General features: G+C 34.0%; 4 protein-coding genes across 10 annotated transcripts in view; 3 read left to right on the forward strand and 1 right to left on the reverse strand.

Annotated features, from left to right (window-relative positions):
• The first annotated feature begins 3280 nt into the window (after positions 1-3280).
• LOC115982752 lies at positions 3281-8861 on the forward strand. The gene is made up of 7 exons (XM_031105458.1): positions 3281-3563; positions 4423-4641; positions 4901-4987; positions 5261-5407; positions 8123-8149; positions 8286-8381; positions 8500-8861. The coding sequence occupies exons 1-7, from the start codon at positions 3342-3344 to the stop codon at positions 8698-8700; spliced, it is 999 nt and encodes a 332-aa protein (XP_030961318.1). The 5' UTR covers positions 3281-3341; the 3' UTR covers positions 8701-8861.
• A 3087-nt stretch (positions 8862-11948) lies between these two features.
• Positions 11949-18062, forward strand: LOC115978671 (probable protein S-acyltransferase 17). Of its 2 annotated transcripts, none has more exons than XM_031100509.1 (10): positions 11949-12343; positions 12435-12528; positions 13680-13774; positions 13877-14044; positions 14125-14197; positions 14311-14363; positions 14898-14989; positions 15085-15137; positions 16515-16640; positions 17552-18062. In XM_031100509.1, exons 1-10 carry the CDS (start codon positions 12195-12197, stop codon positions 17825-17827), a joined length of 1179 nt encoding a protein of 392 aa, XP_030956369.1. In that variant the 5' UTR covers positions 11949-12194; the 3' UTR covers positions 17828-18062. The 2 variants fall into 2 exon arrangements, with proteins under 2 accessions (XP_030956369.1, XP_030956370.1); XM_031100510.1 differs by having other exon boundaries at positions 13931-14044.
• An 11609-nt stretch (positions 18063-29671) lies between these two features.
• Positions 29672-53847, forward strand: LOC115979904 (probable disease resistance protein At4g27220). Of its 6 annotated transcripts, none has more exons than XM_031101989.1 (9): positions 29672-29873; positions 30011-30153; positions 31688-31759; positions 44406-44588; positions 45511-45586; positions 45695-48534; positions 49788-50528; positions 51603-52463; positions 53451-53847. In XM_031101989.1, the coding sequence occupies exons 6-9, from the start codon at positions 45751-45753 to the stop codon at positions 53523-53525; spliced, it is 4461 nt and encodes a 1486-aa protein (XP_030957849.1). In that variant the 5' UTR covers positions 29672-29873; positions 30011-30153; positions 31688-31759; positions 44406-44588; positions 45511-45586; positions 45695-45750; the 3' UTR covers positions 53526-53847. The 6 variants fall into 6 exon arrangements, with proteins under 6 accessions (XP_030957849.1, XP_030957855.1, XP_030957853.1 ...); XM_031101995.1 differs by having other exon boundaries at positions 45699-48534; XM_031101993.1 differs by having other exon boundaries at positions 31695-31759.
• A 5441-nt stretch (positions 53848-59288) lies between these two features.
• LOC115979905 (protein BONZAI 3-like) overlaps positions 59289-71833 on the reverse strand; it is a 12878-nt gene continuing 333 nt past the window's right edge. The window contains exons 1-16 of the mRNA XM_031101996.1: positions 71117-71833; positions 68186-68233; positions 66778-66926; positions 66610-66658; positions 65638-65694; positions 63973-64152; positions 63741-63875; positions 63564-63625; positions 63343-63439; positions 63133-63247; positions 62925-63001; positions 62171-62308; positions 61273-61437; positions 60971-61084; positions 60741-60837; positions 59289-60184 (exon numbers count right to left, since the gene is read on the reverse strand). The exon at positions 71117-71833 is cut by the window's right edge and continues 333 nt beyond it. Of these exons, the coding sequence (XP_030957856.1) occupies positions 60054-60184; positions 60741-60837; positions 60971-61084; positions 61273-61437; positions 62171-62308; positions 62925-63001; positions 63133-63247; positions 63343-63439; positions 63564-63625; positions 63741-63875; positions 63973-64152; positions 65638-65694; positions 66610-66658; positions 66778-66926; positions 68186-68233; positions 71117-71284 (1782 nt within the window). The 5' untranslated portion in view covers positions 71285-71833 and the 3' untranslated portion in view covers positions 59289-60053. The remainder of the gene's footprint in view (positions 60185-60740; positions 60838-60970; positions 61085-61272; positions 61438-62170; positions 62309-62924; positions 63002-63132; positions 63248-63342; positions 63440-63563; positions 63626-63740; positions 63876-63972; positions 64153-65637; positions 65695-66609; positions 66659-66777; positions 66927-68185; positions 68234-71116) is intronic.

Consider the following 71833-nt stretch of genomic DNA (forward strand, 5'->3'; position numbering starts at 1 on the left):
TCGGAGCTGGTGGGTGAGGTGGTTTAAGTTGCAGCTATGAGCCTATGAGGGAGCAAGGTAGATAAAGGCAATTGTATTTCATGCATTGTGATTGTTTGACTAATGATGCATTGTGATTTTGATTACTGAGTCGTTTGGCCTAAAATTCTTTTTGCATAAACAGTGCTTAAGATGGCACAGCTTAGTTTTCAAAAACTACACTTGTGTATAACTTATAAAGTAGGAATGGATATCTCTGGTAAAGATTTCTCTGCGACCATTATGCTTACAAGGGCCTTAAGGCAAAAATGACTTCAAATCACTTACAACTGGAAATTTGCCATGACTAGAAGCTTGTCCTTTGAGTAGTTAACTTCCAAGTTCAGGACTACAAAGTAGAAACTAGAAACCCCTGTTAAACCAGAATATCTTCTGCTGGGCCATTTAAGTTGACAACCCCTCATGGTTCAATTAATCCGAATGCCGGTAGGGATGGATAGAGCTACCAAATTAATGAAAACTTTGCAAGCTATGCCTTGCATTTCTCAAAATGCAGTCTATCAGTCATTAACCTCATCAACAAAATAACAAAATGACTTGCGTTTTAGTTGTGGTTCCATTTTGCATTTTCATTCCCAACCATTCCACTACTAATTTGCATGCTTTTGCAATTTGTGATAGCTACCTACTACATTAGAATACATTTTGTTAATTTTTCAACTCTTAAGCTCTTTACCTAGGTATTGCACTTAATGCAATTACTATCAATGGTTGAGATTGATAGTTGTAAAACGCAACTTTCAATTTTAACCATTGATTAAAAAAAGTTAAAGAAGAGTAAAAAAGTAAAAGTTTAAAAAGTGAATGTGAAAAATTTTTGTGAGAGGGTGACTTGCACCCAGTGCAATGCTAATCCTTTTATATCATTCTCTGCATCAGAGATATACAACCTAGTAGCAGCTGACGAGAAAGAATGATAGTTGGCAAGAAGATTTGTGGGTTCAACTTTTTGATGGTTCCTAGGCCTAATAATAACAAGGGATCATGGGCCTACAAGAGTGGGTGGTTGATTGTTGATTGGACTGGACTTGACTTACCGCAACCAATTTGTGCACAAGACATGAATCCTACAACACAAATATATATATATATATATATATGTGTGTGTGTGTGTGTGTGTGTAATGTACTATATTGGTTGAGTGAATAATTAAGGAATAACAAATAAAATACAAAGCAAAGAGAGTGACAAAGATCCTCCAAATAGAGTGGTATTCGTATTTTATTATATTGAGTGTTTAAGTACATAAGGTCTTGCTCTGTTGGGATGTTCCACAAGGCTCAATAAAGTTCAAAAATTATAGACTTGAATAGCACCGCTTGGGCTGTCAAGACTTATGAAGTTTGAATTCTTTTGAATCTAAGTGACTCCTCAAGCGTTTTCTTTAGGATCTCTTACAATGCCTCACTCTTCCCAGTCTATCTCAAGTGAAAGCTCAAGACTCTTTTCTGGTGTTTCTTTGTGTCTTGAGTGCTTATGTCTGAATGAATACCCTTAGCTTGGGTTTCACCCCTTTTATAGTGCTATTTGAAGGTTCTTCAAAATCAACAATCCATCCCTTTAGTGCTCTGGGTACCAGAACCAATGTTCTATCTGAAGCATTCTTGGTTGGTCATTTCCCCTTTCTTTTCTTACTTCACTATCCTAGGGACTGATAGCCAAAAGCCCACCTGCTGACTTTCCTCTTGTAGGAGATCCTTTCTAAGTAAATCCAAATTCTCCTCTAAGGTCAAAACTTCTCGTTCTTCATCCAACGCCTTAAAAGGGACACCTTAAAGTTTTGAAGTCTTGATGTTGACTTCCCACAATTTGTTTCTTGCCCTAAAATGGAGCAGATTCCTTCTTGCTGATGGTGTAGTCGAAAAGGCTCCTGGCCATCTTCCTTCTTAGTTCACCTTTTGCTTTGCCCAAGGTCCTAGGTTTCTTCAATAGGTGTTGACCCCGAAATCACCATCTGTCTCTATCACTCTCTTTTAAGTCGTGAGGAACTAATGTTGATAGGACCTTCTTCGTCCTTTGTGCTCCTTTTTTAAGTATGCGTGCTACATTCTAAGCTGTCCACATCCTGGTTGGCGTCCTCCAGCTCTCCTTGGGGACTTGCTCTCTAAGTCTGGCGGATCTTGTGCAACCTGGCCTAGATCCTACTTGTTCCTTTGGACTTTCTTAGGTATCATGGCTTCCATACACCCTTGGCCCAAGCCACCTTCATGCCTCTTTATCCAAGGCCCAAGACTTATTTTCTTCTTCTTATAGGCCAGGCTCCTCCTTTTTCATCTTAAGGGGCCAAGCCTTCTTCCTTTTTTTCATTTCCATGGGCTGGGTCTTTCTTGCTTTTACGGGCTTGACTCCTTGTGATATTTTGGACCTCAACAAGATTCATATTACCGTAATTTCTTTCACATTGATTGTATTCTCTTTTGTATCAATGTAAAATCCAACTGATTTACCGTTGTGATTGTCTCTTGCTTTGTGATGATTGATGATACAAGTGTCAAGTATACAACACTGAGCAAAACCAAATGCTAACTGAAATTTATGGAAATGGATACCTCCTATTTATTTTTCCATTTATACGTTTAGTGGAATGCTAAGGCATAAAATATGTAAGGAACCAGACTTGATCTGATCCCATATTTAAGAGACAAAAATTGAATTAACCTTATATTTAAGGGGCTAAAATTAAACAAAAATGCAAGTAAGATATGGATAAAAAGCAATAAATGGATGGAAAATTGATAGAATCACAAAGTTGTTAAATTTAAAAAATTTGAAGGACCAAAATTAAACATATCCCAAATTTGAAGGACTAAAAATGTAATTTACTTATATTTAATGGTGTCAATTTTGTCTTTGTCAATTGTGTCAATTTTATTTTTCTATATTAATTATGTCAAATTTGTCTCACAATTTTAAAAAAATGATTCACCCTTTATGAATATAATTTATTTGATTTAAAAGTTGAAAAACACCATTCACTTAATTTTGAAAGTTAAGGGACGAAATTAAGAACAGAGCGAATTGGATTTAAAAATTGGAGGGAACTGACATGATTTAAAGTATTGGGACAAAATTGAAACTATACTGATTGCATAGCCACTAAATAATAGTTTGGCAAAATTTAAAAAGGCAAAAGAAAAGAAAAAAACATATATCAAAACTTATACCCTGCGCCAATATTTATTTGTTTATATTTGATATATTTATTATAATGATAATTATCCTTGTGTGTGGTTGAGAATGGGTGCAAACCAAAGAGTTAAAACAAGTTGGGTCATGGAATTTACTTTCTGGGCTTTCTTTGAATGGGTACTGTGGCCAATTATGCAAGCTTGTCATGTCGCCTGCAGCTAAAACTTCCCGCTTTAAGAATCACATGCTCGTCTGAGGTTGTTGTCGCGCGTAGACAAGTTTTGGAGCAAGTGGATAAGGAGCTTGCCAGGGGTGATGACAAGGCGGCACTCTCACTTGTTAAGCATTCGCAAGGGAAGCCTGGTGGGCTTCAGTGTTTTGGTGCTGCTAGGCAGGTTTGTGACTCACTCTCCATTTGGTTTCTTTCCTTGCATGTATATCAACTATTGGTTTAGTTCATGTTAGTGTTGTTTTGGTTGGATTGTTGGAGGTTGTGGTGGCAATTGAAATTTTGAAGTTAGTGCTATGACTATATTTTAATGGTAATCATCTTGTTGTAATATAGAAATGAAAAAAAAGTTTTGGGTCATGTTTAAGACTAAGGATTAAGGAATGAATGGTCTGCCAATTTGGGTTCAGTCTAGTTGCACTTCACTTCGTTACTTTTTGCTACATGGTAGTCCATGAAGCATGTTATATATGAACAATTCTTGGTCCAAGTGGAAGAGGATCTACATTTTGATTAGGATTGTTTGTTGGCTTTGGAAAATTTCAATTGCGGGGTTGTTAATTGCTGGTGTTTGCTAACTGGAGCAGATTACCATGTAGGATGAGTGGCATTGTATGATGTAGATTTTATTTGTTAAAAAAATAAGGTAAACCAAATTGGTCCTAGAAATCATCAAAAGTCCAAAGATGTAGTTTATGTTATGATTTAAAAACTGAACTGAAATTGCTGCTTAGAACCTATTGGAGGGTGGTTTGTTTTATGGTATTTATGTTGTGCAATGCTATTGCAAGCATGATTGTCAAGTTTCATGTTTCTACATATAGTTGGTAGATATCTTGCTCGATGTTTGCCTGTTTAGTGTTGATAGAAATGGCTTCTTCATTATACCTTCTATATTGGTAAGTTTATCATACATGCAGACAGTGTGTTTTGAACTCATAACTGTACCCTCCATTAATTCTTGTGGGGAGGGAGGAGGCGTTGTTTGTCTAGTTTCTTCATTATAAAAGGGATCCATGATGCAGGTGCCCCAAAGACTCTATACCTTAGATGAGTTGAAGCTGAATCAAATAGAAACTTCGTCTCTTTTATCACCAGTGGATGCAACACTTGGTTCAATAGAAAGAAACCTGCAACTTGCTGCTGTTTTAGGAGGGCTTGCCTCATGGAATGTGCTTAGGTTGAGCTCACAACAAATTCTATATTTGTCCCTTGGATTGCTGTTTCTGTGGACTTTAGACTCGGTGATTCCCTTATACTTCTCTCTCTCTCCTCATTGAAAAACCCTGATCTGAATTGAGAACCTGTTTCATTCTAAAATTATGTGTTTTTGCGATGAATATATATTAAAAACTATGTTGTTATTCCTGGGTGTACTTAAATTTCATTGTCTGGCTCGCATTTGGTATATTGCTGACTCACATGCTATTTAATCACTGACATTAGACAGAGGTTCTAATTCTCTTTGCCATATGAGTATCTCACTGAATTGATTGTTTATAGGTCTCCTTTAATGGAGGTATTGGTAGCTTGGTTATTGACACAATTGGTCATACATTTAGTCAGAAGTACCACAACAGGGTTATTCAAGTAAGATACACCTCTCTCTATCTCTATATGTATATGTGTGTGTGTGTGTGTTTCGTTTGTTTGTCTCTGTGTTTAGGCATTAGGTGAATAGTTATCCAATAATGCTATGTTGAGATCATTCTACAATGGCATGGTGATGAAATGCCACATTCTTGTTTCAAATGTCACTATATGTTCAGGGATGTCTCCTCCTGTATATGTACCATTATTATATATCTTTTGCATCTCAAATAAATGAGCATGAAGTAACCATCATATGGAACTTCTTTGCAGCATGAAGCTGGCCATTTCTTAATTGCTTACTTAGTGGGTATTCTTCCAAAGGGATACACATTATCTAGTTTTGAAGCTTTGAAGAAGGAAGGATCTCTAAATGTTCAAGCAGGGACTGCTTTTGTGGATTTTGAATTTCTTGAAGAAGTAGGTTGTTTTCTTTTATCTGCTTTTACTTTAGAAATTTCCTTCTCTCATTGTTCTATTTTTCTACCTCAATGCTATTTCTGTTTCTACTAAATTTATTTATTTCTCTCTTTTTCTTTTTTAAACGGGAGTTGTGAGGAGGGGGGTTGGATTGGGGTTACTGGTACTCCATGTTCCTTGGAAAGCTTGCTACTTAATGGTGCCATGACTCTTCTGCTTTGCCCAGGACCACTTGTAATGAATTGAAATGACTTTGAAGCAGAGCTCAACCTCTACTGTGTCTTGTCACAAGTGAAATTTCCAAAGCCCTTTTTTTTAATTAGCCAAAGCGAGTTACAATAACAGGACACACAATAGATCAGTAGCAGCTACAAGGAAACCAAAACTACACAAACACTAAAATGAGCAGTTTCAACTTAGGCACATAAAATCCATTCCTGCAACAGGTCATCAGCTTCTTTAAGAACCTTTTTATTAACCAACCTAAACCACACTCCTTTGAGTCACCTGGTTGTTCTCCAAATGTCCTCCATAACAGGCTGTAGTGGCCATGCAGAAATTAAAGCTTTCTGTCATAATTTAATCACTTAAGCGTTGGCTAACAGGACAACTACTTCTGTATCCTTTTTAACAGCCTGTAGTGCTTCTCTAACAGCCAGACATATAACAAAGCTGAATCTCCCCATCTATTGCACTTGGACCCTCAATCTGCTGCCAGAAGAATTTCTTTCCACCCCACTTGTTCAGTGACACCTTCCTTTGCTTTTTTTTTGGGTAATAAAAAATCAGAGTAGATGCCTGTTGTTTGCCCCAAGCCTCTCTGCAAGTAGACATTAACCTTTTATTAAATGCCAAAACAGCTTCAGCTCCAATTTACATACCTTTAGAAACTGCTATGTTCTTGAAATGACACAAGGCCCACAAGTTTCCTGCAAAAATGAAGGGAAAATCAAGATATTCCTCAATGCAGTCAAGGCTTTCATTTATCCATTTGAAAATCCATTTTTGTACAGAGGGGTGTGGGATACATTCAGTCCTAATTGTGACTCTGATGCAAACCATATAGCTCTTTCAAGGGGACATGAAATAAGAATGTGATCTAGAATTTCATCATCACCACCATAGAAAGGACAGTAAACATCAGAGACTATATTCCTTAGCACTAGAGAAGTGATAAATTCTTGCACAGTTATGTAAGTCAATGGAATGCTCAATATTTTCTTAGCACTAGAGAAGTGAGATATTCTCTTTACAAGCTCCTTTTTCCAACTGTTGCTTGACTGATCAATCAGGTCGGCTGCAGTATGGATATCAGGAAAGTACTTCAAGACATTTTCTTCCCTCACCCTAGTCTATCGTAAGCCTTATTCATATCAATCTCAAAAGGCTTGTATCCAAGTCTTACCTCTCTTAGTTTTCCTAATCTTCTCCAACAGCTCATGAGCCCAAATGAAATTATCAGAAATGTGGTGTTTGGTACATGTACTTAAAAATTGAAAACATGTGTTTGAAAGCATGTATGGAAATATGTGTAGGTGAAAAAGTGTGTGGAAACACATGTAATATTGTTTAAAAACTGAAAACATGTGTTTAAGTGGATGTACCAAACGGGGGCACGTCTGCCTTTAATGATAGCATTTTGGAATATGTGACAGAGAATCCAAGAGAGATTTTTAATTCTATTCACTAGAACCTTAGAGATAATTTTATAAACCATATTGCAGCTTTTAATTGGCCTGAACTGTCTCTGGGATACTAACTTTAGGAACAAGAATAATGCTTTTATTCAATTCTTTCATCAAATAACCATCATCAGGAAGGATAATACTGCATTAGTGACAGAATTACCCATGATCAGAATTTCTGAGAAAACAAGGCAGGAATCCCATCAGTATTGATGCTTTCCAAGGTCCCATCTGTTTTAGAGCTTCAATTACCTCCTCAACTGTGAATTCTCACTCCTGCTGCTCCTGCTCACCTATTAAGCTTGGAATGTCAATACACTGCAATTACTCCAAGATCTCTTGCTCATTTTTATTATCTTTCCTGTCATAAGATCTGTTAAAGTACCTCACGAATTTGTTCTGAATCATGAAAGGGTCTTCCAACCATTCCCTTTCGCATACGTTATTATATTGGTAACTCTTCTCTTCCTATTCCTGCCACTCCCCTTTCCCCCCCCCCCCCCCCCCACATTAGCATTACATCTGGCCTTTTGTGCGCATTTTTTGTGGCTCCCTTTCAGCACCCCCCCTCCTTGACATGCCCCTAGGGCCTTACCCAATTGGTGAGACCTAAATGTAAAAAGTCTGACAGATAATGAACAGATAAAGATGAAAAAAAAAAAATCAGGTAAATAAATCCTGGCTTTTTGCTAACGAAATAGAACAGGCACTTTGGGCTAGCTCTGATCCACTTATTTAACGCATTGGAATTGGTGATGCTTAGATTTAATAGACTATGGCTAAAACTAATAGCTTAATCTTTGAAAAGTAAAGTGATCTGTGGAGAAGTTATTTTTAAGAAGTTTTATTCAATGGGAGTTTAATTAGTTCTGATTTGCATGGTGAAATCTGTTATATAGAAATTGCTATATTTTCGAAAGAAAAACACTTAGTTTCTTACTTATTGAGTTGAACATGTAGTCTTTTGGTTTATTACATTGTTGCCATTGCCTCTGATTGTTAGTTTGTTACCTCCTTCCATGTCATGCAGGTTAACACAGGAAAAGTATCAGCTACAGTATGTCACAGACTTTTCACTTTTAAATTTGCTGCTTCTTAAGTCTTTAACATATTGCATTTTATGTTGCTATTGAAACTATGAAGCCCCTTTATTTTGAAAAAGAGGTACCTGACCCTGGGAACTTGTCTTTTAGACACTGAACAGATTCTCATGTATAGCTCTGGCTGGTGTAGCAACGGAGTATCTCTTATATGGAGTTGCTGAGGGAGGCCTTGCTGACATAAATAAGGTTTATAATAATTTAAATGCTAATAGTTCTGCCATGACAAGATTTTCTTTGTAAAGAGAGGAAGAAGTATGCAACTATCCATGTTACTAACTGAACTTCTCTGTCAATCATGGAATAGTTGGACATGCTACTTCAAGGTTTGGGCTTCACACAGAAAAAAGCAGACTCTCAAGTCAGATGGTCTGTGCTGAATACTGTCTTACTTTTGCGTCGCCACAAATTAGCACGAGCTAAACTTGCGGAGGCCATGTCCATGGGAAAATCTGTAGGAGCTTGCCTTGGCATTATAGAAGATACCATAGACGTTTCAGACATCTAATTGACTTGATCCCCACGTACATGTAACAATAATACTTTAAACTGAATTTAAGAGAAATAACTTGAAAAAATATATAGTTTTATTTATCCAAATCGAACCCCTAAACAACACTAAGCAATTCCTCATGAATATTACGTGTATGGAAAAATTCAATTGATGAATATTGTGTATGGAAAAATTTAATTGCTTTTTCATTATTTTGTGGTATTAGTTCCAGTCTTCAAAAAAATTATATGAGATCTTAAACCACCTTTTATCAATTCATTGTATAATTTCTTTGAAAGGTGAGATCAAGTATGTCCTAGTGATGTGTGTATTGTTTTTGTCTTTTTGTAAATTTCAAAATATATTTGTTAATTATTAGATTTCTGGGTTAGGAAATTGGTGTTAAGATGCACAAAAGATTAATAATTACTAAATGGTCAGAAAAATTCTTATTTTCTTGGCCTTTTTTTTTCTATGCACAAACAATGTCAAAGGTTTTCTGGAATGTTGTTGGAATCTTCCTTTGAACGTTTGTTCAGTTGTAGATGAAACAGCCCAAAGGCTAGATGCCAATATGGAATTTGTGTGATTGTTTTGTTAATGTCGGAATTCAAAATATATAGCTTTTTAGGCAATCCTGATTGGAAGTTCCCCGTTAAAATAATATTGTTGCTTTCAATATCATTGCAACCCAATATTTTGCTTTCAATATCATTGCAACCCACCGTCGAATACCCCACCCCACGTAAATTACCTCAGAAAATTTCTTGAACTCATAAATATTTGAACTTAATTATAATGTTATTCCATAATATATAGAATATGATCTATATATACTCCATATTATATTTCTCATTGCAGCCCTTTAGTGATGCAAAAGCATGGAGAATCTATTCCAATAAGAAATACAAACGAAAAAAGCACTGTAGAATTTCATCGACTTCAAAAGGAGTTTACAAAAATATTCAGATCTTCATACATATAATGAATACAACAAACATATTTTTCAGAAAGTTGTGCTAACTAAAATCCACTTTTTGATTGCTTTTTTTTTTTTTTGAGAATGCACTTTTTGATAGCTAGTAACACTATATGTAGTAAGAAAATTAACGGGTAAAGACTAAAGAGCATTTAAAGGTATATCATATTGTTGTGAAAGTTAAAAGAGCGTTCAAAGGTATACCATGCTATTCTATAATTATATATATTATGCAGATTTGGATTTGATGTAATAGCTATGGCACCTTGAAAGGGAGGGAGGTTAAAAAAAATAAAGAGTTAAAAAGGTAGAGGTCAAAAGGTTAAATTCATTTTTGATTCAAGGGCTGATATCAAAATTAAAGTGCATTTTATGGTTTAAAAAATACAACAATAGAAGAGAGGGATTTGACTATAGCGTTAAGGTACAAAGCTCTTACTATATATATATATATATATATTTTTTTTTTTTTTTGAGAAAAAGGAACAAGGCTCTTAGAGCATCTCCAGTAGTTTTTCTATATTTTTGTATTGTTTGGATAATGAACAATGATATTTACCTTTTACATACCTTTTTTTTCAAATACATCTTTCAACAGATTCACTATCCTTTCTCTATCTTATTTAAATATTATTTCTTTATTAATTATTTATTCATTTTTTTAACAACTATACATCTTCTAATATTTTTTTTATTTAATAGCTGATTATTATAATAGCTAAAAATGTTTGAAGTGTGAACAAGAAACGCTCTATTGTTTTCTACTTGTAGAGAAGTACTGTAGCAATTCTTTAAAAAAAAAAAAATGAAGATGGAAAAGCTGTTGGAGTGAGTTTTTGGGGTGTTTTTTCTCTAAAATTTGCTCTAAAAAGATGCCATTGGAGATGCTCTTATAGTGTAAAAATTGAAACCGTGGTTAAAAAGCCTGGCTTTCATACACACAAATGGAAATAATTCAATTCATTAATTCTTAAAATGTTTTGGGGACCTTCTGTTTTGAATGACTTAAGAGGAGATTTAAACTAATGCTTCTGCATCATGAGACATGAAACCGAGCTGATTGTGCCACCCCTTGTGGTCAAAAAGTACTCTCTATTTTGTTTTGCTTCAATTTGTGTAGGTTTTTTTATTTTTATTTTTTCACTTTTCTTTTCTGGTCGGAGTAAGAACTTCAATCAAGTGCAACACAGGTCCTTAACACACTTCAGTGCTACCTATAGTTAATAAAAATTTGACTCTGTCAAGAATAAATTTCCTTTTTTTGTAATATAGTATAATTCTGTTTACAATAAAAAATGGCTTAAGGATCATGTTTAAAAAGTCATTACAGTATCTGACAATATAATTGTATGATAATCCATTCTTAGGGTGCGTTTGCGTTGCGGCATTTCTGCATTTGTGTGCATTTGTGTTTCACTTGGCTGGTCCCATGGCACTGTTCATGGACCAACCAAGTGATAAAAACGCGTGAACAATATTTTCAGCAATAAAAAATATTTTGCTACAGTATTTTCAGTAATAAGTTTTTAATTTTCAGTTTTCAGCAAAATAAGCGTTATCTAAACAGATCCTTAGTAACATCCAATATCTTTTGAAAATATATAGGCGCAGGAGGATACCCAACTGTCTATAAATGGATCAAGTGGACCTTAACATAGTTTACAATATGATCTTAATTTTTATTAATGCATCTCTCTCTCTCTCTCTCTCTCTCTCAAAATATTGGATATTATCAATTTTTGAATTTTGGCCAAGTTTGCCTCATTCATCCATATATTCAGTCTTACTTTTTCATCCAAAATATATCATACTTCAAATTAAAGAAATTTGCCACTAAATCCTTTTCCATGGTAACAAAAGGACAAAATTTGAGGGTTGGATTCTATTATCCATTTCATCACCCAAACCAATATTTATTGGTATATTACATTATACTTCAACCATGAGGCTTGGACTATAAAAATTCTCCAAGATTAAGCCCTAATTTTTGAGTAATTTGATAATTGGACGAAAATTGAATTTAGATGTTTTTATTATAAACACTAAAAATCAGGATATATCAATTGAGCTACAATACCCTTAACATATACTATTATTATTAAGTTTAAGATTTATCTCTAATTTGAGATTCATGTAACCACCAATATACTAATATTTAAACACTAATTTGAATGGTTTTTCCAAGTAGAGTAATAATTATAACATTTTATGGTTTCTCTCATGTACTAATGTCCAATCAACGAATAACTGCAGGTAAAAAACATTAATAAATTTTTTTTTTCCAAATTTTATCAAAGAAAAATTGAGAAAAAAACAAAACATAAAGACTTGGAATCATGAGTCAAGTCAAAATCTTCCTAGTTCCAACTGCCACACAAAACACAAACACAAGAATTACAACATGTCCAAAACTCTCAATGCCCACCTCTCTCTCTCCTCCTCCTCCTCCTCCAACCCCAAAAAAAAAAGAGAACCCAAAAAAGCAAAAACCCATTTGTCTCTCTCTTTCTCTAGAAGCTGTCAGAGATAGATGGCAGTGCAGTGGGTTCTGGTGTGTCACGGCCTGATCACACTCTTGGTTTTGGTTTCATTTCTGTGCGGGCAGTGGCCTATCTTTCAGGGGACTTTCATCGAACGCATTCACGTCTTTCTCACCTTCGGCGCCTACGATTACTTCCTGTTCTCTCTTTCTCTCTCACAATCGATTTTGTTCCATTGCTATTCTTCCTTAATTCATTTGTTTGATCATTGTTTGTTTTGGCTTTTATAGGCGGTTTGTTGGGGCTGTGTTTGGGTCCAAAGGGACTAATGCGATTCTATCCGTTGAGTATTTCTGCTGTGACCGACCCAATCCTATTTTACAGGTTTGTCACACGAAATTTTGTGTTATTTCCGTATCCAATTGGTTTATTTTGAAATGGGTATTATATATATATATATATATATATATTTTTTATATTTTAACTAAGGAATGAGAAAGAATTGGGTTTGCATTGAATTGAATTGTGGTTTTGGGAAATGGGATTGTTTTCTATTATTTCCTAACAAGTTAAGCTTTAGAAAAAAGTGATCTTTAACAGAAGGATAGCATATAGTAGGATGCATTGTGGTGTAGGATGTGGTGGTCATGGTTGACTTGTTATTTGGAGACCTTACGGAATTTTTTATTTTATTTTTATTATAGATATTTATGTGGAGATTTAAGATGGTTTGAATCATGTGGGAATTCAGATTGTGCTTGCTAGGCATTTCAATGATTCATGGAAATGGAATGAATTTGTTTTTGGTATAGAGGATTATATAAAATTCAGTTCATTGTGTTGTTTGATAGTTCGTTTCCTTAGGTTTTGGCATGTCAGTGCCAAAAGCTTTGTAGCTCAACTGAAGCCACTTGGTGTTTCCAATAGAGATGTTTAGGGTTCAAATGCCCCCACTCCCAACTACTGAATTAAAAAAAAAAGGTTTTTTCATGTGAGCATGTTTATGCGTTTTAGAGAGAGCCTATTGGTAAGGATGTGATTCAGAGATAGGGCACGACCATATCTGAAACTTACATGTTGTCATTTTTGGGCCTTTGGATGTGTGCCCAAGGTCAAGCCATGTAGACTATGGTGGTCTGGTTTGTGTGGATTCATTTTTCCCTTTAATTTATTTGAAAATAGAACTAGATATAAGGCTTGCTGTGATGAAGTTCAGTGTTCAGATAAGTTGATTTTTCCCACTAGGGGCTGGAGGAGTTTGTCAACTCCTCAGGAGGACAGCCAATGGCTGTGGTTTTTTTGATGTAGTAAGGTGGGTGGGACAGTCATGTAATCTGGAAACACCTTTAAAAAGTATGTATCTAGCTATTAATGTGCAGTTGCAAATAAGCAATACGAAAATGAGGTCACCTCTTTCTCAGGTATCAAATTATTGAAACGATTATGCTTCTTACTGCTGATCTGATCTAGAACAGATTGCCCCTTTCTTTTCAGTTGGGAATTAATATTTATTTATATATTCTGTTTCATTTCAGATCATATATCTTGCAATACTTGGAGGAACCTATTACTTTGTTGCAAAGTCTTCCTTCGGCTATATTCCTGGCTATTATCTAAGTGGAGTGCACAGGTATGTAGGAAGGAGCTTGCATACTTGCTCTCTTATTCACTTTTTGTATTCTTTCAGCATAATTCCATCCTAAATTTTCTCAGACTTTATATGTTCTTGCAGGTATACAAGCTTGTTGGCTGTTGGAATAGGCGTACTACTCTTTCTATTGACTAGCTTTTCTGATCCAGGAACGGTGAAGGCTGAGAATGTTTCTCAATATATCTCTGCCTATCCCTACGATAATGTTATATATTCTGAGAAAGAATGTTCAACTTGCAAAATACCAAAGTGAGTTTCTACCTGGTGAGATTTCTTTGGAAACTTTCATTTAATTCTTTTAATAATGATTGTTTCCTCCTTTGATTCAGACCTGCCAGGTCCAAGCACTGCAGCATTTGTGATCGCTGTGTTGCTCGCTTTGACCATCATTGTGGATGGATGGTAAAATATCAAACTATTTTGTTTATTATTTTTTAATCTTCTGTAGTGAGATGGTTTGATTTTTAATTGTTAAATATTACTTTCAACTTCTACTTAGCTCTTCATTGGTGCAGAATAATTGTATAGGGGAGAGAAACACTGGCTACTTTATGGCTTTTCTTTTGTGGTGAGTAATATCTGATTTGCAACAGAGTTTATACTTTCTAGATATATGCTATGGTAAATAGCCTTCTCTGGCAACATAAAATAGTTCATTATTTTAGTTAGTGCCTCCTTCTTAGAAGATGTTGATAATGAGGGGTAGCAAATCAATCTCTACAGCTAATGTTATGAGATGGGCCTTTGAACAAAGCTTTAATTTTCTTCTGTTTGGAAATTTGACCATTTAATCCTCATGTCCAAGATTGTGAGGTGATTAGGAAAAAGAAGACATACTTTCTATGCTATATAAAACATTTGAAATTCATGGCACAGTAGTGGAGAAGTTCCAAACTATTTTCTTAACTTTTGTTCCAAGTTTTAAATAGCGTCAATCAGTGAGAAGTTTCCTTGATGTTTTGTCTATATTTTTGTATCAATTATTGTAACTTTATTTGAGATGTAAGGCAATATGTTGTATCTGTTTGTTCTTCTCTGATTTTTATATTAAGATTGTTTTTCAGGTTCTATTTATTTTACATGCTTCTTTAACGATTTGCAGGCATTTCCTTCTCTGCATATATGGAGCAGTTACCATTGGGCTGATTCTTGCTGGACGATTAAAAGAATTAAGAGTTATATATATTCTAACTGGTAAAATTCTGATTTGCATTATATAATTTCAAGTTTATGGCTTAGTTGCATCTGAGCCTAAATTTGGCATCTTTTTCCCCGTTTATTTGTTGCAGTTTATTATGGTGTAGAAAATTCTTTTTTAAGTTTAGCTCCACATGTTGTACAGGTGAGTGCTCTATTTCCCTACTTTTTCTGTCATGATTTGATATCTTTAGATTCCTCCTCAACTAAAGGTCCGCTATGAAGAAACTTAAAGGAAGAATAATCTTTAACTGCTTAAAGGGCATATTTGAATTCTTCTCTAGCCACCGAGCACCTCCCCCCTTATAAGTTCTTGGTGGAGGGTGAGGTCATTGGTTCAAGACCCACTGGGTGCAATAAAAAAAAAAAAATGGTTTCAGTAAAGGTTTACTGTTGTCATGTTGATGATTGATGATTAAAGGCATTGAAAATTCTTTTCATAGTTTAGCTCCACCTGTTGTATAGATGAGTGCTTTCTTTTTCCTTGTTCTTCTGTCATTTGATACCTTTTTATTCCCCGACTAATGGTCTGCGTTGGAGCAACTTAAAGGGAGAATAAATTTAAAGGCGTTTTTGAATTCTTCTCTGTAAATAGATAACTTGATTATTAGTTTCAGTTAAAGATTTTAGTTTTCATGCTATAACTTTCAACATGTCATGCAACATATATATATATATATATATTTTTTTTTTGGTGTGAAGCAGATTTATCATAACCACACTCTTAGCTATTACCATGTTTCTAGTGAGTCAAATAGCCTTTCTTTTAAGGCTGCATGATGCAGGATCTCAGAATTAACACTAAGGAGAATCTAAGAATTTGGGGCTGGTAATGGTTGAGAGGAAACCAATTGATCCGGTGCAGATCTGTACAGATTAGGTTTGTTGGTTGAGTTCGGGGCTGGCATATTGGTATAGGGCTGGAATAAATAATAATCTGACTTAAGGGTCTGGATTACAGAAACCAAAAGAAGAAAGATCAACCTAGCATTGCACAAGGGTTCTTGAGCATCACACATCAAACAGCAGCTGTGTTTTCCGTTCTTTTTGCATTAACTTCTAAGAATATCAATACATGACTTTAGATAATTCTCCAGAAGAAAGATCAACCTAGCATTGCACAAGGGACCGATTTTTTTCATTTTAATAGAACAATGGAATTTTATATTAATTTTCATCCCTCTGCCAAACACACATGATGGAAAGCTGATATCTTCTACATCTTCTCACTTTTATATTCCTTCCTACTTTCTTTATCCTCCCACTTTTCCATCCAACTAAATTGAGCGTTCAATAATACAGCTGCACATTGTCGAAGTTCCATACTTGAGCCATTTATGATAGTGTGCTTAACCTTTTTCTGTGCATCAGGGTGGGCTTTAAAAAATTTCTATTTATCTACTCTTTTTTAATCAAATTACTTTTTTATTATTAAGTCTTTAATTATACTACATAGTTCATTGCTTTTGTTTGTCTCTTTTCATTATGATATTTTGCTTAATTGTTTTATTCTTTTTAACAGTGGTTGTTGGCCTCCTACAATACACAAATACTTCTTATGGTGTTTCTTGCAATTGTTTCACTGCTATTGGCGGGTTTCTTTAGCTATCATGCAAAGCTTTGTCTCACAAATACTACCACAAATGAGGTTTTGTTTTTCAACCATGATGTTTCTCAATAATTTTATTTATTTTCTTTTTATAAAATCATGGAAGGGGAAGGATGTGGTGAATAAGTAATCATATAGGATAAGCTCGTGAGGCTGCATTGCTGCTACAGAATCACTACCCATGGCTTGGGTGGGTTAAGGATGCTTCAAATTGTTATAGCTGTGGTTAGACGTGCAATTTTCTTCATTTTGATCACAACTTTTGCTTGATCTCTGAAGAACATCACTTAACTTGTAAGAAGAATTCCTAGGAACAAACCTAGTTGACATTCTTGGATTTTACAAAAAACATAATAATATTAATAGAGTACGAATTTACTAAGGATGGGGTGTAAAATCCATGTTTTACACCATTTAATAAGAGATTGCCATATCAGTATTTTACTTAAAATTTAATACATCCTACCACACCTAAGGGCATTTCAATGAACTCCTAATTTGGTTGGATTTATATATGGGTATTAGAATTGATTAGGTGTGGTCTTACTTATTTTTAAATATATGATAAGATGATATGGCATATTGAGATTGGAGGGGTAAAACATGGGTTTTATACCACATCCTTATTGAATTTAATCTCATATTAATAATACTAAAGAAAGGAAAAGGAAGGAAATCAGCATGATTAAGAAGGTAGCTTGGAAACAAAGATTCCTACAAGAGATGAATACCATTTGCTGTTGTGATATCATTTTCTCATTGTTTCACCCAATTGGGTTGTTCCTGCGATTAATCATTATTTGAGGCAGAATAGTGGGAACCGTCAATTCTGTTAAGTTATGGTTTTGTAATATTTTATAAACTAATTTGTTGTGATTTAGATGCTATTGTAATCATATTCTCTTGAAAACCCTGAAACTCACTGTAGCACTTTTTCCTTGGAACTGCAGACTTTCAAGTGGCAAGAGTACATAAGTTGGCAGGGGAAGATAAATGAAGCAAAGGCGAGTGCTGCAGCCCTCAAAGCGAGTATCAATGGGATGAGTACTGAAGGAAAGCCTCCAGAAAGCAAATGGAGAGCCTTCTTTCGAAAATCCCCATTGGAAGATGTGCAGGTTGTTAAAAATAACATTTATGATAAAGGATTTTTTCACAATCTTCATGAGATCATCTTTCCCCCCTCAATGAGATCCTCATTTCTGCAATCTAAATCAAAGTCGGGCTGAATTGCCTTTACTCTTTTGCTTGGCTGGGTTTTCTTAAGATGCTTTGGTGGCTTGGTTAGCTTGTTCCTGAAATTGCGGATTTGTAGATGGCTGGCTAAAGAGCTCAGAGGGATGATTGTAAATGAGAAGCTTTTTTCTGCCTTACTTATCATTGGAACTATAATCTATGGCTATGGTCCATTGTATGCAAAAAATTGATGGTAGTGAAATACAGAAAATCTCATCATAAATTTAATCATTGTTATGTGATAGGAAGAAGTGTCATGTCTCTGCACTATGTAAGTTTTGATCTACTTATGGAAAACTCTCTAGAAAAGAAAAATTTATTAAAGATTTATTTCATTTTAATGGTAGCACTTAATGGTAGCTTGGTTCTACCTAAAAAAATAAAAGTAGCATTGGAGGTTTCATGCAAACTAGTCAAAGTGGTTTTTTTAATTTTAATTTTAAAAATGAACAAGCTTCACGTTTTGTAATCTCTTTATGGTGGTAGTACAACTAGAAACTTGTATTGCGTCAAGTTCAGCTCTCCAAGCTGCTATAGCGTTCTTGTGTGGGCTTCTCCAAAATGGCTTGACCATCAATAGAATCAACTATGGAACATGTCCTATATGAAAGAATCTTTGATCTTTGAGAAAAGACAAAGATTGAATCTAACCAACTATATATCACAGATGAGCAAGAAAAAGAAGCAAGTGAAAATATCAAAATATCAGAAGTGTAACAGAGAGAAGAGAAAGAAAGAGAGAGAGATTAGAATTGGATTGAAAATTTTATCTTTTTCATTAATTTTAGATCAGATACACTTCTCAATGTATAGTACAAAACACTCACAGTTCATCAAAAGTACAAAACGCTCACACTCAATCATTGATACAATCATTTACACAATCATTGATACAATCATTTACACCATAATTAGATCACTTTAACAAACTCAGAATTTTCTCACGTGCTCCGTAATAGAATTCATAACTGCTTCTGAACTAACAGCTACTATACAAATGACGGCGCTTGATGAAGTGATGCATGCGTGGGAGGATTGAATGACACCGTTTGAATCCTTTTCTCTAAAGGGTGGACTTGTGGAAATGGCATCTTTTTAGTGCTTTGAATTCTTACTATTAATTTAGATTTTAGACTTGTGAAAACGGCATCGTTTGAGTGCTTTGAATGCTTACTGTAAACACTATTGGCTCGTTTGGTACATGTGTTTAAACACATGTTTTCAGTTTTTAAACAACATTACACGTATTCTCACACATTTTTTCACCCACAAGTATTTCCAAAAAATACAAACGTTACTAGAACAACATTACCAAACGAGCCCTATACATTTTCAAATGGTTTCTTTTATTTGGTGAATCCAAATTTATAATTTGGGTATTCATTAAATTATATAAAAGATTATAATATTTCTTTGAGAATATATCCAAGAACCTAACTCAAGCACGTGGATTGCTCTCTCACTTATCCCAGCCAAAAGATGGAAAGCAAGGGTGAAAGGGGCTAGTGGAATGGGATGCAGGCTCCTAAAAAAAATTGATAGTTGTAATTTAAAATACACATTGTTTTGGATTTTTTGTTAATTTCTTAGTATAAATTTATAAGAAACACTATACTTATAACATAAATAAATAAATAAATAAAGCTCTAAAATTTTGTAAGAAATTGATCTATGTCAAAGAACCAAAAAAAGAAGTAACTACCAGTTTTTGGTCCAATTGGTGATGTCATAAATAACTTAATTAATATGAATTGTGTTGTGTTTAAATAATTATTATATCTATTGTATGAGTTCCCTTGATGGGAATTTTTTTTCAAAACCAAGCTTCTATTAATAAGTAAAGTAAAGTTCACTATGGATATGCATTGGTGAATCAAATTAATAAACTTTTCATTAAAACCAAACTTCGCCATGACATTAATGAGAAAGCCCCATGCTTTATTTTTATTACTATTATCATTATGCAATGTTCTAATGTTTTTGGCGTATGAAACAAATTAACTATATTTTAATTATATGTTTGACATAGCTATATCTTGATTATAAATTCTTTTTCTTATGTTGCTGTTTAATTCTTTTTTTTTGGGTTTCTCCCATGTTTCTTTTACTTGATCATTGTTGTTTGGTTGCTTGGAAAAGGATCAATCATTGTGCGTGTGTGGCTAAAGTATAGGTGGGGAACCTAATGAACTATATGTAAGGTACTGTATCTAAGTTTTGCCCTATATATACACACACACACATATCATATAGGAGCTAGATATGTCCAAAAACAGGTAATAATATCAAAAGTTAAATATTTTTATTCAAAAAAAGTAACTTATGTTATTTACGAGAGATAAAATAATAAATTATTGAATCAAAATTCTTAGCAATTTTCATTTTCAATATAAATAATATAATGACTAAGAATATTAAAACAAATACTCGTTGAATGATTGCAAATTAAAAAAAGTAATAATCAAATAACCAATTATACCTTAGCTTTTGTTATTTATATGCATCGGCAACGGTTTGGGTTCTAGCATCAGTGACAGCTTGGGTTCTTTTGGCATCGATGTTCTTTGGGAGTCAAACAGGGTAGTGTTCATCAAAATGAAATAAAATAGGTCATCGTATTTATAGTGGTCTTTAGCGGCGAATTCTTTTCTGTTGCCAATGTCCACTTCGTCATTGCAAAAGGTATGGTTTTTAAGTTTTTAGCGACGAATTTAAGTTTCGTCACTAAAGACCTAGGCTTTGTTAAGATTTTTAGAGACGAAATTCATATTTCATCACTAAATCATACTTTTAGTGACGAATTGTGATTTCGTCACTAAAAACATATAAGTGCAAAACTATTATTATTTTTAGTAACGAATTTTCTTCGTCACTGATTCTTCCTTATAGCGACGAAAGGATTTTCGTCACTAATACTATTCACAACAATACCTACAGTGACGAAATATTTTGTCACTAAAAATTTTAACTTTTAGCGACGAAATATTTCGTTACTATAGATTAATTAAACTCGCGCCAAAGTTTCCCTCCACTGGCACCCATTTTTCAGATCACAATAGCGACGAAATTTATTTTTCGTTACTAAATGTTATAATTTTTTTCATTATTAGTGACGAAATTCATATTTCGTCACTAAGCTGTATTTTTAGCGACGAAAAATATTTCCTCACTAATTTTCGTCACTAAAAATACATTTTGTTGTAGTGATGATATACTATATATTTGTATAAGTTTTAGTATTAGTTTATTATATTTATATGTTATATAATATGTTTATCAATTTAATAACTAGTAATTTTACGTGTGCACCATATTTTTATAATAATTTTACAAAAAATATTAGGTGACAAGTTAGTACTTGTAGCAAAAAATGATCCCAATTTTGAACTTAGATTATTACTAGTAAACACTTCCCGCTTAAGATATGCTGTGAGACTGATGTAAAATTATTGTGTACCTGGCATTAGTGTTTAATGACAATAACGAAAAGAATAGTCAAACAGGATACCACGTATATGACTTGAAGCAAACTGTAGGCTGGAGTAGTTTTGCTTTTGTCTTTGCTTTTAAAGACAACTTAAAATCTAACCCACCACGTGTAGGACTTGGAGTACACTATAATCTCAAACCTGTAAAGTAAAATCTCTTGGACAGTGAAACATCATGAACAATTGGCGGTCTAAACGAAGAGGTAAAGAAGAAGAAAAAATAAAAAGCAAACCAACTAGACAGTGATGAAGCCAGAAGTGGTAGATTAAGAAATCAGAGAAAGAGGGAGAGACAGAGAGATATAAAAGAGTGGAGGTGAGGGTGTCAAAAGCATGTATGGTCTGTGTTGCCTCTCCGGTGTCTCTGCCCAGATGCTGGTCTACGGAGCTTGAGGGGGCCAAAAGTATGCATGTTCTTTAAAAAGTTCAAATTGTTCGAATCACCCATGAAAGAGAATACCTCTACTATATTTGTGGGGTGGGGGGGGCTCAGCCCCAACGTGGCTCCATCACTGAATTTGAGAAAGTTTCTAAATTCTTAATAAATGTAATATTTTAATAAATGGGAGATATGTACATATCACAATATATTCCAAAACAAAATCCCAAAATAATTTCAGAATAATTTATTTCATAAAAATTTGACAGTTTCATATGGGTAAATTGCTTATTTAGTCCTTAACCTTTTAGTTTATGTATCAATTTGGTCTTCAACCATTTAAATGTATCAATTTAGTTCCTAACATTTTAAGATTGTGTCAAAATAGTCTTTACTATTAAGTAATGGATGAAAAATATTAATGTGATTAACGGTCAAAATAAAATATTATCTTCGTTCCACATGTACTATTATGTCCGCCTAAACTTAAAAAATTACACATCAGATATAGTTAAAATATTCATAAAAAAGTTTTTAAAAATTAAATCTGAAAAAAAAGAAGAAATAAGTTTGGTCATATGTCATCCTCTCCGATGATGACTAGGTCTATGTCCATCTCCACACCTCTTGAGTCTTCCAAGCCCAACAAAGATCTCCACCGTTGAAAATCTCTTTTCAATTGGTGGGTTCCACAGCCATTTCTTCATTCAATGGTGAGTTAAGTTCTATGGCAGTTTCAAGTGAATCAAACTCCACCATGTAAAATACCATTTCTTGAGAATAAGGCTAAGATTGGTTTTGGTGGCTAGGGAGTGGCTAAGATGGACCTTGAAAAGAAACTTTAAAAATAAAAATAATAAAAAAAGAAAAGAAAAGAAAAACTCCAATCTTTATCCCATTGTTATTGTTGATCTGCGTTTTTTTTTTTTTTTTTTTTTTTTTTTGTTTTAAAAATTTTGGAAACTCTAAATGGGATAAAGATTGGATTTGTTTTATAGTTACCCACTTGAATTTAAGAAATTGATGGAAGATTCATTATTAGTTTGTTAGTTCGAAATGTAATTTTAATGTCCTTTGTCCTAATAGAAGAAGCTGCCTGAATTTATGATATTATTCTTTGGAGTCTTTGTAAAGTTTTCTTAGTCTAGGCTGCCTTTTGATTCCATAAATAAAATAGCCCCAATGATAAGTGTTAGCAGATTAGAAATAAACGACATGTCCAATATAAAACAAAATCAAATATGAAAAATAACAATTTTGAATTATAAAAGACTAAAATAAAAGTAAAACATTGAAGTACAAAAGTTGTATTTTAATATATATATATATATATATCATAATTTAAAAACCTATTTACAGTAATCTTATCAAACGCAAACGTAGGCTTTGATCGACTTCCAATGCTCCAACCAAGAAAAATAGTGTACTTTTTAATCATGAACTCAATAATTCTGCTTCTCACTATCCAATATGGTGAAGAAAAGCAATGGAAAAGAAGGGAAAGAGACAAGGAATTTTTTTTTTTTTTTTTTACTTTAATCAACCCAATCAATCTGCACCCACTATCCAACACGGTGAAGAAAAGCAATGGGAAAGAAGGGAAAAAGATAAGGAAAAGAAAAAGTTACAAGCTCCTTATCTTTGATAGCTGCTGTCCCACCCATAATCCCATGTCTCATTGGCATTTTCCTAGTAAGAATTCAAAAGATTCGTTCCACATTGTGGATCCAGATTTTTCATAAAGCTAAACAATGATAATTGTAAAGTGAACGAATTATTTAGCATTGATTGGTCATCCATATATTATGAATAGAAAAGGTAATTGTTTATTTATTTATTTTTTTTCACGCAAGTGTTTAGAATTCTTCGAACACTTTTAACTATTCACACTACTCGTCCATACATAATAACCATTCGATTGATCTGGAATGGGTCTAAATTTTAGTTGATAATCTAATATATATTAGAGAAACGATACGACCACAATATTTTTACATTAAATCCTAAGCGACAGGTTATTACTAGTTGTTATTATTGAGGTAAAAAAGTAATTTTAGTGATATGTTCAAATTTGAACTAATAACAACTAATCATCTGTGAATTGTTATAAGAATATAGTGAAAATGTTGTGGACGTAACACTTCTATATATATTAGGCAATTACAAGGAAAAATCTCTCATGAGCAATCCTAAAATATTTAAATATAGGACTTTATAAATTTTAAGAGTTCTGAAAAACTATTGCAGCAATGCTTTGAGATTTTCCAGTTTAAATTGGAAGCATAGTATAAATCTCATATATATATATATATATATATTTGTATACTCAATCTTTTGAGTTATATGCGACTATGCACCCTATACATACTTTTTGGTGAGATACACATGTAAAATTTAACTTGAATGTATTAATTTATCAATATAGTATGGACAAGGATTTGCTACAAACTTAGTTTACAGTTTGCAGCAAATCCTGCAAAATAGTGATGTGTCAATATTTGAGAACAACATCTATCCACGACAAACAATAGGATATAATTAATCATATAATAGGAATTTTACATGTTAACAAGTTCCCTCTCTCTCTCTCTCTCTCTCTCTTCCTAAAATTTTATCCAAAATTTTGTAACGAATGGATTGAATTTCATCGCATCAGTATTAGTTTAAACAAATATTAAAAAAAAATGATTGTTAAGGTTTGTTTATATATGAACAAACCTAGTAAAATTTAATTCACTTTAAAATAGATGGATAGGATATTATAAATTTCAAGTTAGAGTCATGCTAAAAACTTTAGAGGAGTCTAATTAAGTCCTAACAAGTCTTTTTAAATTAAAAAAAAAAAAGAAAAAAGAAAAAGAAAAAGATCTATGCTTTTGAAGACATGCTCACTTTACTTTCCCGAAAAGTAGTCACTAAGGAAAATTGTATTTTGGTCTGACAACTGGCTTCCTTGTGGATTTTTAAGGAAAATTCTTGCGGGACCTCTTACTGAGTTGGAGTTTAATCTTATAAGGCGGTGGACAATCTCTCCGCTGGAGAAAGTGGGATTTTAAGAATAAAATTTAGCAACAAAATTGGTTGTAGTCTTAGGCTATAAAATTGGTTTTAACCTTACCTTACTCAATATATATATATATATATATATTTTTTTTTATTGGAGGTGAATTATGACAAATTTACAATTGGATTGCATATTCTTCTTTCATTATTCATACTTGCAAAATTTCTAGAAAATTAAAGATCAGTAGCCAGGGGTGGCCAAATATCATTTAGGGCCTAAGGCAAAAAATTTATGCGGGATTTTTAATATGTAAATATTAATTAAATAAAATTATTTAATACTAATCAAATCAAGGTTAATTTGATACATTAAATACATAATTTGATGAATAATACCAACTAAATTAATGTTAATTTCATATAGAGAATTGAATATCATAGTTGAACCATAAATATTAATAAAAAAATAAAAATATATTATGATTAAAAAAAACTTTATTTTGGATATACAAAGATACATAGTTAAGTAAAGTTAAAATCTAATTTTTAATTTTAATTCTTGTTTTTAAGAGAGGGAGATAGATATTATTTGGTGTGTGGCTTTGTAGGATATCAGTTTACAAAAATTAAAGTGTCAAACTATTAGGGGAGATTAATCAATAATTGAAAATTTAACATATTTGCAATATTTTTTTAAAAAATTTTAGAGTTTCAATTGGGTTAGGGTTCTATTGGTCTCGTACATTGAGAGTCTTAATAAAAATGAAAAAGAAAAATGTGCTTAAAGTACTATAAAATGTTCACAATATGATGTGGAATTGATTCTCATTGATGACATTCATCAATTTAACTAATGAATGTCAATTTCTTTAAGATCTTCTCTCTTCTCTCCGTGTGTGTGTGTTAAAAATATTTAGTATTCTAAAAAAAAAAATAATGAATGTTTAAATCACTTTTTTTTTTTTTTTTTTTTGTGATTAGTAATATGGCAATTTGTAAGCTAATAATAAAATTTGTAGTATTCTTAACATTACTAATAAAAAAAATGCACAACCTTTAAAATATATATATATATATATATATGTATAATTTTATAAAATTTGGGCCTTTAACCATTGGAAGTGGAGCCTTTTTCCTTGAGGGAAATTTTTTTTTTTTGGTGGGGCCTTATGCCTAGGCCTTGGGCTGCCCCTGTCAATAGCTATGTCATCAATAAATTGTTTGAATTTCAAGTTTTTGTAGTTTAAAATTATGTAAAAATTATAAACTTATAAATCATATAGTAAATAATATCCGATTGATAAAAAATTTAACGTGTGTATTAAAAGCATAAAGAACATGTAATTCAATGTTTAGATTTCGAAAAATGCAGTAATGTTTGTTCTATTAAGTAATTTTGGAGCCTTAGGCTACAACCAATTTTGAAGTTAAACTTTATTAAGATTTTAATTGTAATAGGATTTCCTTTGAAAATCCTAACCATTACAAACAAGTAATCCAAGTCACTCATTTGTGACAAATCTGCCTTCCCAGGATAAACAATTTTGGCCCTCCAACTCAGAAAATTCTTAGGTAGTCTTGGAGTATAATGAAATGGTGTTCCCTCCTCTCATATTCATGACGGACCCCACTATGAATTTAATGAGCGGATCCCACCATGAATGTAAGAGGAGGGAGCACCATTCTCCGGCTCCGGGAGTACCTAAGAATTACTCCTCCAACTCAAGCACTTTATAAGCTAGACTTAAGTCTAAGATGCGTTTTGATTCCTTAAGTAAAATAACTATGAGGATAAGAGTTACCTACTTACAAATGAAAATATAAACATGACCGATATGAAACAAAATCAAATATGAAGAATAAAAATTTTAAAATATAAAAGACCAAAATAAAAATAACAAATTTTTTTTTTTTGAAAAAAAAAAAAAAAAAAAACTTGATGTACAAAAGTTGCATTTTAATATATTATACCATAATTTAAAAATCTATTTACAGTAATCTTATCAAACGCAAACGTAGTCTTTGATCAACTTCCAGATGCTCTAAACAAGAAAAATAGTTATCCACTCAATAATTCAGCCTCCCTCTATGGCACCGCCCAATGAATACGGTGAAGAAAAGGAAAGGGAAAGTAAGGGAAAAGAGTAGAGACTAAGAAAAAGAAAAAAAAGTTCAACTCGATCATTCTGCCTCCCAGTCCCACTATCAAATATGGGAAAGAAGAGAAAAAGACAAATTAAAAAAGAAAAAAAAAAAAAGGTTAGAAGCTCCCGTCCCATGACTCTTTGGCATTTTCCTAGTAAGAATTCAAAAGATTCATTCCGCATTGCGGATCCAGAATTTTCAAAAAGCGAAACAATAATTATAAGTGTAAAGGGAACCAATCGCGTAGCATTGATTGGTCACCCATATTATGAATAAACTATCATGTAATTCATGCAAATGGATCAATGCATTTAAAATTAAACACAATTTTTATTATAAAATATAAATAATTCGTTAAATTATTAAAAAAAAAAGCATATAACACATGCATATGTATGAGTATATTTAAAATTAAACACAGATTTTATCATTAAAATATAAATAATTAGTCAAATTATTTTTTTGAAAAAAGTAAACATAATTAATTAGTCATATATTAAAATTCTTACATAAATTTAATACTACTTATGATAATTTCTTTTTCTAATTTTTTTATAAAATAGAACATGTGGTTATCTTTGTTGTGTGATTATTTTTATTGAGTATATCTGTATTTGTGAATGGTTTTTTATTTTTATTTTTTAATTTTAAAGTTCATTAATATTAAACTCTTAGTATTTTGCACTTATTAACTCACTTGGCATAAAGATTAAAAAGCTTAAGTGAACACATGGTATATAAGTGGATAATTATGATGTGGTCTCCACATAAATATAGACACATGGCATAAATTGGATTCTAAATTTCAAATTCTAATTGAACTTTCTCTTAATTATATATATATATATATATATATATATAAAAGGTATCAGGACAAAGACTTCCATCCTTATTTTTTGTTTGTTTATTTATTGTTCACGTAGGTGTTTAAAACTCTGCGGATACCTAACTACTCTTCCATATGCATGTAATCTTCCATTTAATATATATTAGGTAATTACAATGATGAATCTCTTATGAGTGATCCTAATATGCTACTAAAAATATTTAAATCTAGGACTTCATGAATTTTAAGAGGATTGGAAAACTTTTGCACCAATTCTTTGAGATTTTCCAGCTTAAATTGGAAGCATAGTATAACTCTCACCTATGTAGCTGTATACTAAATCTTTTGTTATATGTGATTCTGCTCCCTATACATACATTTTGGCAAGATATACATGTAAACTTTAACTTGAATGTATTAATTTATCAATATAGTATTAGTTGAAATTAACTACGGAGATGTTCAATGCCAATGAGAAAAAGTTAGGGTGTGTTTTGTAGAGTATATTTTAGGGAGGATGAAACAAAGGAAAATAAAATGGGGAGGGAAAACTTTTTAGAGTGTATTTGGTTGGGAAGAGGAGAGGGGAAAAAGATGTTGAAACTTGAGGTATTTTCTCTCTAGACCTACCATAAAGTTTTCTCACCAAAATAATGAAAAAACTGGATAGGGAGAAATTCAAGAGATAAATGACGAAATTGCCATGTATAGCGCACATGGGTTTCGTCAAGTCCACCCCCCCCCCCCCCCCCCCCTCCTCAAATTTTTTTTTTAAGCTTTTGCTTTACTGGGTGTGCCTCTTCTTTTTTTTAATTATTATTATTTTTTTAAAACTTTTTGTGACGTTATTTAAAAATTTTTTTTTTTTTTCCAAGGATGTTGTTTTTTTTTTGGGCTATGGCATGGTGCTTTGTTGTGTTTAACTAGACTTGATTTTTTTTTCAAGACATGGTTTTTATTTTTTAATAAATTTAGGTGATTGCTTTGTTTTTTTTTTTTTTGGTTGTTTGTCACTTTTTGTTTTAATTGGGCATTTTTTTTATTAAGGGTATATGAGTAAATTTATACAAACTCATTTTTTCCAATCTCCACTTTTCCACTCCCAACCAAATAAAAAGAAAGATAATTAAAATCTTTTCTATTCTTTTACTTTTCCACATTTCTAATTAAACAAACTCTTAGTACCAACGTTAATATGGAACGATAATATGGAATGATGTGAGCACCAACGTTACTCTTTGCAGCGAATTAATGTGAGCTCAAATGGCATTTAAATAGGATTGTGGATTCAATAGACGTTTTATGTATATGTATTTTAGCCCATAAAAAAAAAAAAAACTATCTTTGTCCTCTCCCTTCCAATGGAAATCTCAAATTTATTTGACCTACTTTATAGGTACCCAATTCTTTTATTCAAATTTTGTATATATATCAATTCTCAAGAATAGATAATTTATTTTTTGTACGCACCTAACGTGCAATGAAATATTTTACTTTGGACTAATAAATTTTAGTTAGTTTAATTAGTAAATTTTTTTTATTTTAGAATAAAAGATTTGTGAATCAAATTTGCCTAGATCAAAATTCAATTGTTTTGATACGATGATAAAATATAATAATCATGAAGTAGATTTAAATTCTATTATTCCTATTTCTTATTAATTAAAAAACATAAAGTCGATGAGAAAGAAAAGAAACTCTCTTTTGTTGAGGTCCAATTATAGAGACTTTTCCTACTCTACTTTCCCTTATTTCTCTTGTCCTCTGAAATAATTTTCGCAGCAGCTTTTGTGTTGTCAGTCTTCATCCTCTCATCTTGGTTTTATTTTGCTCCACTTCTCAAAAAAAGAAAGAAAAAGAAAAAGAGTTTGATACTTTCTACTTTACGCCACTAGTTTTCGTTGCAGTCATCCTCTTCCTCTTAGTTTGGTTTTGCTTGGCTCCGGTTCTTTAACAGAAAAAAAAAAAAAAAAAAAAAAAAAAATTTATAGTAAAGAGTGAGATTTTCGTTGCAGTTTTACTTTTCTGTGTTAGTATCCTATTCCTATCGTTTTAGTTTTCCTTTGCTCCATTTCTCCAAAAAATACAAAAAAAGAGTAAAGTATTTTCAGCTTCTCACCGCCTTCTCTCAGTTATTATAGCAACCATCCTTGATCTGCTAAGCCAAAGGAGTAGAAGAGAAACCTGCTCAAATTGTAGTGTGTGAAGCCTTTTACTTTCTTACTTTTATTTTGTCCTTGCTTCGTTTTCTTCACTTATGCTATCCTTTCAATATTCCTCAATTTGATTTTTTGTTGCACTCTGTTTCTCTGATTTAACCCTTTTTTTTTTTAAGTTTCATTTTAGTTTGCTCAACTTAACAAGACTTGTAACAAAGGAAAAAGAAGAAGGTATCGCTAAGTGTTCACGTTTACTGATACTGAGCATAGAAAGGAAAACAAGCTGCTCTGCAATTGTTTTGATAACCTGTAGAGAGAGGTACCTTCTTATTTCTTTTTTCTCATTGGTCCTTCGACATCTTTCTTGCTTTATTGTGGTTGTAAATTTTTTATTTTATTTTTGGCTGAGTAATTGTGGTCATTTGCATCGTATTGTGTACAAAATATTATGTACGGTAAATGTTTATGGTGTGTATCGCATCATACAAAGATATGTTGGTTTAAATTTTTTTTTTTTTTTGGGGGGTGGGGGTGTTAAAATTTGTGCTTTATTTGAGTCTAACAAGTTTTTAAACTTGTTTTTAATACAAAATTATTGAGCTAGTTAATTGAGCCAAATAAAATAAAATGTTCATTTTTTTTCTCTTTTTCTCCTACAAAATTTGGATTATATAGTTGATACTTCACTTTCATATTAATCATATAATTAGAATTATTTTTAAATGACAATGAAATTATCTTTTTATTGTCATAAGTCTAAGAAACTAGAATGACAAAAAAAGGAAAAAAGAAAAAAAAAAGAAAAAAGAAGAGTAAATAGTAAATGTTGATGATGATGAAGAAAATGTCAATGAAGACATAAATCATCCGTAAGATGAAGAACATGATGACAACATTGGCTTTGATGGAGTTGATTAGGTAAGATGATGGATAGGATATGATGAAAATAAAATTATTATTTTAGCTCATATGTCATGTACTATCACTTTTAAATTTGAATTTCTTTTTTTGATAATTACAATGGGAGGAGAAATTGAATCCTGGACATCTTGATATGTTATAAACATTTGCTAATTTAAGTGCCAAAAAAAAAAAATGCTAATTTGATTTATTTAGCTAGCTTTGTTAAATATTATTACACTAATGATAATTAAATTAGTCATTAGTTGACTTTATTCCGAATTTATAGTGAATATACATTTTATATATATTTATAATTTTTTCTTACAAATTTTATTAGATGTGTATCTTAAGATATAAGATACATAAAAATAAAAATTGATTCACGGTTTTTACAACTATGATTGTGGTTCTAATAACTGTTCCTAAATTGGTGCTAAATTATGATTGTAACAGTAATAGCTGTCCTTAAAAAGAAAAAAAGGGCAAAAGTGTAAATAGGACAGAAAGTTTGGATGCTCCATATATGTTTTTTTTTCTTGAGACGTATAGAAAGGAATGTATGATTTTGAAAATCTTACAAATTCCCCATCAAACACATCATTTCATAGACAATGAACTTCTATGCTATTTATTTTTTTGGAGAGAAGGAATTGAGGATTAAAAATCAGATTCTCGAGATAAACCAGGTAGTTCCACTGTACAATAAAATTGTGCCATTTTCTTCATCAAAACAGACACAACCTTTTCCCCCCTTGTAATCAAAGTTATCAAACTAGTGAGAAATTGATCAAAGTAGATGCCTACTGCCAAACGTTAATAATTCATGGCTATTTGCTTCCCACCTTAGTACTAGAAACCAAAAAAAATCCCTAAAATAAAATAATCAAAAATCATTTTATTTTATTTTAGATTAACTTGGGTTTTTTATTTTTTTAAAATTTGATTGTCAGCTTTCAGCTTTCCTTTGTATGCCCGCGTGAAGACAGTAGAAGACTATCTTCATTTATATTCCAAAGACACAGGTATGTCATTACATGGGCTTCTTTTGTCCTTCAATTTAATTACACTTCCATTGTTGTCATCGTTTTTTATTGGGCTTTTCTTTGCCTCTACTTTCAAGACAGCAGCCCAACCCAGGAAAGCCTACGTTTTCAATTTAGTTAATCACTTTTCAAAACATTCATATCTGATTCTTTGTCCTTTACTTTGTTCCATTAAAATATTATTATTTATTTACTTTTAATATTTCTTTCAGTTATCAAAACATCAAAAAAAATTATTTTTAACTGAAACACAAAACAAGAGCAAAATAATTGTTTGAGGAATGATCTTTACTATTTATTGAATCATAAAACATCAATTTATTTGTTTTTATTATTTCTCTCGCTTATTTATTTATTTTTATTTCCCTAAATTGATCACTTACCCTGTTTTAGGGAGATGAGAATGAGCATGAGATTGCTTATAAGAATTTAGACTTGATCCAGCCAACTTGCATCCCGTTCTTCAATATATTTTTTAAAATATTTTCTGTATAAAGTTTGTCAATTATCTTGATGGATTGGATTGTCAAATGCAAAATACTGAACCATAGATTTATTAGTGTGGTAAGTGATGACATTTGAATTCTGACCAAGAATATGATTCTATGATTAAATTTAAGTGTAATGAAGTGAGTTGAGTTGGTGGATTCTAGTTAACTCAATTGGTAAAATATTTTATACTTTAATAAGAGATATGATATTCAAACCTAGCTACACTAAAAATTAATTAGTGTTTTAACACTGATGATGTACAAAATTGTCAGCGAGTTGATCATTTACACGCGCACCAATTAGGGTACTTGAAGAACAAGAGAACAAAGAACCTATAGAGAGCACTAGTGGGGTGCTGACCAAAGACCCTCTGAAGGTTAATTCAGTGATTGGAAGACCTCTGAGAACTTGATAGTATGAGAGCAAGAGATTTTCATGTACCTTAAAGAGGAGAAGGTGTGGTGCTTATATAGTGATGTAGAGTTGATCAAGATCCCTTGAATGTAGGAGCTTTCCTTGTGGAGAAGATTTGAAGTTAAGGCTTCGAGATCTAAGGGTTTTCCTTTCCATATAAGAAAGATGTGCACGTGTAGTGGGGTCTTTGAACATGATGTGCAAGTTATTTCCATGTTAGGACTCATGAGTGGAGAACATGCAAAGGCATGTGGGCCCAGCGTACCCAACTGTCGGTTTGGTCCTTCATTCATCGATATGTGAGTGGAGGGTTTAGTGTAAGGCAATCATCGGGCACATACATGAGCTACCTAATGGGTTTTCAAGGAGGGTGGGACGCCGACTTGTCGGGACTTTAAGAATTTTAAATGGGGAAGGACCTTTTGACGGGTCCATGAATGGTTTGTCCATTGGTGTGTGCATTTATCTTGACGAGTCAAAGACAAGGTGATCCAATCGATGGGCCAAGGTGTCCACTAAGACTTTCTTAGACGAAAATACCCCTATCAGCTGCCCCCTACTTTGTTGTTCATCGAGATAACTGACAAGCTGTGGAGTACGAGGAATATTTTAATCGTTAATTACTCTGTGTAGAGGTTCGTGCCACCTATAGGGACATAAATGTCTTTTAAAGAGGCTAGGTGACATATGGCGATCCTTGATTGGGCAAATTCGAGTTGTAGCGTTGCTTCGTTTCTCATGCTTCTTCGTTCTATAAATATTTCAATTCCTTTCTTAGCCTCTCACTTTCCATTTTTTACTTTCAAGCGCTTAATCCAGAGCTTTTTTCTTACATTGGTCTCATTTGTTCTTCGCCTTAAGGAGGACCGTCGCTTTTATTCATCCGTCACTCACTCCCCCATAGTAGCAACTACGTAAGTTCCTCTTCTTTCCTTGTTACTTTATTGTTTCGTATTTTTGTTTTGATAAGTAGTTATTGGTATTATGTTTAGGAGTTGAGTGAGTAGAATCTTAGTTTCCATTCATTGCTTGTAGGTGAGGGAATATCAGGAAGTAGTGAAGCGACGGGTAAATCTTCATTGTCCATCCTTTTAGAATCGGGCGATGAAGAGGCCTACCCGTCAGGATATGAGTATGTGTCAGATGAACCATTTGGCTCTAAGAGGGAGTTGTCAGCAAGTTCAACCCCTAAGGAGGAGGTGGAAACCAATCTGTTGGAACGAGTTCATAGAAAAATTGTCCTCCCCGACGTCTAGTCAATCAATGACTTTCTATGAGCACGACGAATGAGGTCTTTAACAGACTTAGGCCTCATTTTTAGATCCCCGAAGATGTCCCCATCAGAAAGGTTGATAAAGGGGAGAAATGCTATATGGGGGAGTCATACGAGGTTGGCTTTTATGAGGCAGCTTTTATTGCTGGGCTGAGGTTGCCTCTTAGCTACCTCTATCGTCGGTTAGCAGATTATATGGGTGTATCCGTTTGTCAGATAGCTCCCAATGCTTGGAAAATCTTCATATGCACCGAGGTGTTATAGGGTTAGCTAAGTGGGGGATGCTGATCCCTGAACCTTGCCAGTGAAAAGTAGAGAGTATGCAGCGGATACGACTCACTCAATTGTCTAGGACACTGATCTCAACGAGTGCTCAGAGCACAAGACAGAAGCTTTGGGCGATTCAAGCCTTTTCAACATGATAAGGATAAGTTGCATTCTCCTACCCTCGTTCCTTATCTATTTTTGGGTACGTTTTAATGCCTTTTTTTCGCCCGTCCATTTCCAGGGCTTGGTGAGGATGAAGGCCCCATAGATCAGGTGGACTGTTGAGGAGGTGTCGATCAAGTGCCCAAGGAGCCGTCTGGAGATCGAAGAAGAGACCTTGAAAAAGTTCAAGGAATCACTTCAGAACTTAAATACGGAGCGTAACGAGCAAAAGGATAAAGTGCAAGGGAGCGCTCGTCAAGTTGAGGTGGTGACAAAGGAGAATTCCAATCTTAAGACCAAATTGACTGCTCTTCGTAAGCATATGGACAAGATTAGGGATGAGATTGTTACAGAGTTACAAACGTCCCAGACCTATTTTAATGAGATGGGGGTCCAATATGGTGATGGCTTTGAGGACTTTTGTAAGCAGGCCATCCTCTTGTTCCTTGGTTTAGATTTCTCCTAAATTCAGATAGACACTTTGGTCCTAATGACCCCTGTTGGCAATGATATCCCTAACGAGGAGGAGACAGATCTTGAAGAGGCGGAAGCTGTTAGGCCAGAGGGCAAGGGAATCGATGGATCAGGAGAGAAGGAGACTGACAAGCAACCAAACAAGCCAACAAACAAACCATATGCTTGAAATTTTTTATTTTTATTTTTTATTTTTTCTTTAATATCAATATGTAATTTTAAAACAATACGGGTGCCCTGTTTTGGCACAAGCAACTTTTATCCCTCGTTGGGTTTGACATTAGATTTCAGTAATTTTATGATAATTTCTATTTTTGCCTATATCCTTTTTTGAATATCACACTGTCGATTATGAATGGTTTATTTACATCGAACGTAGCCTCTTTCAAGGATAATGAAGAAATGCTTAGTGTTTGTGCCCGTCAGCTGAGGCTATAGCCTAAGCATTCATTAGTTTCACTTGAAGGGAAGGGGTTCTTTCTCTTGAAGTGTTTATACCCGTCAGTTCTGGCTTACTTTGTAGCCTGAGCATTCATTGGGACCACTTGAAGTGAGGGTGCTTTTTAATAAAAATATTATTAAGTGTTTGTGCTCGTTGATTTTAGATTGGGCTGACGGGTCTCTTAGCGTAGGACTAAGATTTTTTGAGTGATTGGGCACTTGTCAATGTCCTTAATCGTAGGTCCACCTCGTAGGTAGGACTCAAGATTTTTTAGGTGACTAGGCTCTCATTGGTATCCATCCTGTAGGTAGGACCTAAGATTTTTTAAGTAACTAGGCTCCTGCCAATGTCCTTAGTCGTCGGTCCTTCTTGTAGGTAGGACTTGAGATTTTTTAAGTGACTAGGCACCCGCCTCGGTGTCCTTAGTTGTCGGTCCACCTTATATGTAGGATTTAAGATTCTTTAAGTGACTAGGCACCCGTCAGTGTCCTTAGTCGTCGGTTTACCTTATAGGTAGGACTTAATATTTTTTGAGCTTTTTATGTTGTAGTTAAACAATTCTTCAAGAATAATGCTTCATTGAAAATTAATCGAGCTAAAAAATGTTGACAATCTTCCCCGTTGGGCCTTTGGAATTCACTTAGCAAAAATTTGAAAAATCGAAAAACTCAATAGTCTAAAAGCTAAAAGAAAAGCGGTAACATAGTTTATAGCGGGTGCACTACTAATAGTATCTCCTTAGGTGCCCAACATTTCAAGGGTGATGTAGGCTTTGTTCGTTGAGCATCTCCAAGTGGTAAGTTCCCCTTCTGTAGCAGTTAACAACCTTGTAAGGTCTTTCCCAACTGGGGCCTAGCTTGCCCTGTGTAGCATCTTTAGTAGTCGCCATCACATTCCTTAAGACAAGGTCTCTAACGCTGAAGTGTCGAGGCTTGACCTTAGTATTGTAGTGTCTATCCATAAGGTCCTAGTAGCGAGCCATCTATTGCTCAACTATCGCCAGAATTTCATCCAATAGACCTAAGTGTAGGTGTATTCCTTCTTCGTTCCTCCTTTCATCATGATGAGCTATTATGTAGCTTGTCAACCCTACTTCTGTTGGGATGACGGCCTCACTTCCAAACACGAGGTGGAAGGGTGTCTCACCTGTGGGAGTTCGTACCGTCGTCTTGTATGCCCATAAGACGCTGGCTAATTTGTCCAGCTATATCCCCTTTTTCCCCTTAAACCGAGTCTTGAATATTTTGAGTAATGATCGGTTTGTAACCTCAAGCTGTCCATTGGCTTGTGGTTGGGTGGGTGAAAAGTAGTGGTTCTTGATCCCCAGCTATTAGCAGAAATCTTTGAATGCTTCGTTATCAAATTGCTTTCCACTATTAGAGACAAGGACTTTAGAGATCCCAAAGCGACAGACAACGCTTTTCCAAACAAAGTTTCAGACGTTCTTCTCAGTGACGGTGGCCAAAGGCTCCACTTCAACTCATTTGGCAAAGTAATCGATTCCCATGACAAGGAACTTGAGTTGCCGTATTGCCATAGGAAAGGGTCCTATGATGTAGAGTCATCATTGGGCGAAGGGCCATCGAGCGTTCATCAGAGTGAGCTGTTCTAATGGTTGGCGTACAATATTGCTGAAGCGTTGACACTTATCACATGCTTTTACATAGGATTGGGCATCCTTATGCATAGTGGGCTAGTAGTATCCAGCTTGTGCGAGCTTGTGAACTAGTGAGCATGCCCTTAAGTGGTTGCCACATACTCCTTCGTAGACTTCTCTCATGAAGTAGTCAACTTCATCGGGAACTAAGCATCTCAAATATAGGTGAGAGAAACCTCTTTTGTAAAGAATATCTCCATTCAACATGAAACGTGATGCTTGCACCTTTAACCTTCAGGAAGTGTTATGGTCTTCAGGATGTGTTCCGTTTTTTGAGGTAGGAGATGATTGGAGTCATCTGGTCAAACCCCATTGGGATTACCTGCACATCTATTTTCTCAATGGCAGGAGAATATTGGATGAAGGATAGTACCTGACTACTGATGGTCATATGTTCTACGGATGTTGCCTTGGCCAGACGGTCAGCTTGCTCATTTTCTTCCCTTGGGATTTGCATGAGTTCCACCGCAAAGCCCAAACCTATCTGCTTCTTGACTAGGCTTAGGTACTTCTTCATTTGTTCACCTCTAGCCTCGTAGTCTTCACTGACATGCCCGACGATGACTTGGAAATCACTTCTTATAATTATTGATGTTGCCTCCGTTGCTTTAGCTAGGTCAAGGCTTGTTAGTAGAGCTTCATATTCGGCCTCATTATTGGTTGTCGGGAATTGGAGGCAGACTACACACTCCATTTGGTCCACTTCTAGAGATCATGGGACCACCGGGATTCCTTTGGCGTGTCAATTGGATGAACCGTCCATTTGGACCATCCATGGGGCTACCCCCTACCTTTGTCCTCTATTGCTGTGAACTCTGCAACGAAGTCGGCCAATGCTTAGGTCTTAATTGCAGTCCTCGAGCTGTACTATATGTCAAACTCACTCAACTCTATCACCCACAGTACTAATCGCCTGGCTGCCTCTGGATTGTTCATTGTCTTTCGTAGAGGTTTGTCCATTTGGACTACTATAGTGTATGCTTGAAAATACGGTCTAAGCTTACGGGTGGTTGTAATTAGAGCAAAAGCCAACTTTTCCATGGGAGGATAACTTTCTTTTGCCCCTCTGAGTGCTCGGCTAGTGTAGAACACAGGTAATTGCACATGATCCTTTTTTCGGATGAGAGCTGAGTTGATGGTCATGGGGGATATGGCCATGTAAAGGGAGAGCTCTTCATCAGGCTTACATGGATTGAGTAGCAGTGGGGACGCAAGATATGCCTTTAAATCCTCGAAGGCTTTTTGGCATTTGTTGGCCAATTCAAAAGACATCTTCAATGTCTTAAAGAATGACAAACACTTATTCGTTGCTCGAGAGACGAACTTGTTGAGGCTTGCAAACCTTCTGTTCAAACTATACACCTCCTTGATGCTCTTTTGAGGCACCATCCCTAGTATGGTTTGAATTTTGTCGAGGTTGGCTTCTTTGCCTTGTTGAGACACCATGAAGCCAAAAAACTTTCCCGACGACACCTCGATCACACACTTGCTGGCATTAAGCTTAATATTATAGAGACGAAGGGTTTCAAACATCTCCCAAAGGTTGTCCAGGTGGTGTTCTTGCCTCTTTCTTTTCACCAACATGTCATCTACATACACTTCCATGTTTCGCCCGATCTACTGGATAAACATCTTGTTCACAAGTCTTTAATACGTCGCTCCTGCATTCTTCAAGCCAAATGACATAACCTTATAGCAAAATAGCCCTTGGCTTATGACAAATGAAGTCTTCTCTTGATTAGATTCGTCTAGCTTGATCTAATTGTAACCGAAGAAAGCATCCATATAGCTCAACAACGAGTGCCCAGCTGTTGAGTCCATGAGGAGATTGATTCGTAGGAGTGGGTAGTTATCCTCCAAGCAAAAAGGTCCAAGTTATTCTTCAAGAAGAGTGTGAGCTCCTTGTAGATCACATGGCTGCTTGTGGACGTAGGGGAGGGGGTCGAAATGGAGTCGCCACCTAGTTTTTGCAATGTCCTAGGAACCATATATATAGCGTCCTTTTGAGGAAGGATCTTTTGATCTTACTACTAGAGATATAATTTTGGAGTTAAGGTACGATCTTGGAAAGGTGTTAGGCACCCAAAACAGCCCAACTCTAAGGTTGGCTTCCCATTATTGTGTCTTATGTCTTAGACCCTAGCCATACATCTATCATGCTCATAATCAAAGCCTACCATACATCTAATCATGGCACAACATCTCATCTTAGACCCTAGCATTCATCTAGCATGACATCTCCTAACATTCATCTAACATACACCTCAACCAACCTAGCATTCATCCAATCATGGCATCAAAGCATATCAAATTAGGCAGCAACAAAACAAGGCAACAACATGTATAATCAAATCAAGACAAAAACATAAGCATAAGAAAAGATCTAAGTAACATGTGATTCATTCAAACATTTACATTCATCTCTAACACCAAAATAAGATCAAGTCACAAATGCATGGACATTACAAATGCATGACTTACCTTTTACTTACCTTGCAGCAACTTAGCACCTATGGCATCATGCATGAGCATGTGAATGCATGTACATGGCATTGAAACAAAGAAAACACTAAACAAACCCTAATTCTAACATATGATAGCAAACCAAGCAACTAAACATGTGAAACACAGGCATTGAAAGCATAAAAGTATAGAAAAAGAAGCTAAACAAATAAACATGTGAAGGCAGAATCAAAACAAAAGAAACAAAAAAAATTAGTGTTTTTGGGCAGTGGCTTGTGCACCCAAGAACATGCTTTCGTATGCATAATCAAGCCTGTGTACATGGGCAAGATTATGCGTATGTAGGTTCTTGCCCAGAAACCCTAAAAACACCAAAAACAGGGCAGAACCTCAAAATGGGAATTCTAACAACCTAACATACATTTTAAACGTACAAAAACGTAAACCTAGACTAGAAAAGCATATCATAACATGTTATAACAAAAAAAAAAAAAAAAAGACAAATAGAAGAATTAAAAGAAGAAAATAAATGAAAAGGAAAAGGAAGGTTTAAAACTAATATGTCAAAGAAAAGCTCTTCAAGCTTTATTTTTTACCGTTCTCCTCAATTAAATCTATTCACAATTCAATAAAAAAGTGATTAGTAAAGATTAAACTCAAAGATCAAGGCTAGAAAAGGCCCAAATCAAAAGAAAATTGACTTGAAGGTGTTTTGTGAAAAACTCCCTTTTGATTCACTATTTCTAGTGAATTTTATTGTTTTCCCGTGAGATTTCTGTGTGTTTTGAAAATATTCTATGTAAGGATTTTTATAGTGTGAAAAAAAAGGATTTGGAACAATCCCTAGACGATGCGGGATTCGTTCTAAACCTCAACATAAATGTAGAAAACTTGTCTTGTATAACTTTTTGAAAATCGCTATGCTTGCGCAAGATCAAGCCTACGTACGCATGTAGAAAGCCGCGTATATGGGTTGATTCATGCGTACGCATTGAGGGTTTCTTTTGGCCTTATTTTTCAAAAATTTATTTATTTGCTCATTAAAAGATATATTTCTCATTTTAACACTTCTCAAGTCAATTTAAACTTCTGATTGAGCCTTAAACTAACCTTGAGTCTTAGAATTCAACATCATTGGGGAATGGGGGCCCAAGTCATAAGGGGAACGAATTGCGGTGTCTATACTGGCTTGTGTATCGATATAGGTAATCCGGTTCGGGCGGTCACCATCTGGTCCCCGTGTGCCTCCCCTATCCTATACTCTGTCGAGAATTTTACTAGTAGGTGTTGAGTAGAGGTGACTGCTTTCCACACATTAAGTGTAGGTCGCCTAATGATGGCATTGTTTGTTGAACAAAATTCGACGACCAAGAAGGTGATTTCCTTTGTGATTTGCTGAGGATAGGTGCCAATGGTCACTGGCAGGGCGATTGATCTGACGAGGAACACTTTGGTACCCCCAAACCTCACAAGTGGCGTGTCTGACAGTAGAAGTCTTTTCTTGTTGATCCTCATTTATTGGAAGGTGGGATAGTAGATAATGTCAGTTGAGCTCCCATTATCCACTAAGACTCGTCAGGTGTTGAAGTCAGATATTGACAAGTTGATGACCAGGGCATCATCATGAGGATGGTGGAGTCGTCAAAAGCGTTTTCTTTAGTGAAGATGATATATGGGTCACTGACTGTTGTGGGCTTGGGTAGATGATCGGTGATCTGAATGCTCTGTACCGTCCATAGGTAAGTTCTTCTTGCATTGCTAAAGGAACTAGCCATCGTCCTTCCTCCTACAATTATCCTTATTTCTCCAAGTGGGGCTCTTGGGCCCTCTTTTGCCTGTTGGTTGGGCTCCGGATCCCTAGGTGCGTTTTCTCTGGATCTTTCTATCCTGATGAATCATTGTAGCTTTACCTGCTTAATTAGGGCTTCTATTTGCTATTTCAAGTCATAGCACTTAAAGGTTTCTTTTCCATGGTTCTGATGGAAACGATAATACTTGTTCCTTGGCCTTTTGTTTGAATCTCCTTTTAGCTTATCTAGCCATGTTAGTGCTAAGTTGTCTCTTATCTGCATGAGGACCTGGTTGAGCGAAGTGTTTAATGGTGTGAAGTTTGCAATCCTGTTGAGAGGAGGTCTCGACCTTTTGTCATCCTTTTTGTCACTTGTTTGGGCTAAATTTCTTCCTCTGTCCGGATGAGGGTCATTATGCTTTTCCCTTTTCTTCGGTCTACCCCCTTGTGCTATCATGGCGTCTTCAACGTTCATCTACTTCGTGGCTCAATACAGTGTGTCAGCCATCATCTTCAGGTCATTCTTGTAGATGGAAAAAAGAAATTCCTTGGATTGGAGTCCATTGGTGAAAGCCGTGACCAAGACTTTGTCGTCAACTTCATCAATCAAAAGGGCCTCTTTATTGATCCAAGTTACATATGACCTCAAGCTCTCATCATCCTGTTGTTTGATATTTACCAGCCTTGCTGAGGATCTTTTATATCTCTATCCGCCAATGAAATGTGTGACAAAATGTTCGCTTAATTCCTTGAAAGTTGAGATAGTATTGGGGACTGCTCCCTTGATTGTAGTGGGGAATGCTCTACATATGATTTCATCTAGGACCCCTTGTAGATGCAATAGGGTCTTGAATGATTCTAGATGGTCTAGTGGATCCCTCGATTCATTATAGGTCTCCACCTGTGGCATCTGGAACTTAGTTGGAAGGGGGGTCGGAGGTGACCTATGTTGTGAAGGGTGAATTGGTTCAATGTAGTGGCTTATCTAGGTTAGTGGAAACTCACCCTCTCCTGGCGTTCATCATCATATCTATCTTCTCTTTCATCATTTGCATTTCTTGTGCCACGCATACCGCTCCGCTCTCTAGTTTGGATGGGTGGTTAGTGTCCTCTTGTCGATCCCGCCTGCTGGCGGCGTTGCTTTCTTCCTAATTTTCCATTTCTTGCCGATCCCTCGTCGGGAGGTGGTGGTTGTTGCACTTGTCATTGTCCCGTTCATTATGTTGGTCATTGGGAAGTCATTCGTCCCTTTGGTTCAATTGCTGCTCTAACTCCTGATTGCATTGGGTGCTTGACTACTACGACAAGGGTTTGCACTTGCCTTTCCAAGGTGTTGGAGGGGTTTTTCGGTCTCCTGGTTGATGGTAGTCATTGATCACATCTGGACCATCAACTCTTTGTTTTAGAAGTGATGATATGACTAATCACTCTTTCCCACAAACGACGCCAACTGATGATGCACAAAATCGTCAGTGAGCTGATCATCCACACATGCACCAATTAGGGTACCTAAAAAATAGAAGAACAAAGAACCTACAGGGGGCACTGGTAGGGTGCTGGCCAAAGGCCCTTTAAAGGTTAAGTCAGAGTGATTGGAAAACCTTTGAGAACTTGATAGTGTGAGAGTTAGAGATTTTCATGTACCTTGAAGAAGAGGAGGTGTGGTGCTTATATAGTGGTGTAGAGTTGACCAAGATCCCTTGAACGTAGGAACTTCCCTTGTAGAGAAGATTTGGAGTAATGGCTCCGGGATCTTAGGGCTTTCCTTCCCATATAGGGAAGATGTGCACATGTAATGGGGTCTTTGAACATGATGTGTAAGTTATTTCCATGTTGGGACTCATGACTGGAGAATATGCAAAGGCATGTGGGATCCAGCGTACCCAACCATCGGTATGGTTCTTCATTCGTTGGTATGTGAGTCGAGGGTTTTGTGTGAGGCAATCATCGGGCACATACATGAGCTATCCGATAGGTTTTCAAGGAGGGTGGGACGTCGATTCGTCAGGACTTTAAGAATTTTAAATGGGGAAGGACCTCTCGATGGGTCCATGAATGGTTGGTCCATTGGTGTAGGCATTTATCCTGACGAGTCAAAGACAAGGTGATCCAACCGACGGGCGAAGGTGTCCACTAAGACTTTCTTAGATGAAAATACCCCTACCAAACACGATAATAAAATAGAATTATCATAAAGCAGATATTTTGAGTTGAAATTCTTTTTTGCTCATCTAATTTTAAGTTAAAATTGGATGAGTAAGAAAGAAACCCTCTTCCATTGAGGTCCAGTTAAAAACCTTTTCCTACTCTACTTTCATTCGTTTCTCTTGTAGTCTAAATTAACTTTCGCAGCAACTTTTGTGTTGTCATTCTTTACCCTCTCACTTTTTTTTTTTAGAATACTAAGGGTTTGTATAGGATCTGATTATTTTGTTGAAATTGAAAACTTTTTGTTGAAAATACTATAGATAAAGGTAAAAGTTAGTTGAAATAGTACAGTGAGATCCATAAATAGTATCAAAAATTGTAATAGGGCCCATAATAGTAGCAAAAATAAGCTAAATAGTAAAATAAGTTGACTTTTTAATTTGGAGCCAAAAGTACACCAAGTATTTTTAATATACACATAGATAGAGGGGAGAAGATCTTAAAGAAACTCTCATTTTGGTTTTACTTTGCTCCACTTCTCACGAAAAAGAAGAAGAAGAGTTTGATACTTTCTACTCTACGCCATTAAGTTTCGTTGCAGTCATCCTCCTAGTTTGGATTTTCTTTGCTCGATCCGATTCTTAAAAAAGAAAAAAAGAAAAAAAATCCGATTTTTTACCTTAATTTCCGTTGCAGTTTTTTGTGTTAGTATCCTGTCGTTTTAGTTTTTTTTTTTTTTTTTTGAGAGTCCTGTCGTTTTAGTTTTAGTTTCCTCCAATTCTACCCAAAAATAAATAAATAAAAGTAAAGTATTTTCAGCTTCTCACCCCTGCTCTCATTTATTATAGCGACCACCCTTGTTCTGCCAAGTCAAAGGAGTAGAAGAGAAACCTGCTAAAATTGTAGTGTGAAGGAGAGAGTTACTTCCTTTTAGTTTGTCCTTGCTTGTTTTTCTTCGCTTATGCTATCCTTTCATTCCTTAATTTGATTTTTTGTTGCAGTTTGTTTTTCTGATTTACTTTTTTTTTTTTTCTTTAATTTTAGTTTGCTCTACTTATCAAGACTTGTACAAAGGGAAAAGGAAAGGGTATCATCAACTGTTCAATTTACTGATACTCATTAGCAAAGTGACTGTCCCAGTGATTAAAAAAAAAAAAAAAAAAAAAGAGTGACTGTCCAAGGTGAAAACAAGCTGCTCTGGAATAGTTTGAAATCCTAAAGAGAGAGGTACCTTCTTTTTTTCTTTTTTCTCATTCTTCCTTTGATATCGTTCTTGCTTTATTGTGGCTGTATTTTTTTTTTTTTTGGCTGAGTAATTGTGATTCTAATAACTGTTCCTAAGGTGGTGCTTAATTAATTATGGTTGTATTAGCTGCCCTTAAAAAGAAGAAAAAAAAGGCAAAAGAGTAAATGAGGAAAGAAAGATTGGAAGCAAGAATAGAGATTGTTTTTTTCTTGAGACATATAAAACGGAATGAATGATTTTGAAAATCTTGCAAATTCCCCATCAAACATCATTTCATGGGAAAAAAAATGAACTAATTCTTGTTTTTCTTTTTTTTTTTTTTTTTTTGGTGTGGAGGGAAGGAATATTGAGGATTAAAACTCTGTTTCTCCCATGAGACAAATAGTTCCACTGAATAATAAAATTGTTCCATTTATCAAAACATAAACATAACTTTTTTTTCCCCTTGTAATGAAACTAGTGAGAAATTGATCAAAGTAGATGCCTATTGCCTACCATCAATAATTTATTTCTATTTGCACTCCCACCTTATCACAACCTATCGCATTAGTACTAATAAACCAAAAAAAATTGGGCAAGGATTTGCTGCAACCTTAGTTTGCAGCAATTCCTGCATAATGGTGATGCGTCAAGCTATTAAATAGACATTTGTCTAAAAATTTCTCTTTCAGTATTTTGAGATTTGTGTAATGTGGCAAGTTATAGTGGGTTTCATTTTTACTTTATTAGATCTGATCTCCACCCTTGATCTTTTTTAAAACAAAATAAATACAATGATTTATGCAAGAATTGTTGCAAATCCTTGCCCAAGAAAATTCCTAAAAAAAAAAAAAAATCAAACATCATTTTATTTTATTTTCGATTAACTTGGTTTAATTTTTTCTTAAAAAATTTAATTGTCAGGTTTCAGCTTCCTCCCCAGCCCACGTGAAGATAGTAGAAGACTAAATTATCTTTCATTAATATTCCAAAGACACAGGTATGTCATTACATCATTACATAGGCTTTTTTTTGTCCTTCAATTTTGATTACACTTTCGTTGTTGTCAACGATTTTTATTGGGCCTTTCTTTGCCTCTACTCTCAAGATAGCAGCCCAACCCAAGAAGCACAAAAAAAAACACAGACCAATCAGAAGCACAAAATGGAGGTTCTTACGGAGACCGTTAAAGTGATCGTTGAAAAAGTTGTGGGCTACGCAATTGGAGCAGTAGCACGTCAGATGGGTTATCTGATTCACTTCAAAAGAAATGTTGAGAATCTCAGCAACAAAGTTGGCGATCTCGAAGACGCTAGAAAGATTGTGGAACATAAGGTTGAAGCTGCTAGAATGAACGTAGAAGAAATTGAAGCTAAAGTCCAGAGGTGGCAGACACGTGTTCAGGGGATCACTGCAGAGGTACAAGAATTTGTTGAAAAGGAAGGCCAAGCAAAGTTGAAGTGTTTTAATTTGAAGGCCCGTTATCAGATTGGAAAGAAGGCACACAAGATGGGATTGGCCGTCAAGGAACTCAAGGATACGGCCGACACGTTCCATGCAGTAGGCCACCGTGTCCCTATAGAAGGGGGTACTACAATTTCAACTAAAGGTTATGAGGAATTTGAATCAAGAAAATCAATTTTTGACGGAGTTATGAAGGCTCTAAAAGATGATAGTATAGCTGCCATTGGGGTTTGTGGGATGGGCGGCTTGGGCAAGACCATGCTTGTTGGAAAAATTGCAACGCAAGCCATAAAAGACAAGTTATTTGAAAGGATTGTTACAGTAGTTGTATCCCAAACTCCAAACTTGAAACAGATTCAGAAAGACATTGCAAAAGAATTAGAGTTGAAGTTTAAAGATGAGGACACTGATTTTCAAAAAGCACATTTGCTACGTGAGAGGTTGAAGAAAGAGAAGGTCCTTTTAATTGTAGATGATATTTGGAACAAGATTGACTTGGACGCTCTTGGAATTTCCTTTGGGGATGATCGCAAAGGAAGCAAACTATTGCTAACATCTAGATTTCAAGATGTATTGGACAAGGATATGGATGCTCAAGAGATATTCCAAGTTGGAATTTTATCAGACAACGAAGCTAAATTCTTGTTTGTAAAGATAGCAGGCGATTTTTCTGAAACAATGGAATTCCAATCTACCATGGTTGAGGTTGTCAAAGAATGTGCAGGTTTACCAATTGCCATAACAACTGTTGCGAATACGTTGAAAAAGCAAAAGAATCTAGATATATGGAAGGATGCCGTGGGTCAATTAAAAAGGGCAAATCCAACACAGATCAAAGAGATGCATGAGATGGTATACTCAAGTATAAAGTTGAGTTACGATTTTTTAACTAAGGAAGCGCAATCTTTGTTCTTGTTCTGCAGTATATTTGAAGAAGATAAGGTCATACAAATAGATCTCTTATGGAGATATTTGGTGGGTTTGGACTTCTTTGAAGATGTTTATAAAATGGAAGAAGTGAGAAATAGGGTCTACACATTGGTCAATAGTCTAAAAGATTCTTGCTTGTTGTTGGAAGGTAATGGAAGTGGTACATTTAAAATGCATGACGTCATTCGTGATGTTGCCATTTATATTGCAGACAAAGAGGAGAAAATGTTAACCATAAGAAGTTTAGAAGGTCCGGAAAAATGGTTAAATATTAAAAAATGGGAAGATTCTTTTGGAATCGCACTTTTTGATGTTGACTTTAAGGAGCTTCCTGAGAGGTTCAGATGTCCACAACTTAAGTTCATTTTTTTGGGGAATAAAGAATATTTTTCGTCTCCAAAAAAACCTATTCTTAATATCGTTTTTGGAGGAATGAAAGAGCTTAGAGTTTTAGTTTTGATTAACGCAAGTCTTCCGCATCTTTCATCCCTTTCATGCCTTCACAACCTCCAAAGTTTAATTTTGGATAGGTGTGAGTTGGAAGACGTGGCTTTAATTGGAGAATTGAAGAATTTGAGAGCTCTTACCCTATCACATTCCAACATAAAGCGGTTACCCATGGAAATAAGGCAATTGACTCACCTTCAATTGTTGAATTTGAACTATTGCACCGAACTTAAAGTCGTTCCATCCAATGTATTTTCAGATTTGAGAGGGTTAGAAGAACTGTATATGAATCGTAGCTTCAATCAATGGCAGGTTGATGGCGAAATCACAGAAAGAAACAATACTAGGGTCTCTGAGTTAGACCATATGCCACTCTTGACCACATTATATATACATATCCTCAATCCTAAGATTCTACCAAAAGCCTTACTTTTTGAGAAATTGAAAAGATATAAAATATTAATAGGCAATGATTCGGATTGGGATGGGTATTGGCCCAATGAGTTTGAAGTCTCAAGAACGTTGAAACTTCAACTTGATAGAGGCTTGCAAATAGACGATGGGATTAAAGTTTTATTGAAAAGCTGTGAATATCTTGATCTGAATCCTAAGGAGGGTATTAAAAATATTCTTTACGAAGTTGACAAGGAAGGTTTTCCACAATTAAAGCATCTCTATGTTCGAAACAGCACTGAGATTCAATGCATCGTTAACTTGATGGAGTTTAAATGTGTTGCATTTCCTGTTTTACAGTCACTTTCTCTATATAATATAGAAAATCTTGAAGAAATATGCCATGGCCAAGTTCCAATGGGGTCTTTCCTTAGCTTGAAAAAGTTAAAAGTAAGGAAATGTGAAAAGTTGACATCTGTCTTCTCCTTAACTATGTTTGGATGCTTTTCTCAACTTCAAGAAATAAAGATTGAAGATTGCAAGGTCATGTTTGCAATTTTTTCAAAGGAAAGAAAACACGAGATACAAGTCAACCACGATATCAGAATGGATATAATTGACTTCACTCAATTGCGTTCTTTGTATCTACAAAACTTACCAAATTTGGTGGGTTTCCATCCTGATGCTGATTCTCAGCTGCTTTTCAATGAAAAGGTATTGTTATGATTGATTTCCTCACCGATTTTGATAACCTTTCCACATGCACATTTTTTGGTTGAGCATGAGACCAGAATTTGACTGCTTTTTTAATACTTAATAGCGTCTCATGCATATGTTTATAATGTCAATAAGATTAAAAAGATCGTGATGGATTCTTTTTTAAAAACCAAGACTAGATCATAACTATCATTTTAGCCATTCTCTACTCCTATTTTGCTTTTTCTTTTTTGGCAATATTTCAGTTTTGCCCTTTTCCCCCCTCCTCTTCTCTCTTCATGTATTCTTGAGATTTTTCAAAATTGAAATTTCTTTATCATTGATTTTCATAAACCTTTGAAGATATGTTGTTGATCCAGGGTTCCTAAAATAGTGCCCACATGGTGTTTAACAAAAGTTACAAGACCACATTTGGCTAGATGGCAAATTGAATCCGTTGGTACTTTTATGTATGTTGTTTGTAAATTGTAATGCCTTAATCATAGATACGCGTCCAATGGGTTAATGCTGGTGGGTGGCAGTGTGGCACACCACAAATTATTTGTTTAGAAAAAATTAAAATGGGTTTTCGTTTTACAGAATATTAGTAATTAATATGAAGTTTGTATTAGAAATAATTGTTGGATATAAAAAATTAGAGATAATTGTTTAGAGTAAATGTGATATTAGTGATCATTTTATTTTTGGAGAAGAATATTAGTGATCATTTGATAATCATATCCCAAATAATTTTTCAAAAATTAGTGCATACCAATTTAACAAATTCTCATTATGTGACTTAAACCCAATTCATAATATATTTGTTTTATATATATAATCTCTGTGCTAAATAATTTGGCCCAAACCAGATTTTACTTGAGATTTCAATCGAATTTTTATCCTCGAAAGAAATATTATTATCTAAATTTTTTGTGAGAACAAACATCACATTTAGAAAGAACCTGAAGAAATGAACCTTTTGTACAGCCAAACAATCTTTCTAGTCTCTTCAATTAGAAGGCTGATTTATTTCTTTTTTTTTTCCTGCTTTTTTTTTATTAGCTTACTTCTTGTTCTTGTAGGTTCGTTTTTTTTAAGAATATAATGTAGTTCGTTTTCCGATGTTTATTTTTATTATGTCTTTATCTCCAACATTAATCTAATTTAATCAACTTCTAACAACTTTGCCTCTATCTTCTAATTATTATTTTTCACCATGTTTGGTAATATAAAGGTTTGCTATTGACTCAATAGATACGTGGGAAATGTAGGTTGCATTTTCTAACTTGGAGGAAATATACATCAAACGCATAGATAACCTGAAGATGTTATGGCACAATCATCAACTAGTTCCAGATTCCTTTTGCAAAATAAAAAAGTTGCATGTTGGCAGTTGTAAAAATCTAATGAACATTTTTCCTCCTAATATGTTGAGAAGACTCCAGAATCTTGAAGAATTAACGATACAGGATTGCAATTCGGTAGAAGAGGTCTTTGAGGTTAGAGGGGAAAATGTTGATGAAATATGTGATAAGGAATCCACTCAGTTGAGACACTTGACTTTAAACAATTTACCGAAACTTAAGCATGTATGGACTTCAGATCTTGAAGCAATTTTAACATTTCAAAATCTGCGACAAGTTGAAGTTTCTAAATGTGAGACTCTAAAAAGTCTTTTTCCAATCTCGGTGGCCAAACATCTTGAACAGCTTGAGAGTCTACATATAAATGATTGTGGATTAATGGAGGAAATTGCTGCTTTGGAAGAAGGATTAGAAACAATGACTAAGTTTGTGTTCCCACAAATAATCTCTCTAAGTCTTATATTGTTGCCCGAACTCAAGTATTTCTATCCCAGAAAGCACACTTCAGAGTGGCCATCATTGAAAATTTTGAAGATACGCAAATGCAACAGAGTGAGGATTGTTGCTTCGAATGAATTAAGCTTCCCAAATACAGATGGGTTGGACCGTCATGTTCCAGTTCAGCAGCCCCTCTTTCTTATTCAAAAGGTATGGATCTGTACTTGTTTCTTTATTAACATGGATATCCAAGAAATTAAAATTAATAACAATTTGTTAATACTTAAAAAACTTGTCGGCTTACCCAAAAAACAAAAAGACTAGTCGGACTACATACTAATTTCCAGCTGTACCATAGTTGTATTTTTTTTTTTTTTTTTCGGATACAGTACCATAGTTGTGTTGAAGCTATTACATACTAACTTTTAACTGAGCAATTCTTGCTCAAACAAACATAGCTACATTTAGCCAACGTCCAAACAAAATAAAATTAAAAAAGAAAAGAAAAAAAGGCTACATTAAGTAAATGCTCGGAACAAGAAATTGGCAGATATGTATTGGGTAAGTCCATGACCACTTAATATTATATATATATATATATATATATATTGTTTCACCAAAAAGCCAATAAATTTTAGATTTCTTTTTTGGAAAATTTATGGAAGACTTAATTGAGATGTCCAAATGATAAAACCTTATATAAAATTTTTTTTTTTCAAACTAATTAGGATTTCATATGTGGTTATTAATGTCTTTAAATTAGAATTTCTCTTGTAGATTCCAATTAGTTTAATTGATAAAATATTTTGTTCTTAAATAAGAAATTTGAGCTAAACTAAAAATAAATTTAGTATCTTGAATTGATCAATGGGACCCTTTTTTATCTTTTATTTTTCCAAAAAATAATTTTAAAAAAATAAAATAAAAAATTGTGCGCATTCATGTACTCCTACTTTGTGCTTGAGTTATCTTGTTTGGAAGCAAATCCCTTAAAAAGAAACTATAAAACATATAAGAGGTAGTATCTTGTATAACAACTATATAGGAATGGGTTACCTTTACGGGGGAGATGGGAATTCACATCCACCTGAGAAAATGTTATATATAATTATTACATAGGATAATAAATGGAGATGCATCAATGCATGTTGCTCTCCCTCTGTAGATAGCCACTTGATTTACATACATTCAGTCCCACTTGAAATTGTTGGGAATATTATCCCAAACTTGCTTAGAGAACACTAACTTCTGCTTTCTTTTGTTCAATACTTCGATCTTTTCCAGGATACATTCCCTAACTTGAAAGAATTGGATTTGGATTGGAATGAAACCATGAATCAGACAAATGGTCGACTTTTTGGAGAGTTCTTTTGCAAACTAGAAGTTCTCAGCTTGTACGGCAAAGATGATAAATTGATAGCAGTCCCTTCGGTATTTGTTGAAGGATTTCGCTATCTTAAGTCTCTTTCCGTCGCTAATCTTTTCTTCGATAACGAAGGACAATATGCTGGGACGTTTGAACGTTTGACAGAGTTGAAACTATATAAAATGCCCAGGTTGATGCTTTTGTGGAAGGAAAACTCTGAACAAGGTAGGGCATTTCAAAATTTGGAGATTCTGAGAGTATCAGAATGCGGTAGATTAAAAAATTTAGTTCCATCCTCAAAGCATTTCCGAAATTTAAACATTTTGATTGTATGGAAATGTCATGGGTTGATTAGTTTTGCAACTTCCTCAACAGTCAAAAGTTTGGTCCAACTCAAAAAATTGTATATATCTGAATGCAAAAGAGTGAGAGAAATAGTCACAAACGAGGGAGAAGGTGAAGCAGGAGATGAGATTTGTTTCAATCAATTGAATTTTTTGTACCTTTATGATTTACCCAGTTTGAGAAGCTTCCACTGGGGGAATCGCACCATCAAATTCCCATCACTGGAAGATCTACTTTTGACCGGATGCCCGGAAATGAAGATCTTCTCTAATGGAGTCCTAAGCATGCCGAAGCTAAAGATAATTGGACTGGACGAAAACGAAAGGTGGGCAGAGCGAAGAGAACTGCTACCAGAGGAAGATGTGAATAGCGCCATAAAAAGATTTTGGGAGGAAAACTATGATCCGTGCGTGCAACAACTATTCACTGAGAAGGTAATGTTCTAATGCTTTTATTTTATTTAATTTTTAAAAGCATTTTCATTGGAGTAGACACAAGGAAAGTGGCATGCGCTGTGGACCCAATGGTCACATATCCTAATTTCTAAGGTAACATAGGGTTATTAAATAAATGCATAACACTTGCAATTCTTAATATTGCTTTGTCACTAATGGTCGCTAATAGGTATAATGCACTGGAATAGTAAATATTTTTATAAAAAAAAATGATATACATTTAATTATTAAGTATTAAAAAATAAAAAAGTTCCCATAAAAAAATAAATAAAAAGTTAAATTAGAGAATTTGTATGAAAGAATATAGCTAATTTAATTAAAATTTGTTAGGAGAACATCAAACCTAATTTAATCAGAGTTTGTTTGATACTGGATTTCTTTATATATTAAATTAAAACAGTGAGTTTAACTTAGTCTTAAGTTTGGCTTCAAAAATAAATAAATAAATGACAAATACACACACCACTTTGGCTTTTTTTATTTTGTTTTAAATTGCCAATTGGTTCACTTATATAATTCCCTCAACAACCAAAAAAAAAAAAAAAAAAAGCTGACTTACATAGATTTCCATTTTATATATGAACTTATATTTCTTCTATGGTGATGAAAATGCTCATCTCTCCTATACGTAATCACAAAATATTACTTTTTTGCATAGGCATTGTATCATTCGCTTATAACACTGAATCATTGAAATAGAAATACAAATTTAATCTTCTTAATTTCTTAGTTTTGCTTCTAAGGAATTTGGTTTGAAAAGTAATGATATTAATTTGTTCTTGTGCTTGTGGATCCTCTGACTTTGGTGTCAATTGCATGTATACTTGGTAGATAAGAAATTAAGAATGAGACTGTTTATTTGATTATGATGTAGTGTTGTGTTGTTTTGGGATTAATTTTCTTTCAGCTCATGTTTTTGGATTAATTTTTCATTTGGGCCATTGATTTCAACCTCTTTTATTGTAGACTGATGCAAGCACAAGTGAGGCAGGAGAGAAAAATGGTGTTGATAACTTGGAGGATGACTTAAAGGAAGATTAATCTTTTAATTTATTAATGATTCAATTCTAGAACATTATAAATAATTTATATTGTAGTTGTTCAAAGTAGGTTCTATAAGGTTCTATTGTTGAACATGTGATGTAGTCTTTTTCTTTTTTGGGGGGTGTCATGTAGACTTTATTGGATTGGACCAACAAGTTTGCCGGAATGTATTGGTGTGTTGTGTATAAGCCATAAGGTTGAGACTCATGTAGACTCATAGTAGCTTTGTCATGGGGCTTTGGAGCTAAGACAAGGCTATTATATAGTCCAAGAAATCATACAAAGTTTTATTAGTGAAACTGGTTGTTTCGTAGACAAATAATGGATTGTTTTAATCAAGTAGTGCATTTTGTACTCATCCTTGCTCATCTTTAGCGAGTGAAAAACATATAGTAGGATCTCTAACTAATTTCTCGAGAGCGAAAAACAAATACCTCTTACTTTGAAACTATGATAAACTACCGGTGGTATCAAAATAAGAGATTTTGAGTTTGATACATACCTTTATATGTAGGACCTAAGATTCATAAATAAAATTAGGACATTCACCTTGTAAATAACAACTCTTTTAAGCTGTGTTGTATGTATTTAGTTTCAAATTTTCATTATACATGCTTAAGAGGGAACCAAATGAATGAGACCCATGTTAAAAAATGGCTTAGTACAAATAGAGGCCAACCCATCATATTTGCTGCGCTTAGGTGCCTAACACCATCCCAAGTTTTTACCCAATCTTCTTACTATTTTGGTCTTCACTTAGGTGCCTCACACCAAAACTCAACTCTTAATAGTGGGCCTCTCACAAACATGAAGGCCCACACCATGGCATTGACACCTTCCTTAAAGATGAGTGAATCCAAATCCCTATTTAGGCCCCTTGCAAGGCCCAAATTATTTCCAAATAAAATAAGCATCCCATAGTCACATATACGTGAACTTCACAAGTATAGACCCCACATCCTTGTGGGAGACCTACTTTATGAAACGAGCTACAACTAGCTCAAGGGAAGCTTTCACCTTTATAAGACTAAATTGTTTATTATAACTTTTTTCAATGGTTTATTTTACTTAAAAATAAAAGGTCGAATAAAAGTAAAATTATCACTAGACAAGATAAAATTCAAAGAAAAAAAAACTGTACTTTTTCTACTAAGATGAAATAAAGAGATCTTTACGGGCAAGTCAACCTGTTAGTGGTTCAGTCTTCAGACCTATAAAAAATTTGTTAATAATGAGCTCCTTTCAGGTGAGTCGACCTATTAGAGGTTCAAACCTTTTAAAAGTTTAAGTTGTTGTGAGCAAAATTAGCACATTTGTACATCTTGTGGACTTGGAAAATGTTCTCAAGCAAGCGTTGGGGCTACATGGAGAGGGCGTGGCTTGATATCTCTACCCTGCATGAATGTCAAAAACTATCCAAGTAGCTCTTCCAACAGAGCCTGAACGGATGAACCACATAAATCTGCCCACCTGTACAGATCAAAACTAATTTATTAAATGAAACAGAGTGAAGAAGCTCATTTAAAAAAGTACAAGTTCATTTTCTCGCGAAGGCGAGATCGCGATCTCGCCATCGACGCTTCGCGAGATTGCGATCGCGATCAACGTCGCGATCTCGCGACGGCGCGATCGCGATCGACGTCGCGATCTCGCCTTCGCGAGATCGCGCCGGCAAGATCGCGATGTTAGGCGAGATCGCGCTGGCAAGATCGCGACGTTAGGCGAGATCGCGCCGACGCCGGCGAGATCTGATTTTTTTTCTGGATTTGTGGCTTGTGTTTTTTGGGTTTGGTTTGGTTTGAATTTTCTGGGATTTGGAATTTTTTTTTTTTTTTTTGGGTTTGGTTTGGTTTGAATAAAAGTTGGAGAGATCTATAAAAAAACAAATGCTCAATGATATCACTTTTAATCAGGAATAGCATTTGATCTGTGCTATTCCTGTGTTTTGTTCTCAAAGAAGTTCTTAAAGAATAAAAAGTCATAAGTTTTTGATCTTTGTTATGTTTGTTTTTCTTTAAAAATGTGTTTTTTTAACGGCAAACGGAGAGGTGGGTAACAGAGCCCTAACGGAAGGCACCTCAGGTGGGCAAAGTGATAAGTTTTAAACCACGGGTAGGCATAGTGTTTTCGGGCCTAACCTCAGGTGGGTTTACTGTAATTATCCCTCTTTGAAAAAAAATACAAGTACAACGTAATGAACAAATAAGGAAACCATCAATTCCAATTGATAAAACAGATAATAGAACAAATAAGAAAATCATCAAATTCTAATTGATAAAACAGATAAGAGGCTCAAATAGATGATAAAAAACATCAAGAGGTAAGATACATAGAAATCAGCTTTGAGTACGCATTCATGCTAGATTGAAACCATGACCCCATTTTCTACCTATAACATGTCCAATGGGTACTAGAAAAAGGTGGCTGCAAAGTGTATTAGACTGTTAACTTCAATATAGCTCAAGACAGCAGTGGCAGCGGCAATCCATGCAACATCTTTGTTTATTATAGAATGTCCATAATTATTAAGTGACATGAAAGATATAACAACATAATATGAATTTATGATGACATCTACAATCCCAAATAACAAATTATTATCTACTAGTTTTAAAAGAGAATTTTTCTATTCAAAAAATACAACTTAAGATATAATTTTTTTTTAAATAATAATAATTGTAATACAAGCCCAATCCAGGCAGCTATTTTGTCAGAGCTATATTAATATTTTGCAAGTGCCGGATAATTTCTGGAGTTGGTTTTGTCTCCACTTCTCTAGTTTTCTTTGAATTGAAAATATAATAGAATTACATTTTTGGAAAAGGATTCCTTCCAATTGGTTTTGTCACCACACATATGCAGGGGCGGTGCTAAAGCATATTCTAGGGGTTCATGAACCCCCTGACTTCAAAAGAAAAAACCATATATATAATATATATATTTTTTCTTAGTTTAATACTTTAATTTATTTTTAAAAATATTTTTTTTGCACACACTTAAATTTTGCACATCTTTATTACAAGTATTTTCGACTTTAAGAATAAAGAGTGGGTGTTTGTGAATTGTAAGTGTAATTCTTTTTTATAAATTTATATTATATGTGTGTAACTGTGTTTAATATTGATTGTGTACATTACTTTTTGTTATAATGTTACATACTTTTGTAAATTATGATGTGTGTGGATGTTTATATGTACAATATAAATATAATATAACTTTATATAATTTAATAATTAAGAAATAGAGAGGGTTGTTTTTACATGTGTGTGTATTGTTATTATATTATAATAACTTTGTGTAATAAAGTTAGTAAAATTCAAAAAAACAATTGTAAAGTTAGTGATTGTTTAAGCATTTAATTGGTTAAGTAAACACATAGTGTATAATTTATGAATGTAATTGTGTGCGTCAATAATTAATACGGAGCCAATGAGTTGAAATTAGTCATTTAGTCTTAAAATATTTTTTTAAAAACAAAGTCAAATAGATAATAACAATTGTATAAGGATAAAAATGTTAGACAGACTTAACAAAATAAAAAGATCATAGACTCATAGCTACCCACGTTGGTAATAGATATTCATAATGAACTATCATGTAACATTCAAAATTTGAAAACTTACAGAATAAAATTGTAAAACTTTACGTATTATTATTATTTTTTCAATAACTCGATATATTCAAGTTCTCTTTTTATTAAAATTTTGTAGTGACCCTCCTAAACAAAATTCCTAGAGCCACCACTGCACATATGATAATAATAAGTTCTTTTAGAAGTGTATTGGGTTCCAACTCATTCAACTAATGAATTTTTGTCAAAAGTCATGTAATTTAACTGGTTGGGTCATCTATGTTGATGACATTTAGGGTCCAAAATCTTCCCTTTCCTATTATAATTTTTTATAATTTTATAATTTTATAACTATTGAATTATCCAAAAAAAAAAAAAATGACAAAATTTTTTACCCTTTAATAATACACTAAAAAAAGATGTTAATATTTTGGCCTAGTAATAAACATTAATTATCATAAAACTAACACATAAGCTCAAGTCATATAGTATCCATAAAGTATTCGAAAAAAACATATAGTACCCATAAAGGAAAAAAAAAAATTTAATGATAATCACACACTCTTTGTTGCACGCTCACCATACATGTACTACTGTATGAATTGACATGTGAAATTGTGAAATTGTGTGAATTCACAATTTTCAGAAAGAAAAAAAAGAGTGCACTTGGATCGTGTCTTGTTTGGCAACAATAAAGTGCTAAATATACTTGAGTATAGTGTTAAATGTACTATAAATTTTACTAAATTGACTTACAAACTGATATGTTACAAATTTAAGTGCCACATCAATTTGTAGATTTATGTAATAAAATTTGTAGTGTATATATATATATATATATATTTTTTTTTTTAAAGTTTGTAGGCGGCATTTCAGGTGCATCTTCAATAAACATTACCCATGCTTTAGTTTGGGGTTTGAGCCGTCAGTCGTGAGTTGACTGGGCTTACAATGCAAATCGAACAATGACTTTTCCCCGCATATATATACAAGAGAGCTTTAGGCACCAGCAACAATGCACGAATCAATCACTTAGCCAAAAAAAAGTCTTATCAATTCAAACTATATGGCATGGTTAGTCATGAATAATTTGCATGGGATGCTTATTACTTCTCGTTTTGTTTACCTGAAATCAGTAGACAGAACCAACTAAGCTTTTAAATATGTAATTAACTAAATAAGGTTCCCTTGTCCCTTGGGCTTTGTTCTACATCCTTGATTTTATGAGTATTATACAATCTGAAAAGTCAAAGTACTTTTTATTTATAAAAGAAATATTAAAAGTGAAACTTTCAAAACAAGGAGAATGTTGTTATTTGATATTCATCTGTAACCCCATTTTGTACGACTTGGCTTTGCTCAAATGATCAAGAGGATCTTCAAGCAGTTAATGTAAGTTCTTTTTTTTCTTTTTCTTTTTTTAATTAAAAAAATTCATGTACTTTGTTTTCTTTCTTCACTTTGAAATCCTAGGTTTAATTTATTCTTATTTCTCTGCTTTCTTTTCGTTCCTAGTTTAGAAGTAATTGCATGTTAAGATAGTGGAGATGTAGAAATTAGAGTTACAAATGCGTGCACGTAGCCCTCCATTGTGTATGCATCTTGAAGCATTGTGTAGCATGTACACTGCTCTAGTCTCTACCTAAGCATACGCCTCCGAGAAACCCTAAATTTCTACTTTCTTTCATTGGTTTTCTTTCAACAAAAGTGATTCACATGTGGTGCTGGTCAAGGTGATGTCTGAGCAACTTTGAAATTGAAAATTTCCAATTAGGGTTTTTATAAATGGAGGCCTAAAATTTGGACACCCACCTCTAAGTGATTGATCTTTGAGCCTGTGGTTTATGTATTTAATCCCATATGTGTGTGTGTGTGAGAATTTTACATGCTTAGAAGGGAACCAACCTAGTGGAACCTTGTTAGAAAATGGCTAAGCAGTACAAGTGGAGGCTAGTCCTTTAAGTTAGGCGTGCATAGTTGCTTAACACATTCCCAAGTTCATATTCTAATTTCAAAAAACTTAAAAGTTTGGTGATTTAACCTCTACATAGGCATTAAAAAAACGGTTCTTAGACCCAACTCAAGTGACGGCTAGCTCCCATCTTTGCCCTAACCATGATCTAGTGACATATTATCATATTTATGTGTAAAAATATTCACATCAAGCAGCACTCAAGAGAGTCATCCCATGGTAGACATTGTGGAATTCACAAAACATTTGAAATCATTCAAAAAAGAATCCTTTACATCCTTTGTAATATGAAAATTGAAGCATTTCTAAAAACATAATAATACAATGTAACAAGGCTTTTTGGAGGAATGTCACTATTCAATGCTCATACAACACAAATATTGAAGTACTTTAACCGCAGTACACTATTCCTTTTGCTAATAGCTTCTCAATTAGATATTGATTTAATCCAAAAAAATGTTTGTACACCACACAATGCAATGACATTCCATAAGGATGAGTGAACCTAGATCCTTAATTAGGGCCAAAAATTGCTACACCAAAAATTATCACCTGATCACATACATGTGGGCCCACAACGTGACAACAACACCTTCCATATGGATGGATGCTACAAATCCTTTTGAGAGGCCTACTCCATGGAACTAGCTCATAGACCAAAAGATACTCTCTCCTTGCAAAAGTAACTTCTTTTTCATTGGTTTGTTTACTTAAAATACAGGTTGAATAAATTTTAAATTCTACCTATACAAGATAAAAATATATATTTTTTTGGTTAAAAAAAAAAACAGTACTTTATCTTTTAGGATGATATGAAGAAATTCTTTCAGGAAATACAACTTGTTAGTGGTTCAGACCTAAAAAATTTGTTAATAAAGAGCTCCTTTCAGGTAAGTTAGCTTGTGATTGGTTCAGACCTAAAATTTCTCAGTTGATTAGATCAGAATTAGCATATTTATAAATCTTGTGAACATGGCAACTGTTAGTCAAGCAGAAGTTGAGGGTTTGAGGCTGCATGGAGAGGACTTGGCTTGATATCTCTACAACGCATGTATGTCAAAAACTGTCCAGGTAGCTCTTCCAATAGAGCCTGGACCACAAAAATCTGCCCACCTGTACAGAGCACAACTAATTTGTTAGATAAAACACAATGTAGAAGCCTAGGCCAAATAAAGAACAAGTACAACAAGTTGAACAAATAAGGAAATAATCAATTCCAATTGATACAACAGATAATAGACTCAAACAGATGATAAAAAAGTCAAGAGGGAAGATCATTGAAATGGTTTTAAGGTTGTAAGGGAGCCAAGCAATTTTTGTTGAGCAGCTTGCTGAGCACACATTCACACTAGATTAAAATCATGATCTCATTTTCTACCTATAACATGTCTATGGGTACAAACAATCTAGCCAAAGACAGGATCAAAACAACAGTGGCAACAGAAATCAAGCAGCGTTTTTGTTAAATACATTCAAACACACCCTTTTGTCCTTTCATCACTCCACCCATCAATTGTTATCTAACTGGCAGAACTAACCAAATGTTCATTCCATTTTTTCTAGAATAATTATCTAACTGGGATAGTTGTGAATGCAGAATTACAGTTAGTGGATTCTGTTAGATGTAACCTCAAAAATTTTGTAAAGACAAGTGCCATTATGCACTCACCATGCACTTCTCGCATTGGAACAAACTGCACGATGTCACGTGTAGCCACACGACCTGTAGAGCTCTCTAACCGTCTTCCATTGTCAGCATCAAGAACCTGCCCAAAAATTAAGATACATTACAGTCATTCAAGCGAAAATTCTAAAAGCTAAAATTCCACCATATTTACTGAATAATTAAAATAAAGCATAAAAGAGTATAAAGGACATCAAATTAGGAAAATATAATACCTCCATTTCTCTAAAATCTGCACCTCCCACTCCGACTATAAGGATAGATAGAGGCAGATCGGATGCCCTGACCAAAGCATCTTTTGTTTCTTGCAGGTCTGTAATGACTCCATCCTAGAAACACGACAATTTTTATTGAGTGATTAATTGAAGAATTGATTTAAAGAGGCATCAAATAAAGACAAAATTATCTTTAGGAGAGCTTTGAGTATAAATCCTGTGTACATAAAGTGTCTCATCTGCTTCAATAAAAGTAGTAACTTATCACAAACAAAATAAATTTAATTCGACATTCTCTTTACCGTAATAATGAGCAAGACAAAGTATTTGTTGCTGTTGTACGAGACGGACTGGCCAGCAATTTGTGCAGCTGTGTTAATCACTGGGCCAAATAAAGCGGGTCCTGCTAGGGCAACATTATGGAGAGCCCTTGCATAAGCAGCCATGATGCCTTCAACTCCTTCAACCTATTAATAAATAAAATAATTTGATTAATTCATCTATTAAAAAGAAAGAAACAAAGACAAAAACTGGATGTTACATAAGAGTATGAAATGCAGTGTTCAGAAATATATGAACAACTTATACTCAGTAGTTATTAACTTACAAAGAATGATATGAATCCTATGGTACCATTTACTTGTAATCCTTTACAACAGACATCTAATCTTATGATACAAAACATATAATGTTACAAATTTTATTAGGTGAGATAACTCAATCTATTTAATTTGCAATGTTCTCATGGACTTCTTTTAAGGGCATCTGAGACTTTCTCAAACCTTTTGATGATAAAATTAATGTATTTGGGGAATTTGAATGTATTTTTGTTCGTTGTAAATAGGGTTTAGAACTTTTCATGTTTGGTTGAAAATGTTTGTGATTTAGAGGTAATGGAAGAAGGTAAAACATCAATGGTGACAGAGCCAGGTTTCAGATGCTATTCAACAGAATTATAAATAAATAAAAAATTATATTTGAGAAAAAGAAAGGAAATATGAGATAATAACAGTAAGAATAAGAAGACATGAATAAGCATAAATTTCACTTTTATAAAAATTAAGGGGTTTCCAATAAAAATTGCAAGAGGATTACAGAGAAAGAGAGAGATCTATGTGAAAACAGCTAGGCAATATGCCAGCCAGGTCAGATTCTTCAAAGATTAAGCAAACAAAGCATTACAAAGTCAGCTCCTCTCACCTCAAAGGCACCTGTACTTCCATTCAAGTTAAAACAATGTGATATGGTACCATCAATTGTTCTTCCTCCAAAGCCCCAAGCAGGAAAGCGCCTATTGGAATCATAAAACTGAATGACCTCCCCAACCTCCATTATAGCCTGCAAGTTTTCTTAATTAAGTATACAATGACTTCATCAATCAATGAAGATTTATTTTAAGTATATGCAAACAGAAGAACCCTAACAAAAATTTCAAAACAAAGAAACTTTTTTTACACAATCCACAATCTCAGACATGTTCCATGTATGGTTTTTTTTTTTTTTAATTTCTCTAGCATGTTCTGCGTTTAGTTGAGAGTAAAAGAACCTGCAACCGTGATATGAAAAACAAGCTGCTTGATCATGTTGAGTCATGACAGACAAAAGATAGCTACTTGATCATATAGACATTGCTATCGACAAATTCAATGTAAAAGTTATTTTTTCTTTCCCAGGTTGTTTTTGTGCCCCTCGTTTTGGACCAATTCAATGTAAAAGCTATTTTTTCTTATTCTAGAAGCAATTTCCAAGTTATTTTGTGTCCTTTCTTCTTCTTTTGGCGTGTGTGTTAGGAAAATACAACTCACGAACCCATACAGGATTAAAACTGTATTGGGGGGGGGGCGGGAGGATCTGTTGTATCTAATGTTTAGAAAGAAAAAAACACACACACACACACAAGCACCAAAGAAAAGCAACTACCCTATTGAGAGCACCAGAGGATGCACGGTCTTACCTGTTGATAAGGATTCAACCGGCCAAAAGGATCAATGTGGTGTAAAGAATCTGGATTCCAAGGATTTCCATTTGAGGCTAAAGAAAGAGATATTGAATATTCAAAGCATAAATCAGTCATCAGCCAAAACATTTTGAACTAGGAAAAAGAGAACCCAAAAAATAAAATAAAAAACTATATAACTCCCCTAGAATGGGATATATTTTACCTGTAAAGTCAACAGCAACCATAAAGTTAAGCTCAAATCCACTGGAAATGTAATCCAAAAAACTGTACTGTTGCTTTTCACAAAATTGATCCACAAATAGCTGTCCCTTCAAAACCTATATTGATAAATTAGTAAGCAATGTAAAAATTTAAACATAAAGATTAACATGAAGTATTTTTAAAAAATATAACTGCAAGTATGAATAAGTACCTTCTCATGATCCTGATGAGGAGATGGTAAGGTGAGATTTGCACCACGTCTTTCTATATGAAGTTTTTCCAGGTCTGCCACAGACTTCTGGAGCTTACTGATGAGGTAAATTTTAAAATAAATACCTTCTTCTTTTAGTACCAGAGACTAAATCGTAAAAACTGAAAAGTGAAAATAAACAAAAACTAAAACTAATCTGGACAACAATAATCTTAGCTTACCCAATAAGCACATGATTGCCACTGCTATTGAAATCAAAGCACTCTATAATTAATGGGTTATCCTGTAGCAAGTGAAATTGCATATGCCATGTGAATCTTCATTAATTATCAAAATTACAAAACATCCTATAACCATAATCTAATAGGAAACCAAGAATCATAAATCGACAAGCATACCTTACTTCTAAACTGCTGTATGCTCAGGCATAGGGGTTTCCAAATTGGATTCAAATTGTCCTTCACCACTTCAGTTTTGCATATTGGAATAGAGCCTCCACTCTCAACAATTCTAGATATTCTTAAGAAAGGATCCTAAAATAAATGAAGAAACTTAAGAAACAAACACAATCAAGAATATGTATGCTTAAGGAACATGAAATTTTAACTTATCTGCTTTGTGAATACATACACTTTTAGAGAATAGGTCTTTGTTATCCAAGTGGGAACAATGGACTACCATCTCAACACAACTCCTCGAAGAAACTGTTTCCTCTACATGGATAGTGAGTGCCCCCAAGTTCCTCAAGCTCGTATGCCCATTTTTGTTATTGAGATTTAGGGTTAAACTCCGAGTTTGTTTGGCCACTATCTGCCATGAAAATAGAAAGAGAGAAAATGGAGGAAAAACAAACACCAAAGTTTAGTACATGTTGACCAAATCATTCTAAAAGAATTTAAGCCACTAGTTACATTTGAAACATAATTCTTAGGGGAAATTACACTTTGCCCACTTGTAGTTTACCCGAAAAACACTTTACCTATTTGTGGTTTAAATATTGGCACCTTACCCACCTGGGGTTAGCTCCGTTTGTTCCCGTTACCCACCTCAATTAAAAATAAAGATAAATACGTCTTTCTCCTCTCAAAACATAAAAAACTAAAAAATCAATGGAAAAAAAGATCTAAAAGCTAGGTTTTGTAAAAATTAAAACCTAACTTTTACATCTTCTTTTCATGTATCAACTTTTAGATTTCTATTTTAACACATTAAAAATTGAATTGAACAATTTTTGGAAAAGAGTGTACTCCACAACACTAGATGTTGAGCCATCAGTTTCTGTTCCCACTGAAAGACACCATCAAAAATATCCCTTAATCTTTCATCGGAATCTGCATTCCCAAAGCCCAATAGCTCAATGTCTTCAGAAAATTGCTGACCACCATCCCCTCCAAATAGCCTCGACTGAGTGGACAATTCCTTCTGATGTCTAAATTCGTCCAATGACTACTAAGAACCAGCTTCTTGTCCTTGTCAGTGTGACTGTAAGTTGGTAACATATGGAGCTAAGGAGCTACTTCCAATTTTACATCTCTCAAAGGTCAATACTCCAATACTCTAATGCACTTTGAATTGAACAATTTTATACCAAGTGCTACTGTTTCACTCTTAGCTTCCTTGAGTGCCTTCTCTATCTTTCATTCCCCTTATTTTTGTCAGCTTAATAAATTAAATAAAAGTCCTATTTCTAATCTTCTATCACTATTAATACTATAGAATATGCTCTCCCTCTCCAAAACTTTTTTTAGTACTCCGTAAAATTGAGTAATACAATACATTTTTGTTAAAATAGAAGATTTAAAAGTTGATACATGAAAAAAAAATGTAAAAGTTAGATTTTAATTTTTACAGTACCTAGCTTTTAGATCTCCTTTTCCCTTGATTTTTTAGTTTTTTATGTTTTAAGAGGAAAGAGACATAAAAGGGTAACAAAAATACAAATTTACCATTGTTTTTAATTGAGGTGGGTAACAGAAGACAAACGGAGCTAATCTCAAGTGAATAAAGTGCCAATTTTTTAACCACAGGTAGGCAAAGTGTTTTTCGGGCAAACCATAGGTGGGTAAAGTGTAATTTCCTCTAATTTTTAACTGCATCAGTGGTAATCTAAACTATGATGCACAAAATCTTAAAATAACATTATAGTGAAGTGGCTCTCACATTTGTCTTTCTACCCTTGAAATTTCTAAGAATAAAACACTCAAAATTAACACAAATTTTTACTCAAATTGCACCAGCATGATATATATGCTTTATATAATTTCAATGAGCCCAACTGAACCCAAGGCGATATACCTCAGATAGAACACAAGTAGCCTCTCCAAGAAATTCTTGATCATTCAATTTTAGCGTCTGCAAGGCAATGGAAATAAACTTTTAAAATAAAGACTTCATCATCAACTAAATTTGTTAGATTATTCTAGATGAAATGATAACAAATCAAAAATATAATCCTTATAAGTTACCTTCTTCGCTCACATCTGAATATGGTTTAAATTGTCACAATCTTTCAAAAGTATCAATTAATTCATAATTAATATGGTTAACCAATCAAATTTGGTTTTTTGTCAAAAAAATTTGCATTCCATGCTTTGTACAGTTACCAAAATTACAACCATGGAGTAAAAGATTATTAAGAAAATTATAAACATCACCAATATTACATGGAGAGCTTTGGAGTTTAAACTAAATTACCCTTTACTTTCATTTCTTATTTGTTATATAACTTCTTTCCTGTATCATGGCCAAATTGACAGAAGCAACAAATCCAGTTTAATTATTTTTGAAAGAGCTAAATGCAACACATTGAAAAAAAAGTTTCATAATAATTTCCAGCAAGTGATTTCCCATACAATTACACCATGCAGAGTCACATGTATAGCTACTATCAAAATAATTTTTCTTGAGATTATCTGAGACATATCACACAATTGGCATCAAACATTTGTTTATAATTGTTCACTAATTACTTTTGTTTCCACTTCAATGTTTTTTACCATGTATTGACAAATTTAGTGCTTACTATACCTACAATTTGTAGTGTGATCTAGTCAAATCAATACACATTTCACATATTACAAATGTTGATAAGAGTTTTATCTTGCGAAGTGCAATACTCAGAACTTAAAGATTGGCAAAAATGCAACAAGAACACTAAGCATGTACACTTTTTTGTGTGTAATTTATTAACAGTGCAAATAATTGAACATAACCTACAAAACATGAATTAAAATAATAATACTTAAAAGAGCTAAAACTGATATATACCTTCACAGGCACATTATGATATTTTGAATCCACATCATATACATGAAATCTGGCGCCAAAAAAAATAAAGGCAAACACAAGCCATCCAGTTAAATTAGAAAATCACTTATAGTAAAACAGGATTTATCTACACAAAGATAAGCACTAAAAGAAATTTGTAAAGCTTACACCAATGGCTGCACAATCTCAAACTGGAATGCAACTGTAACTTTTTCGATCCATGCAGGATTCAAACTATTCAATACAACCTCAGTGCGACCTAACTCCTCTAGTTTTCCATCTCTTTTCTTTGCATACACCACAACCATTGGATCACTCTGAATGAAATAAAGTATATTTTAGCAAAAAGCACAGTAAGACAAGCCTAATCACAACATGCATGCACGTCATACAAGCACATAAACCAACTACTGTGGATTGACAAATTCAAGACACTCAGATATATGAGAATCTTTATCAGAAACAGCCAACATAATAGTTCAGCTTGCTACATATCCAAGAGAATACAAAGAAGTGCTTGTCTAACAAAAACACTACTTATGGCACATGTAATTTTGACATACCCCAGGTAGGAACCAAGGACTACAAGTCATACCCATAGCACAACTCACCCATTTTTACAGGGTTTGAGAGAGGTGATTGGTAGGCAGCTTTATCCCCATTTTTTTGGACAGGTCGATTCCCTGACTCAAACCCATGAATGCTAGTAAGTTTACATTTGTTATTTAGTGATAGGCAGCTGTACCCAACACTATACTCCCACCCTAGCAATAGGTCGATGATTTGTTTTAAAGCATTTTGCATGTGTTATTTACTAAGCTTGCATATCCTTACTAGCTTAGTTTGACTGGTAAACTAAAAATATGAAAGAGAAAATTTCTCACTTTAGTAGGTGAGTTGTTGTCCTTGACTATCAAAAGATGTAAAAAGTTTAGCTTGAAACAAGTATGTAATGTGTCTTTCTTTTACTTTTATGAAATAGGTTATTATTGGTTGTCTCGTTTTGTTTTAGAATGTAGTGTGTAATTTTAGTCTTTCATGTATACCATATAAGGCTTGGCCTTGATTGCAGGAGTATGGAAATGCATGTGAAATAATAAGCAAGAGTAGAAGTGAAGAGTGATGCGGTGTGTGTAGCAAAGGATATGTACTATTTTAATTATCAATAAAACTCCTCTTTCATTGAGAACTCCATTGTGTATTTTGCTTGAGTGTGGTGAGACTTATTATGAAGTACTTGATAAGATACTTTCTTACCAAGTGCAAAATTTATTATTCTGACAAATATTCCCAACAAGAAATCTCATTTAGATAATAACTTCACAAACCGTCACATATTAGAAATTTGAAGGGAAGATGAAAACAAAGAAACTCAAATTTCATACTAAAACAAAAGGAGGTTAGATAGTGTTTGGATGATATTTTCATTGGCATATTTCTGTTTAAAAATAAGCTGGAATTTTAAGCTAAAACAAACAGAGACATAGTAAATTACCAAAATATTAGCAAATTGGAAAATTATAGTATACCCTGAATAAACTTACTATCAAATGTGGTTATGTATAGAGAGGAATACCTTTGAAGTGATGTCACGGTCAAGCAAGTTAGATGCAGATAGGGATAACTGCAGCATAAAATTGAAACATAAGAATGCATGAATACATAATGAGAAACCAAAAAAGGGCAAACCACATAGAATAATATGAAAAGTCATGAAAAAACAGAAGAGCCATTAATGTAGATTGAATAACAATTCCAATGGTAATGTATACAAGACTAATGTCCTATCTTGAGTTAAATTATATAAGAAAGTATTACTGCTTTGGAGCTTTATAAAATGCCACCCATATATAGTGAAAGGGTGAACCAACGAACACCACAATACCCATCTGTTAGAGATGAAAAAAAGGTAGGACAACTCATCCTTTTCAAAAATAGAGGCACTTCAATTACCTAAACCTAAATTAAGATAAAATTTCTTTTGATTGATAAGTTACACATGCACCCAATAGGTCCTAAACCGACAACCTTATCCTCTATCCCATTCTTATGAAAGAAGGAAATGCCATTTGAGCCAAAACTCATTGGAATAAAATGAGATTAATATTTTTACTCTTATATGTTAAAATGCAAAAAAGTTGCTTCACATATCTTCTTCAGTGTCCAAGTTTACTAATATTTCATTAATATATAGCTTGATTAGCAATTTGCACCACAACATCAAATTTATGAAGTTAGTTACTAATTGAAGTAGATAATTAAAGGACCATCACAAATTGCTTTTAGGTTTCATGACTTGGCTAGCAAACATGATAATTATATATACGAGGAAAATTCCAAACTGTTGACCCCAATAGGACTCGCAACAAAGTACACATCAATAAGAAAAATCAAATAAAAGCATCCAGTGGTCCTAAATATAAGCAAATGGATATAGATATACATTTTTCTACACCACAATAAAAAGAATTTTTGAATCAATGGTTTTGTCTAATGTTCCATTGTTAAATTGGAACCAACAAATGGGAATCTTGCTAGTGTTCCCCTTGGGGGAGCATTTTGTAGTGCAACTTTTAGGAGGAGGTCAAGTGGGCTCATTGATGTGGACCTTGGTGGCAACAAAACTACTAACCATACAAAGCATGCAAACACCTACATTTTCAAAAAACCTAACATGCATAGAGAAAAGGTTCCTTGATGTGAAGCATTGGAACTTGGTGGAAGCCCTAACTAGACAATCTATTCTCAAATTCTGAGACATTGTTCATTGGCCAAACAGTGCGCTACATATTAATCACCATATTAAGAACATAATACAAAGTCAACATTGCCCTGCATGTCCTACATGGTCCACTTATTAAGATAAACTAAGAGCTTGAAAAGAACTAAGGGAAATGAAACTTTTAACACCATTGAAATAGTACAAATCTCCTCCACTATGCAATGATAATTAATTTATCAAATATATCTTTGTACACAAAACAGTCAAATGAATAAAAAAAAACTGTCATTTTGTTTTAAGTCCAACAGCGGAGATTCCAAAAATCTTTTAAGATCAATTTAAATCCTTGGATTTATTTAAGCAACAACTATAGCAACAAAAGTAGCATCACTAATGAACTTTTCCTGAACAATAAATATTTTACTTATAATAAAGATTAACCATATTTAAGTTATTATTGTTCTCACTACTATTGTTTTCAAAGCAACATCAATTGTAATAATCATGTAATATATATATATATATATATAATTCATGAATCAAATAATTCTTGTCATGAAATCAGAGACCAAGATCTAAAGCTAGAATCCACTGTAGTTTCTCCCAAAGAATTGTCACACTCTTTAGGTATGAAACTTTCATCCTAAGTCTCATGACATGCCAAAGCAATGTCTCATGCTCCGATTCACTGTGGAATTAACCATTATTCAAGATACTTGTATCTAAAGTTCTACCTTTGTGCCTTGTTTTATTCATTGTATTTCCTCACTTATTTTTAAATGAAGTTATTTACTTATCAAAAAATAAAAAAGATAATTGTATCAAAAGTATAGACTATATAGTATATCAAAATTGTAGTCTACCTACAATTTGTAGGAAATTAAAAACAATCTCAAGCCCTGTAATTTTTTTTCAGCATCCAAAGTCCAAGCTATATATAATAGCAATTCCCATAAAAAAAAATTATAACATCATACTATAATAATTGGTCCCATTGGTTTCTTTTTCTTAAAAAACAAGTACAATTGTTACCTTCACGTCCAGAACTTTTTCTCAACAACCAAATAGAACAATAAGGAATCTTGAAAAATAATTATAATAAGCCATATATGTAAAATATGTATTTGAAAAAGAGGAATAGATAATGCCCCAATCAACAAAGCAATAGATACATATATATATATATAAAAGCAGTACCAGCAAGCACTAATACAGTAAACATTAAAATCGACAAAGTTACAAACATAAGGCACACTAAAATATTTATAAAAAAAAAATAATAATAATTCTGGGAGTTTGACCGAAACAAAATATAGAAAAACACGAGTAATTCTTAGTTAGTCCAGGAGCACAGTGAATGATTCTTCCTTCTCTCACAATTATGGTGAGGTCCACTCATTAAATTCACAGTGGAATCCATTATGAATATGAGAGAGAAAGCACAATTTTACTATACTCCGGACTACCTAAGTATTTTCCGGAAAACACAACCCGTACGCATACAGACAGTATCACCATTAGCACTAACGTTACAATTGACACAGTTTACATACAAAACAAAAAAAAGACCCAAAATTTTTTAATGCCTATAGGAATTGACTGAATTGGACTGACTTTTGACCCAAAGTGGGGTACAGAATAAAGATTAACACAACCCGTACACATACAAAATATGGTTGTGTGTTTATGTAATGAGATTTTCAGTTATACATATAAAAGCATAACGAAATATTGAAAAGTTTCTGACATTTTCTGTTTTTGTACTTTGTATTTGACATATATTACCTCGAGTTGAGTGAAGAGAGGCTGAATGCCACGTGACCTGAAGAAGAACTCAACGGCATCGTTGTGTCCGCCATTGTTGTTGTTGGTGGTAGCAATACTATTGGGCCTTTGCTGGGCCCCACCCACTGCTTGCTTACCTCCCTCTACATCGGAAAAGCAGTTCCCCATTCTCTCTTTCTTTTTTTTTTCTCTCTGAAACTGATTGAAAGAAATCTTATTACGCGTTTGGATGTAACAGGCGTAACAGATAAAACGTGTTTTGATAAACTTTCTCCGACCCAGATTGTGAATTGTGGATTGTTATGTAATCTCGATATATATATATATATATACACAGACTCACAGAATATAGGGAAGACGAACTGTCTCTCTCTTGTTTTGATTAGAAACTTTGGAGGGAATTTAACGAAGGAGTTTCGTAGCAAAAGCCAAATTGACTTGACACGGTTGTGAAACTTTGAAGTTTCGTTTGTTGAATACAACTGGTCTTAACTTTGAAGGTCCCGAACTATGATCACACGATGGAATCAAATTCCATAGAAGAGAGTCATTATTTTCTTTTTCTCTTCCTGAAACAGGAAATAGAACTTTGTTAAGAAGGATCCTATCACAGACGCTTTCTCATACACTTTGTCCCACTTGACACGCTGTAATTGGACTTTTTTGTCACTGTTACCTGTCCCCATCGCTATAGCATTCCCATAAGCTCTCTTATAA

The sequence above is a fragment of the Quercus lobata genome, chromosome 3 (assembly GCF_001633185.2).
Source record: "Quercus lobata isolate SW786 chromosome 3, ValleyOak3.0 Primary Assembly, whole genome shotgun sequence".
Classification (NCBI taxonomy): Eukaryota; Viridiplantae; Streptophyta; class Magnoliopsida; order Fagales; family Fagaceae; genus Quercus; species Quercus lobata.

Excerpts from the sequence above, each read along its gene's own strand:
- LOC115982752 (XM_031105458.1), top strand. The coding sequence starts at position 3,342 with ATGGGTACTGTGGCCAATTATGCAAGCTTGTCATGTCGCCTGCAGCTA. Across the intron at positions 4,642-4,900 it reads TTCTGTGGACTTTAGACTCG|GTCTCCTTTAATGGAGGTAT; the intron begins GTGATTCCCTTA and ends GATTGTTTATAG. Across the intron at positions 8,150-8,285 it reads CAGGAAAAGTATCAGCTACA|ACACTGAACAGATTCTCATG; the intron begins GTATGTCACAGA and ends CTTGTCTTTTAG.
- LOC115978671 (XM_031100509.1), top strand. The coding sequence starts at position 12,195 with ATGGCAGTGCAGTGGGTTCTGGTGTGTCACGGCCTGATCACACTCTTG. Across the intron at positions 14,045-14,124 it reads TCAACTTGCAAAATACCAAA|ACCTGCCAGGTCCAAGCACT; the intron begins GTGAGTTTCTAC and ends CCTTTGATTCAG. Across the intron at positions 15,138-16,514 it reads TAGCTCCACATGTTGTACAG|TGGTTGTTGGCCTCCTACAA; the intron begins GTGAGTGCTCTA and ends TCTTTTTAACAG.
- LOC115979904 (XM_031101989.1), top strand. The coding sequence starts at position 45,751 with ATGGAGGTTCTTACGGAGACCGTTAAAGTGATCGTTGAAAAAGTTGTG. Across the intron at positions 48,535-49,787 it reads AGCTGCTTTTCAATGAAAAG|GTTGCATTTTCTAACTTGGA; the intron begins GTATTGTTATGA and ends TGGGAAATGTAG. Across the intron at positions 50,529-51,602 it reads CCCTCTTTCTTATTCAAAAG|GATACATTCCCTAACTTGAA; the intron begins GTATGGATCTGT and ends GATCTTTTCCAG.